Here is a 72,089-nt window from a genome sequence, read left to right on the forward strand (position 1 = left end):
GACAACCTCCCAGACTTGAGAGCTAATGTCACAGCCTTCCAAACAATACCGTTATATAATTCTACATGTCTGTTCCCTTGAGGATTGTAAGGCGTAGTAGGAATCTATTAAGGTAAGAGTATATTTATTTTTCTATTTGAAGGTAAGGGTTCCTTAAAATCAAGGCTCACTCCTTCAATAGGCGTAGTAGCTTTAATTAATTTGTTACAATCACTCCTTATAAGTTAAAATTCCAGTTATTGGCATTCCTTGGAAGTGGAGCCCAACTTTTTCACATCTTCTATGGAAAATTACTAAATCTAACATAGTTGAAAATTCGGGTAATCCTATGATGGTACAATTTCTTATGAACACTCTACAGTTTATCAGATGAGTCATCAAACCTTATTCCGTAAATTCTTGACAATTGATCTGCAATCACATTTTTCTCTTCAGGTCTATATTGCATGTCAAATAAATAGCACGAAAATTCCAACCTCAATCTATAAGCTTTCTCATTCCTGATCTTACTAGAATCTTTTAGCTCAAAAACAAAACTCAAAGCTTTCGGATCTGTAAGGAGCAAGAATTTTTTTCCTATCAGAAAATGCCTCCAAGTTGGTAAAGCTTCTACAATGCATAAGCTTCCTTTTCAACTGGAGAATCATACCTCTCAGACTTATTCAACGATCTCTAAGAGAAAGCAACCGTTTTTCCACATGTACTCAAGAAGGCTTCAATTGCACTCTCCGAAGCATCCATCTTTACGCTTAATCTTTCCATTGTATCAATAACCATAATAACTGGATTTCTAATGTCCTTCTTCCTTTCTGAAAAAGCCTCTTTCGCTTCAGCATTCCAAGGATAATCTTGAAGGTGTACAATGGAACGTAACTTCTATTGTTAAAGAGGGTTTCCATCGAGAATAATGCACAAATATCCCCAATATAATTTATAACTCTACCTTATTCCTAGATTAAGTAATTCTTAGGAGTTACTTCAGTCTTTCTGGATCCGGTTTCATCAAACCATTTTTTATCTGACACCCCAAAAGTTTTCGTTATTTTTGTTGTTGAATATTTACATTTATTCCCAATTATTGTTAAAGAGAGGTAACGAGGTATTAGTTTGAAAAATATAAGATGCCATCGTAATTAACTTATATGATTTTTTTAATCTTTTCGATTTATCTCTCTTACTTTAATGAGACTTATAAAACTGTTGGAGCTTCCACAATCTATTAGATCATTTACTGCAATACCAATTAACAAAATATTGACAATTGATTTTTCCAATTTTTCCAAGGATGTGGACGCCACAACTCGTATGTTCAATTCAACCTCTCGTATCCCATGGTTGCAAGATTGAATTCCAGATTGGCTCATTATGGAAAAATGTCTTAGTTGTCCTAGTTAATACACTTCTCACAAGTGGCATTCTTAGCAGAGAAGCAGAACCTGGCATGCCTTCCATTCCCACAGAAGAAACTACGATCCTTACGAGCCAAAACTATTCGTCGGATGTCCTATTTTTCTGGTGGTTCTAGTCGTCTGTTTCTGGTAGACTGGAACTTCTTCTCGGAATTTTCTGGATTCCTTTTATTTCCAATTAAGTTATTTTTCTTAATGGATTAACTTTTATGCCCATATGGCTTTTGATATATTTGGAGAATGTGTAACCAAACTTAAAACAGTGAAAAGATTGAATATTGTTGCACCATTAAATTTTATCTTGCAATGTGATTACTATATGGTAGGAAATGTTGATTTTTTTTTTAAATTCCTAAATGCCACATGCAGAAATGTTCGTCCATTTTAAGCTTATTCTTTTAAGAGGAATGTTTTTTAGTACTGTTTTGGTACGTATCAGATTGCACTGAAGCTATTAATCTCACTTTTTCTAACGGATAATTATTATAATTTGGAGCATATTTTGGAGAAACAGTACCAAAGGGTATTTATGCCAAAATTTATTTATAAAATTAGTCACACTAACTTTAAAATAGACATTTTCACAAAGTAAAACTATTTTTGTCTTAGGTAATGGTAAAATGAGAAAAACAATCGTAAGAAACAACAAGCAAAGGACTATTTCGATATAAAAATTTAGAACTTTTTAAAATTGCAAATACACAACACCATCAAGTATCTTGATTAAAATAAAGGAGAAAATTTAAAGAGAACTCCTCCAAACTTCCAAGTTGAGAAGTTATCATCGGGAATTATATTCATAAAAATAGTATAGTGAGCAGTTGCAGCAATGATAATCCTTCTTAATTTCCCCACTTTTATACTTTTATTTTTTCAACTGTGTCAGTTTCTCCACGATAAGAACAATGAAAATTTAAAATACATATTCTATTAATTTTTTTTTTCTGGAGAATTAACTTTTTACTCGATAATCCAAACACTACATTTGGAGAGACCACTTTTTGCGTGAATCCTTCCTAATTTAGCAAAATTAGCTCTCTGAGTATTTGCAGACCTGCCAATTGCTAAAATCATGTACCATAGAGTTAAATAGTTTGCCACAGTTTTTACTAGGAAAATTGAAATAAATACATCCCTAAGATATTTGAAATGGTGCCATGAACTTATAACCCTCTGCTATACCAGTTGGAGATTTTAAAATTCGACTTCGCGAAGACCCTGAAAGAGAAAAGGTATCTACATGCCTCTCACATAGTTTCTTAACCTTAACCATCATATATTGCTCTATGATCAATTTTCAAGTTCCAGGGCATTATCAACTCCCCTAAGAATACGAATACATTGTCAGAGGAAATGACAACTGACAACGATTGAAAATTGAGGCATTAGCTAGGTCATGCAATGTTAAAATATTTTTGAGAGAGCTTCAATCTACAAAAATTTACAGGATCCATTAGGCTTTGAAAAAAAAAAATCTGCAATTTTTATTAATTATATCAACTACCTTACTGGAGAAGTATGTAAGCTGACCTTTCCAGACTATCCTTTCTATCACATCACTTGTAGGGCAAAGTGATTTAATAATACCAACAAAGAGATCAAATCCATAATTAGCCTCTTATAAACAGGTGAGCTGGATACAAATGTTCTGCACTCTTCATCCGATTTAGATGAAAGTTTAATTATAGTTTTTTATAAATTCTTGGAAGAATCGTTCCCAAGAGATCGATACCTCCACCTAACTTATTTCTGGGTCTAAATAGATCAGAAATATAATATTTTTGGAAAAGATGAGGAGAGGGGGGGGGGCATTTCCTTTCTCCATTTATAACTTTTTCTGCTAAAATAGGAAAGGATGTTGCTTTAATTAACCCTCTACTGCCTGGAAGTTACTTCAAAGTCTCTTTTAAATAAACAGGTGTAGCATTAATTTCCAAGTCTATATCTTCTATCTCATTGTGATAAATAGTAATTTATGATCAATATAAGGAGTATGTTGATATGTTCATATAAGGAATATGTTTTTAAAGGAAATCATATATATATTTTTCTATGTTTAGAATATTTTATTATTTTTTATGAATTTCTACTGTTACTATTTATAGTCATTCGCCCAAGTATACTTTCAAAGCCACGGTATATAGATATAAATAATTATTTTTTTTAAATAATGTGACCAAGAGTCTTGTTAATATACTTTTTTTATTAAAAAATATTTTGGATGTTTTTTCATTTATATAATATCCTGATGCATATAAAAGCTTATACAAAAGACAATTTTTCTTTTTAATTCATTAGATAAAATTCAGGCGGTAATGGGTTAAAACAGGGGAACAATAAAATTGTTTTGAAGGTCCATACGATTCCGCAAGTTTCTCCATTATTAGCATTATTAATTAACTTAACGTTTAGAGAAGTCCAATTAGGCTTTGTTTACCCATTTTGTTCATACTCAATCCCAATCACGATAACCTTGTTGGAGACAAGACAACTAGTAATGACCATACTATTTGAAGGAAACCAAATCCCTATGACAAAGACTAGTCTTTTTAACATTTAAGATGAGCCTGGATTTCGTTTCAAACTTCTTGAAAAGAGACAGCCCTAATTCCAATCTTTGGAATAACTGAAATTCAAAATTAGTCTCTATATACAGTGTGAAATCATCAGCATTAAGACTGATCAAATGTTAGACTTAGTACGCTTAATCCCAAATTCAGAATATTTACAAATTAATGTTGAAGCTAATTCTTCAATGGCCATGATATACAGTAAAGTGGCTGACGGTCATCTTGTGTTGCGTTGAGAAGGAGGGCTCTACTTGGATTGTAAAAAGGGGTTGGTCAAAAAAGCTTAACCACTCTGTGAATAGGATCGTGAAGAATGTAATCAAACGCTGTCCGAAAATCAACAGGCACTTAAGTATTGAAGAAGTGAAATATCTTCAAAATATTGAACCATTCAACAAAATATCGAACCATTCAACGAAATTTCGAACCATTCAACAAAATTTCTTCCATGTATTCTTGAAACACCCATGACTTTTTTTACAAATCTTAACAATTTTCTTACACATTTGAATTTTGCAAAACTTAAAAACATCAGATCCTCTTGGACCCAAAAGAACAATGAAAATTATGCCTAAGTTATAATTCACCAATACTCTCACAACAGATAATATATTTGCAAGATCTCTCAATAAGAGGATATGATTCTTGTGCAAGGTTTGTAGAGAGACACCAAGAGTCACTCCCTCGCAGAATGTGAAGAGATAAGAAAAATCCCTGCTAAATTGTCCCTCAAATTATTTTGGAAGTTCACACCAATCTTAAGAACGAGTCACTTTCTTTTATATATATAGGACCAGAGCAGGACATACTACACTATGTTTTAACCTAATTTAAATGACTTTGTTTCTATATTTACGAAGTAAAGAGTTTTTGTCTATTTTTATAATTTGATTGAGATGTGTGACCTAAATATGACCTTGTAGGACAATGCAATTTCGCATAAGTAATTTTCAAACCATATTACATCTTTTTCGCATTAGCTGTTATCTAATTTGGAAAAAACTTGAAAAAAAACCCCCTTCAATAAAAATACAAGTAATATGACTTTAATTTATTTTATGTTCAAATTGGGAATTAGGCCACTTTTTATGAACATTTTTTTTTGTAACCCAGATAGTGAACTAGGCAAAACAGAAAATCCACAAATATAACATTATTAATAATATGGTAAGGAACTGAACATGTATAATAATTACATCATTAAAATATTTTATCGTATTTTAATTATACAAGCCATTTTTGTCAATTTATATGCTAAAACACTAGTATATATATAAACATAAACAGGGTTTATCATGGAAATTTCAAATATGGTGCATTTTTATGAAAACTTGTGACTTTATGTTATTTTTGGTGCTGGTTTTTTAGGATCCAGGAGAAGCCCCTGGCTATTCTAGGCCCGCTCAAAGTTGGGCCTTATGCGTTGGACCAGTGTTGTTTAGAAGGCCATAATTCCGCTTGCAGTTGCTCTTAGGTTATAATCAATAAATATTATTTTTTTATCACTTAAGGATTAGCTATGGTTGATTAGCTCCAAGAAATAGTGTTCAGAAAAGTCATAGAAGGCAAACACAACTGTTTAAATGGTCACATCAACGGTGGTAGTTGCATTTGGTGTAGCATTATAATTAGCAATTGTGTGTAACCCCCCCCCCCGCCCCATTATCCCAGGCTACTCAAAGGATTCAAACTCTTTTTTGGTATTAAACCAAATGTACCCCAAGTACCCTGCACCACCTGAGACCTTGGAACAATTTTTTTGGTATATTTAGGGGGTCCTTGGATATATTGCCGTTGGTTTTTAGAAATGCCACACTACCCACGGGCCAATCTGATGGTGGAGTTTATTCAACCATATTTTAAGGGGTCCTAAGCTTTTTACCACCCCCACCTCCTCCTTACAAATTCTCTTGATACAATTCTTAGAAAATTGGATTGAACTTTAAAAAAATTTCTAAGGAAATTGTACTGCAATAATATAACTCACACTTGAATATACTTTCTTGGGGGATGGAACAAACAAATATGTTTTGATATTTGTCATTAATAATATTAAGCGAATTTATAATTTGTTATCATGAGTTCACACAAAAAGCTGCCAATTTTCTCCAGGGTAATCTATTACTTGCAATTTTCCTTATATATTATATACAGGGTGTCCACGATAAATTGAAACTACTTTAAACTTCATCCAGATCCATAATGTGGATATTCGGGGTTAAATCATACTAATATAAAAGGTTGCATGAACAATACACTATAACTTTTACTACAATTGTTTTGACAACAAACAATAGTCATCATGGAACAAGCAAGGAGAGACGCCATCCTTGAGTTGGCTCGCACGGGACACAAGCCCTCTGCTATCTACAAGCTTCTTAACTACCCCAAGACCACGGTGTACCGGGTCTTCAATGCTTGGGAGGTTGAGGGGAAGGTTTGCTGTAAGGCCCACAATATGATAAGTGACCGAATCCGCACTCCCCGCTTCCTTGAAGGCCTTCAGAAGTCCATCAAGGCTTCACCGGGGACTTCCTTGTCCAGGTTGGTCAAGAACCGTGGAGTGAGCAAGCAGCTCCCCTCCAAGGCTGTCAATGAGGACCTCAGGTACAGGTCATACTGAATGGCCAAACAATACATCCTCACAGCATCCATGAAGGCAACCAGGCTCACCAACGGTAAGCGTCTCCTCAATGACCTTAAGAGCCATGGAGGAAGAATCATCTTCTTCTCCGACGAGAAGAACTGGACTGTCGACAGAAGCTACAACGTCCAGAATGACAGGTGGCTTGCCAAGGAGAGAGAAGAGGCCTCTCCGGTCTTCACCACAAAGTTCCCGGCCTCTGTGATGACCCTGGGTGTCATATGCAGCACCGGTGAGGTGATGCCTCCTTTCTTCTTCAATCCCAAAGAAAGTATTAACGCGATAAGGTACTACAAAGTCATGGAGGAGTTCGTCATCCCCTGGATGAAGGATACGGCCACTGGGAGGGAGTTCATATTCCAACAAGACTCAGCGCCCGCACACATCGCCATGAGGACCACTAACCTCTTCAACTCCCACAACATCACTTTCTGGGACCGCACCACCTGGCCCTCCAACTCACCCGACCTCAATCCGTCTGATTACTACTGGTAGGGGAAGTTGGAGAGGGAGGTGTGCAAGGGCAGCCACAAGAGCATCACGGCCCTGAAGGGCTCCATTACGAGGGAGTTGAATGCTGTTGATTCCACGGAAGGCATCAGGGCGCGCAAATCCTTTAGGGGCAGGATGGAGAAGATGGTTGCTGCTGAGGGAGGACATGTTGAATTAATTTATTGTTTAATATCATGTCTAACTTTTTCATATTAACAAATACACTCCAAATTCCATTTTTATCAAGCAGGTTGAATTTTAAGATAGTTTCAATTTATCGTGGACACCCTGTATTCTAGAACTCGAGCCTACCTTTTCTTGAGGTTTATCTCTATGGAAGTTTTTTTTTTTAATAATGGATGCCCTAAGAGCGGCTAACTTACATCCAAAGATCCAGACAATGTCTCAGCTTCTGTAAGAAATGTCTTCAGAACAAAAAAATCTAGCCACAACCATTGTCTTGGGTATTGTGGAGACTGCCCCCCCATTTTTGTGGAGAAGAAGGAGCATCTCATTGCAGATACTTACATGGAACTTTTGGATAAGAAAGTGTAACATTGGGCGACATACAAGTTTGGGGAGAAATTTGTTTTCACGTAGGACGGAGCTCCGAGGCCTTCCTAAGAGACAACTTTCCGTTCTTTTGAGACCTGAACATATAGTTGTTCTCCTCTCCAAACACGAAATCTTTGGACTACTCTTGTCTTGGTGTTGTCTGTAGGAGAGTGTGTTTAGTCTCTAGAGGCTTCCATCGAGAAAGAGTTGCCCGACCTCGAATCTGACAATATAGTCTAGGTCTGCAAGGGATTTAAGCATGGTATTGAGGCAATTATTAGAAATAAGGGTTAGCGTATTGAATAAAAGTTGTGCCAAGCACTATTTTCAGATGATTTTGTAACATAAATGTCCTCATAAAACCTCTCATCTAAAGTTTACTTTTGAAAAAGGAAAATATGTACCACTATATAAGATCAACCCTGTACATATAGAGGCCAGTTTTAGCATGAGCGGGGCATGTTGTAAAGATAAGAGAATTAAACCGGTTTTTTTTCTTTTATTTTTTTTAAAAAAAAACTTTTCACTTTATGAAAAAAAAAAAAATACAAAGTATTTTGTTTTGCAAATGAACTTTTTATAGGAAATATTTCTAATGCCCTTTTTTTCTTAAGTGTTTTAAATAATAACTTTTTTTTTGGAAACAAATGTTTATTTCTATTATTAAATAACTTTTTTTTATGGTAGTAAGAAAGTCAAATTTTATTTTTATACGAATTATTTTTCCTTAAAATTTCATTCAGCATAAGGCTTGAACAAGAACAGGACTTGGGAAAGTGCCTCCCCTAAAAATAATTGTCCTTGGATGCATTATGTGATTTAAAAAAATATATATTTAGACCGTTCTCATACTAAGACCATCCATACCTTTTTTATTCTCCAAAATCATAAAATATTTAGCTCATACATATATTTTATTTCTCGTGCTCTGCAAAATCACATCCATAGAGGGGAGATTATTCTTTCCTGATGTCGGTTATTTCAAAGGATGTGTCATAAATTTATTTTTTCAAAATTCCCAAATATTTTTTTGCTATTTGAACGATAGTCAATTTATCATTATTTTGTCAAGCCCCTCCTTAAATTTCATGTTGATGTTGTTTAAAGTTCACAATATATAAATCAATCTTCTAGTTACAAAATTTAAAGTCCTACATTTTAATCATTATAATGATTTTTTAATCTAATTCATATCCCGACAAGAATCTTCTGAAGTGCTGTTTCAAACATAAACTTGAGAGACACTCTAAAGTAATGCAACTCTAGCAATCGATCCTGGTATTGTTGTAAAAACCAGGACTTATAACCCTTTTTATAAATTAAAAAAACAATTACAATAATTTCAAACCCTGGCAATGTTTATCCAAATACATATAGCTCACAAGTAGTATCATCATCTAAAATTCTTAGTTATCTAAACTCGTCATACAAATTTGAGTACAAAGACTAAAATTTACTCAAATATATGTATTAAACATTAGGTATTACGTAAAAAAATATTTGGATTTTTCTTTAAGATTGTTTTTATATCAACGCATTGTATATTTAATTTTAGAAAGTTCTACATTATTTTTATTATCATTGATTAAATGATAATTTTGAGGGTATTATTCCAAAACCTCTTATGTCTATGGAGTCCAAAGAAGCGTTTTTTGTTCGTAAGTGCACAAAATCTTGAGGAACCCAAGTTTAAAATATAATTAAAAATTAATTATAAATGCAAATGTCCAGTTTTAATTAGACGAGACAGTATTGAAAAACTAATTATAAGTTTGATCAGAAACATTCATTGGTTTGAAAATGAATCCAAATTTGATGCCATTTTAGTTGTATGCCCTTTTTTTAGCCTGAATAGTATCTTCACTTGAGACCTTTGTTACTAACTCAGAACTGGTTGGCGAAGCCTCACATGCAGTAGGCTGAGGCTCCATTTTACGGTCCAATTCTTGTGGGGCTTTTCTTTTTAGACAACAATCCATGATGATGTTTCTTGTTCCTCGCTCTTTTTAAAATTAAATATGTTTTTGTAGTTAAATAATGAAACATTATGCTACACACTACATTCAGTTGAAACTGGTTGGCTATTGACATGACGCATTATTGATGAAAGGTACTTGAGATAGATTTTATGGTAAATTATTTAGGCAGGGTCATTCAGTTCAATCTGGACTCCCTTCAACTGAATCCTGATCAATAAGGGTAGCAAGTAGAGATTTGAAATTTTATTTTAAAGTTATAATTATTAGACAATAGAAAAAGATCATTCAAAGTGCCCGCCTTCTTCACCGATCATTAACTCGATACGATGCCTAAGGATTAGCATTCCTTGACTACGTCTGCGATCGACACTTTTTCCATGTACTTCATGATAGAGGCCTTCAAGGAGTCGATGCTGTTGTGCGAATGGACAGAAATATCCTTTCTAACTCCTTTTAAATGAAGTAATCTATGGGATTGATATCGCAGGAGTTAAAGGGCTAGGTCTTGGGGTCCAAAATGGCATCTTGATTTTAAAGACGGGAGGGAAATTCGCACTCTCTCTGTGGCATCCCATCTGTTGTTCTGAATGTTGTGGAATTTTTCGACATTCCATTGTTTCTCTACCCCATATAAGATGATTTGGTTACCACGGGACTTAAAATTGTACCAGGAAATGAATACTAGAAACGTTTCTGGTCTACGAGAAATATGGGATTGTGTTCTTATGTTCTCCCTGCTCCTTCCAGCTGTAGTAATCGTCATAGACTGTGCTCTTTGGATATCTGAGAATCTTCTTGATGTTTTTTGGGCTGTGCCCCTGTCAAGCAAATTTGAGAGTGGTGTTCCTAAGGTCTCCTGAATCGTCAATACTTGATTTGAATTAAAAGCTGAGGCTCAAACTCTAACTTTCAAATAAAAATAACCGAGTTAAATGTTTTTCTTATTGTTCAGGATACACCTAATGATGGTGCTGATATACCTGAACTCTGAAGCGACGTTCTAAAGTATCAAATAGGAAAATCATTTTGAAATTTACTTTTTTTCTTGACAAAAAAAGAAGGTTGGCAAATTATTTCAAAAATAGCTTATGTGAATGTGCAACAATAAATTTCGAGTATTTACCCTAATATAAATCAAAACTATTAAATATATGTAGATAATAATAGATTTCCTATGTGAGTTATATATTTGTTTGAAGAAATGGGTAAAGAGGGATATTATAATTAATTAATTTAACACAATAAATTATATTATTATATAATCTCATTTTCTATATTTGTTTTTTTTTAGTTTTTTATCTATTGTTGAATTAAGAAAACGTTAAAAAATTAATCAAATACTTATAAACAAATATTGCATTCTTTATATTCTATTATGAAGAATAAAGATACAATGGGAAGCCAAATATAGTCAAAATATAATAAAATACTTATTTTCTATGTTGGCAGACACACCAAAACAGAACTAAGCAAAAAGTAAGACATGGTTAAAGATTTGAGCCCGGTTTCACTATCATAAGTGCTAAAAAAATAAATAGGTTACGAAATAAGCATTTTGAAATTGTTTAATAAGTCTTTTCCAGGGGTAAAAATGTCTTTAGATTATGATTTTTTAAGTTTCAATCCTTTATTTTGTGTTGTTTAGACAAGAAACTTGAATTTGTGATAAAGTTTCCCCAAAAATGACAGTTCTTGCGGGACAAAAAAATTAAATTCCAATTTTGTAGACCTATAGAATCAATAATATATATTAAAAGAACAATTATTTATGTTCAAATGATAGATAATGGCTAGGACTTTCGAATAAAACTATTTGGCCAGTTGTTTCTTCCATAACTTTTGTGCAATGACCGTTTAAAAAATATCTCTCAAACGGAATCAAACATTCACACTTTGGGATAAATACTTTGATTTCAATATCATTTTAGTATAAATTTAATAAGGTTTAAATTGATACTGAATTTATATTATTTCGTGTGCCGGAACATAAAAAAAATCAAAATGTTACGCCTACTCCTTAATTTTATTGACGAGAGAAAAAATTTATTCAGTCATAAAAATGGATGTAAATAAAAACGTTTGGAGCTATATACTTGAAAATTTGATCGTTTGTACAGGAGACAGTTTATTTTAAGTAGATGTGTTTATTTTTATCCTAACCAGCTGTAGTATTTCCGATTTTTTTTTTTTTTCAATTTATGCATTTTAAATTTTATGCAAACTTTTACATTACAAGAAGCCTCAACAAAAGTACAAAATGAACGATTTTCGAAAAAAAATTAATCGATTATGCCCAAGATATACTTTTTTATGAAAATCTTACTCAATTTGAGCCAAAATACTTTATACTTCTGGTTTTTTTTTTTTACGAAGCAACAGAAACTCGATTTTTGATCAAAGTATCCATATTTCGGAACGTGTGATATTTTGCAATCATATGACTAGGAGCTACTTGATATTGACTAAATCAAGGTCCAATTTGTCACAAAACAACTATGGGTTCTCAAAACCACAGATATTTGACTAATTGATTCATTTGTAGAACTTGAAAATGCAAAAGAGATATTATTATTTCTGTCAGATTAGACATACCTTTACAAAAAAAACAAAAAAAAATTATATTTTGTATTTTTGACTTCAAATTTAAAGTCTACATAAAATTTTAGTTTATAAAACATGTATTACTCATAAGAATTCGAAACTTGATATTTTCCCAATTTGGGAAGACGGGGTCTAACCTTTAACCAATTCGTAATCTAATATATTGTTACTGGTAGTTTTCAATGATTTTTTGATTTGAATTTTAAAATATTTATCAATCTATAGGGTTGAAACATCTTTAAGTGAGAAAAATAATCAGTAATCCACATGAACATTAATTTATTATCCTTTTTCTCAATTCCAAAAAATATTTAACAAAAAGGTTGTGAATATTCACTTACAGGGGCGAAATCAGAATTATTATTTTGTAGTTGGGTTAGCTAAGAAATTGGAAAACTTTTTTTTTATAAAAGAAAATATCTTTTCTAGTTATTATATTATTAAGAACAATCATTATTTTTAAGGGGGGAGGGAAGGGGGGGGGAGAACAAAATTTGTAGAGTTATTTCAAAAGAGAACATTTTGATTAAATATGACTTTCTGGAACTTCATGTACTAATTCAAATATCAATTTTGTATAGTAACATTTAAAGGCATCGATAACCCACTACAACTACACTATATTCCTTTATCCCTCGGACACTTTTTGTAAACAAAAATATATTATATATTCTTTCATTTATTTACAATAAAACATTTGAAGATGTGTTTTTGACTCACTAGCTTTAATAGTTTGGTTTAATTGTTATTAAATGTAAATAAACGTCAAAGTTATTTGAAAATGTATGCGCCTTGGAAGAATGAAAAATTTAATGTCGACATTATATGCAATTCCAGGAGCACCACGTATATCACCATGAGTTGTGAGGATGTGGCCAAACGTATTAGATATATGAGAAGTTCAAAGTGTTCTTGATCCACCATGATGTTTGGAGTAATTGCCAATTATCATTGATGGAAAAACAGTTTAATGCCAATGGCAAAAAGAATACCGGTTGGTCCATTAAGCTCTAAACATTTACTTATTCAATAAATAATGAAGGTTGAATAAAAATTAATTCATGAACAATTAGTTATAAAACAAAACGAACTGAAGCTTTTTAGCTTAAGAACAAGCCAAGAAATTTACACTTTAACATGACCAACGAATTTCTATTCGCGCACTCCAAGCAGTTGACCGTCTTCAGGACAATCCTCTACACTGTCAGTAAGTACAAAACTTTGAAAAGTAAGTAGGGCTCTTTCAATAAGGTCAAACTGGATCCGGAGAAGTTAAAGAAAACAGCCAAGGCCAATCTTCTTAAGTCCATGAAAGCCCATGCAAGAGATGTCGGGGTTTCATATCAGATTGTCTCAACTCTTTCGTTGCAAGACTATATTTGTTTCTTTTGAACTCTTTTTTTGACAGTTTAGGTACCCCTGACCCCCCCTCCCCCTTAGACTAAACTATTTCGGTGCTTCTAAAGGGGAAGACCAGCAGTGGCTGTCATTCAACACCGAATCCTTTAATACTGTCAGCCAGCACTGGGTCTCCATGACAGAGGACTACATCCACAGCGGGTGTCAGGCCTTATGCTGCTGCCTGGATGCCATTATTCGTCTAAGGGCAGCTAAATTAATGATTAAGAGAGCTCAGACACAAATATATTAATAACATTAATTTTGTTGAAATTCTATTGCTAATTTATAAATTATACTTTGTTAAAGTTTAAAATTCCAATTGTTCAGATTTTAATGAACCACTCGGTATCACAATACTTTAATATTGAAAACAACAATACTTTTCCATTATCAATAGCTCCTACGAGGTTGTAAATTGAGTATTGACTCATGCTCACATAATAAAAATATCTGAGCAATATTAAGACATATTGTGTAGTACCGGTATATCGAACAGCAAAAAGTAATTTTTTTAAAGACTATAAACAAGAAAACATCTGGATGAATAAAATTTAAAAAAACAAAACTTTTTAAGTACATTTGAACGATAACGCGGATATAGTTTTCATTTAAAAAATAAAAAAGTAATTTTTATACAATTTACTCATAAATTAAGGAGAGGTGTATAAAATATGTCCAAGAAAGCAGATATGCTTTTTATAGTTTGCAATTTAAACAGGGATTTTATATTATAAATCTGTTATCATGATTATTTATTTCTTGAAGACAAAACATTTAAATATAAATTAACAAGTGTATGCTTATAAAAGACGAAAAGTAAAAAAAAAAGGTTCACTCGGAAGATATATGTATAAATCCTTGTTGGTTTTGAAGTAGAACTAAGGATTAAGATCAGAATAATTCCAGCCTATATGTTTTTACTCTATACGGAGTGGAATTTGTGTTTATTTATTTCTTCTGCTTTTTGGGAGGATTTTGGTAATGTTAAAAAAGCAAACCAAAAATCAAGATAGAGGAGAGCAGCTTAGCTGTCATGACGTGTCATTAGATCAGCTACAAACAATTATAACTCCGCTTCAAATCTTCAAGGTTTATCTCCTTTCTTTATGAGCAAAAGCAAATGTTCAGTCCGATGTTGTATTAATAAGTGTTGTGTTGTCAGTAATATAAAAAGGAAATATACCCCTCAAGAATTAAATAATAAGGACAATAGCATAGGAAAAGAAAATGGACTCCTCAGGAAATAATTAATAAGGACAACAGCATAGGAATAGAAAATTGACTCCTCAAGAATTTATATATAATAATAACAGCATTCGAAAAGAAAATTTACGCTACAGCTTGTTGACTCCAAAAACGGACAAGCACCTGATATGCATCACTAGAGATCACTATAAAACTATAGTGCTCCTTCCTAACTAATACGTTTGAATTTTCAGAATAGCGAGAAATAATTAATAAGGGCATAAATATCCTGTACTTTAACAACAAATACAGTTTTTTTCAATGGAATCTTAAGGCTTTGACAATTATCAATTCCTATATATATACTATAGTAAGTTCGTTAAACATTAAATGAAAGTGTAAAGTCAAAGTAAATAAGACTAAACAATAGTTTTCTCCACTATAGAGACGATTTTCGAAATACTTTTTTTATTTATTTTATAGAGTTATGCCATAAAAACTTATACAAGTATAGAAAAACAGTCAAAAAATGTCATATAATTTGTTTTTTTCATTGAATATCAGGATATACCTATTTATAGAAAATAAAAGTACTATAAAAGGGGAGGGGGGTAGTTGAATTCTGATTATGTTACTTTAAAAACTTTATAAGTATTTTTTATTGTAGATTAATATAATTCAAGCAAACTTTAGATTTGGGTAACCCGAAGTAGAAGGAACTGGTCTTTTATGCTTTAATGTAAGTATACTGAATCTCAAGTATACTATTTTTAATGTTACTTTAGTTAATCAGATTGAGTTGCACTGAGAAAGTATAAGAAAACACCCATATATTTTCAGTATATTTCCTTCTCCAGGAATGACCATGAAGCCAACCTACACATATTAAGTTCAAGATAATAGTACTCGAATGTGCGTTCTCCATTGAGCTACATCGTTGAGTATCTTTTATTAACAGAAAACAAGTATAAGTGTACAAAGTGTCACAGTCTAGATTTTTTTGTTCACTGTTTTTCCTGTTTTGTGAATAATAGTGCATATGTATTTTGCCTTTTGTACTTAGCGATCAGTAAATTGCTGTCTCAGGACAAAACATTGAGTTAACATGAGATTAAGTAGGTGCATGCTACACACGTAACATACAAAATGATTGTGTCATGTCATCTAATCCTCAGCCATTCATGATATAATGTATTGTTTTAGTTACTCTGTTGCGTAGGAGTATAAAATTTTACTAGACCAAGTAAAAAAATACATAGCCCGGGACTCTGGAATAGTAATTTTTCAAGTCCTCCAACAATATATGATAAATTGAATCTATTAACACTCAGACTTTCTTCACAAAGTGCTTTTTGAACTGAAGAAGTGAGGAGTAATGGACAATTAATTAACATAGCTAATTTTTAATTGTAAAGTACATACATAGCGTAAATCAAATTAAAGTCAAAAATTTAAATAATACTTCTCTTTCTTTCATTCATTTAAGTTGGAGGCATACCTTTATTTAAAATAATACATTTCTAAGTCAACAGAAATATTTACATCAAATAACAAAACTATTATCATTTTCTGGGTAAAAAAACAAAAGAAAAAAAATAATCTTAGATCTTATAAATAAATCATATCATCAAGAGAGGATCCTTGAGCTAATCAGGACAAATAATCGATTATAAACATTCTTTATTGTTTATTAGTATTTCCCATCGATGAAAAGGGAGTTTAATATATACAGGGAGCGGGGATCAGATTGTCGCCTCCTTTAAACCTTGATAACTTGAAGACGACATTATCAAATAAAAAACCAGTTACCAAAAAGGAAAGCTATGCTCGTCAGCTGACGATACGTAGTTCAATTAGCATCATGCCGTCATCATATGAGGAGATAAAGAGCTATAAGTGGAACGAGGAGCTTCCGAGGTCCACCGTAGTCATGAAATTGGTTAATAATGGAGGTGAAATCTCCAATTCAACGATTGCTTCAACCTTAGGAGTGAATTTACGGACTGTTCAGCGTATCTGTAACAAGCTAGAGGACACCTGGGATGGTGATGCCACCATAAAGAGGGCACCCAAGGAGGAGGGGGCCGACAGGAAGGTCAGGGACACCGACTTTGTCGACAAGGTGAAGAAGATGGTTGAGGATGACCCTACCAGGTCCATGAAGGCCATGGAGAGGGATCTGGGCTGCCATGAGTGCCCTGGGTGTGGTAACAGGACTCAGCACCCTGCCATGTGTCCAAAATCTCCATGCAGTGGTTAACCGAGAACTGTTATGACGTCGTAACCAAGGATTTGTGGCCTCCTAACTCTCCCGACCTTAATCCTTTGGACTATTTTGTCTGGGGCTATGTTGAGAGACATACCAACAGACATCCTCATAGCCCAAGGCCAGCCTGATGGACTCCATCAAGGAGGTATTCGGCAACATGGACAATGAGATGGTCAGAAGAGCCTGCCGCCGGTTCAGAGGCCGTTATGGATGCCAACGGTGATTATATCGAATGAATGGCTACTCTATACCTCTATGCTCGTCATAGTTTTGATTTTCAATAAAAAAGTTAAAAATTGTCTTGTTTTTTGTAGAAAAATATTTTGGCGACAATTTAATCCCCGCTCCCTGTATAATTGCTTGAGAGATGTAATCTTGGAACAACGAAGGGGGTTCATGGTAATTGTGCTTCAATGTGCATGTTTATGTCTGTGTTGTTTGTTTCTGGAGATAAGCCACTTAATCATCCATCAATCCTTCTACCTTGAAGACGTTACAGTGAAGAAATCTGAAGGACTCAGTCTCATGTCAAAATTTATCCAGTCTACTTCCTCCTCCATCTTAAATAAGTTTTAAGTTTTCCAAATCTTTAAAATACAAAGTACCATAAAATAAAAAAACAACAATTTTAATAATAAATAATAAAAATAATGACAATCGATTTTTTTTTCAATGCTTCTTCGATGTGAGTAACATATCTTAATAATATATGTACTTTTCATCATTTTAAAAGCGGAAATGACACATTTATTATTTTATTAGCTAAGAAACAAGACTGAGTTACATTTTTTTAAAGTTTCGAAGCCAATGGATGTGTATCAAAGTTGTCATATTACTTATTTACATTTCCCAGAAGGTAATTTTTTTCTTTGGAATTTTAATAATGATACTTATGCAATCCAAACAATTAGTTATGTTTCCTTAACAAATTGCTTAATGTTTGAAATTTTCAAACAATTAATATACGATTTCTTCTTCAAAGTTTTACATGTTATTTTTTTACGTCAATATTTTAGTTAGAAATTATACTATATTATATTTTTATGGGGAAAAATTAAACACGATACTTTTTAACAGAAATAAGTGTTAAAAAGCTATCCATAAAATAATCTCTGTATTCATTGAATTTACGTAGTTTTAGTGTTCCAGATTTAAAAAAATATATATTAAGAAATATTGTTGTACTGCAAAACAAAAATACTTTGTTTTTGTTTCATAAGTTATTGAAACTACTGAGGTGAATACAGAGATTGATTATCAGACATTGATGGTATATGATCTTTATGCTACCCTGTTATTTCGAACTTATTGAAGGCATGTTGATTCACAATTGTGATCTCGATGGTTGAACTGGCTCTTTGGGTCAGTAGGCTCGTTCCCCTCGTTTATGATATCCAGGTTGCTTTCATCAATGATGATGTCCAGAGACTCTCCTCTTGTGTCAGTTTCTCTACTACTCCACAGGTGATTGTGGGTATTTGATTTCATAGTCAAGAGAAGTGGATTTTGTTCTTCTTCACAATACTTAATGATACTTAACAATGCTTCATTTTCAATAGGTAATAATTGGTCAAGGTAAGCAACAGATATATACGTTACTAGCCCATCTATTTTCATACATATCGTGCAGAGGTTTCTATCTAAAAAATCTGCAACTGACCATGCATGCAAATGGTTAGCAGGTCGTATACAAGCCCATGGTATTGACTCATGTGAGTCGTGGATTGTAAATCCTCCAAGAGCGAGACTTTTCGTTGTGTCATTACTGAGATATGGCTCAGTTATAAGTGATATTTGTGATGTTCACAATTTGAGCTCCGAGTTTGCTGCTTTAGAGTGTTGAGTGTTTATATACGAGCAGTTAATCATCACTATTTTTGGGTGGTTTGATTTTGTAGCTTGATCTATTCTTCTGCAGCGCTATCAAAGAACTTGTCTATTGTGGATTGCTTTTTTGGACTCTTCCTAGTTGTGTTTTTAACTTCCGACTTTGGATCCTGATCGACTTTTTCCAAACTTGGCTGGGCTGTTACTTGTTCTATTGGTCTGTCATCTTCATTAAAAGCTTCAGTTCCTCTACAGTTGGTATCAATGGCACCATCAACATCCATTGATTTGTTTCCACTACTATCAATCTCAGTTTGTTTACTAACTTCAGTATTATCTTTTTTGCTAGTAGCAGTATAATCTTTTAAGCTAATGTAAAAGTTGTTTTTGATTTATTATAATCTCCTTGATTTTGCTTGTGGTGTCCCCCTCTACTTTTCTTCCTCTTGTTGGATAACGGGTGCTTTCCTTGGGTCTTAGAAACGTATCTCTCCTTTTGATGCTATTCTGACAGGGAAGTCTATCAATTGCAATGGTAAGTTGTTTTAGTGAATCGCTATTCATATGAATATAAAATATTAATAATCTAAGTAAGTTCAATTATTCTAACAAAAAAACAGAAAAATCGATAATTTTGACTTAAGAATGCTCTAAGAAAGCCAAATATCAAAAGACATGATGTAAAAGGGAGTCTCCATAAAAATAAACAGGGTACTAAAACTCGTACCCTCTGGTTTTATTGGTTGAGAATTCTCAACTTCTGTTTCCTTTAATTTGTTCCAACAAGGCAATAATTATAAACGATATACTTAAAAAACAAATAGGATCAACCAAGTAGATCCTGAGAGTAAAAATAATAATCTGATATTAAATAATTAAGGATAAGATATTTACGATTTTATTCTTATAAAACATTTAAATCAAGGGACAAATACGAAACTACTTTTTCCTCAATTTATTATGACAAAAATTTAGGAACTTTCAATATTGCAAAATAATTAACTTTGACTTATTTAAAAAAAAAATGTTTTTTATAAAAATGAACAAGAAAATTAGTTTGAAAAAATCATAATTATATTAAATTTATAATATACTAGGCGTAGGGGCTTAACAAAAAAACATAAATCCAACAATGCAGTTCATTAAATAGTATTCCAATTAGATATCTTTTTCAAAAAACCAATAGTTTCCCTCATTTTATTGAGTATACGAGGGATATTACTTGTTTGTTTGCCTAATTTCTTTCTGTCACGATTAATTGGCATAAAATCGAATAAAATGTGTTAGTTGCAGAAATAAGATATTTGGGAATTTCCACAGAGTGAGAACACAAAACTTGCCGTAGCATTTAATTCCGATTGCGTACCATTTATTTTTAAGTACCAGGTTTCATTATGTAAATAAAACAAAACCAAGTGTGCGGCCCCTTTGTCAGTGCCAAGGAGGCTGCAGAGAGCGTTGGCATCAGATTGCATACAACATCATGAAATCCATTAGGGACTGGAAGTGTACATACAGACAAGAAAATCCATAAGTTTTGCAGGAACAATATAGCTGACTTCTGGTCTGCCTTCAGGTGATCCTCCTCCCGCCTTGTCCTCAGCCCCATAGACTTTGCAGTTTGGATATGTCTTGAAAAATAATGTATATTGCATCTCAATAAAATCTCAATTTAAATTTGCTCCAAACTGTCATCATTGCAGTGTGGTACGCCATGGGCATGGTATACATCGTCAATAGCTACCAATTTGTTCGCCGGCGTATCTTGGCTGTAGTGGTATGTGAATGAGGATATATTGAATATAAAATATTGCTAAATATTGTATTTAAACATATCATAAATTGGTTGCAAGTTGCCTTTTCTTTATTCCATAAAGATAATGTTCTTCGTTATTTCGTAATCCACCCACTCTGTCGATATAAAAGATTACGCTTAAGAAAATAAATTAGAAAATATCTTTGCTTTAACATCAATAACTTGTGCATTTTTATTTAATTATGTTCATAATTTGTATGTGGATTAAGTAAAACATATTGTATACACAAATGTAAATTTAAGGCATTATAAAAGAAGTTTTTTTTTAAATAATCCTCAAAAAATAGCATGTAGTAATTTCTAAAACAAATTTTCAAGAAGAATTTATGTGGCAGTATGTGGCAGGGGAGGGCAGGAAATAAAATTTAAATTTTCCCAAAGTTCTGCTATACTATAAAAGATAAGCTTGTAAATTCAACAGCTTGATTCTTCAAGTATACATAAAAGTCATATTTAAAAAAAATACAAAACAACATTTCAGTATTTTACAAATAAAATTTGACCTATTATTTTATATTTTGAAAATATATTATTAAGACTTTTTTTTAAACCTAATAAAGCAAAAAATAAGGCACTCTTCCTTTTGCAAAAACCTTGTCTACATGTTTTATAAACATTTTTTTTGGCCTATCCTATTCTTAAAAATATAAAATTATTGCTGTATTTCTACATCCATCTTTCGAGTCCACGTTTTGCTGCCCTAGCCTTTACATAGTTATGTTTTTTTTTTAACTGTGGACATTTTGGTATGGTTTGACCAGAGACTAAAAATTGATGTGGTTGCCCTGACGTTCTATATAATATTTTGGGAGAAAAGGTACTTTGCTGTCATGATTTGCTTTAAATTAACTGAACACATCTATGAGATGAAGGAAATAAATATAAGGCCCATGCTCCGTATTTAGCAATGATATAGATATAAATTATAGCAATGGCGATTCAACTCCGAGTCCCACAGTACATATAATTATAATTCCACAACAAATCCTTTACATTACCTTTAATCTTTTACGCACTGGTGATTATTTTTTACTACTACAATAATAAAATAATCAGGAGGTTTATAGTTTTGTAAACTTTAAAAATATTTTTCAGATAACAATTAGAAACAGATTTCAATCTTCAACTCATAATTTTTTTAACGCCTGGGAATGCCCCTCACAAGGATTGAGATACGCCTCTTTCCAGAACAACCTTAGAAACTTTGTTATTAGTATAGTGAGTTACTTAAAACACGATTCAATTTAGATGATTTTTGAATGCAAATACATTCACTGTGGACTCTGTCTTAAACATGCAAAATGACAAGAGGATTTCCTTACCAGCAGCAACATTAGGACTGTCATTAAAACACAGCACCTGGTCTTTGTGAGGATTTCAGGGATAATAGATTCAATGGAAGTACAAATATTGGTCTTGTTGACTCGGAATAGAATGCCAATGTAATCTCTTTATTCATCCTTTGTGATTATTTTGCGCGTTTAGTTTATGTTCTATGCATCACATAGAAAGGCTCAATAACCTAATCTTTCAATTAAGTGACTTTAACTGTTTGAAATTATATTCATCATATGTTAGATCGTTTTGAGGAGTACATCTAAATTAAAAGAAAAAAACTCCTACCTACCATTGATATAATCTTTTGTTAGTAAACTCACAAGAATATTATAACATATATATTTAAAAATCATTATTGTATTCACTCTACACTATTATAAATCTTTAAGATTTTACTCTCCTTAACAACAATACATTTTTCTTTCTCTAATAATCTAATAGGTACTTAATTTGAATAAAAGGTCTTCAAATCAACAGTTCCACTTGTATTGCTCCGTTTTTTCTTCACACTCCAGAAACAGTTGTATCTCTGGGTATAGAGATGTGAAAAATGCTGCAATCCATATAAGATTAAAAGCCACGATCAGAGAATGTTATAAAATAATTAATACCCCAAGACACAAATGTTTGCTGAATGAAACCACTATATTGTTTTATAAAGACACTTGACTCTCCAATATAGGTAAAAATATTAAATAAGAACACAAATGTTTCGCTAGTTTTCCGCATATATATATTTTTTTTTAAATATATACTTTCGCTGAAATAACAACAACTTGCTCATCTATAAATATAATAATGTTAATTAAATTCTTTTTAGAATTTTAAAAGAAAAAAACTATATTATTGCCTAAGGAAGTAAAAAATTCTACATTAAAAATATCATTACTGTAGGGAGACATTTGTTGGTACATCACTATATTTGTATGATTATTTACATTTAAATTTAAAGGATTTTTTTATAATATTCTTAAAATCCCAATTTCTGAATCTCAATAAAGCCATTAATCTTCCAAATTTGCTTTGACAATTCTACATTAAAAATATCATTACTGTAGGGAGACATTTGTTGGTACAACATTATATTTAAATAATTATTTATATTTAAATTTAAAGGAATTATTTATAGTCTTCTTAACATACCAATTCTGAATCTGAATATAGCCAGATTTTCTTTGAAATGTATCTACTTTGTTTTTCTTGATTTTATCAATTATAATTTTTATTTAAATATGTACTCTTATTCAACCACATGTGTCATGTTTAAGTTTACAATGAAGATTGTTTTTCAAACATTATTCAAAAGTAGTCCGTGATGACAATGAAAAAAAAAAAAGTTTAATATTTAGCAGAATTAAATATTTTTATTTAATATGGCCTCCCTTAGCCTCAATTACGGCCTTTACACTCTTTCAGAAGGCTGCATATACTTTTTGGTACGTTATGCTAAGTCAACCCATGCGGCCTTGATGGCGGACTCCAAAGATCTTACAACCCCGTGAGAGTTGTGGCAGGCAGGTCCATCGATTTTTGCCTAGATGATCATTTTTGCTTTTGATTTTACTCTCAAGTAATTTTGAATGGTTGTTCTGAGCGTAAACTTGTCTACATTCATTTTCTTGGCCATACTACGAATCATCCTCAGTGGATTTCTAGCAATGCGGTTTTTGACACACATAATTGTAGCATTTGTTCATACTATTTGTTTCTGACCTTCCCCAGACTTTTTGGTGACTATTCCTTGGATTTTGTATCACTTTTTAAGGCCAAAATCGGCCGTCACGCTAATCTTGATGTCATTGGCAATCTTAGTTGGGGTTTCTGTTGAGAAAATTTCAACAGAATAATTATTTTGCCCTCCATTTTGTCACCTTTGAATATATACCCAATTATTAATAATAAAAACAATTCCAAGGGATTACTTGAATATAACACTACCTCCTTTTTCAAAATTTCTATCAAAACTCAAATCTCTCTGTATGTGCTAACGTAAATATGGCGCATGGGGTATATTCAAGATGATGCATTAAATTTTCAACCTTCAATATTTAAGAATAGTAGCTAAATAATGCTGTATAAAGACAATAATGGAAAGTTTTATTGATATCAAAGATACATAAATTAGTCAATAGTAATTATTCAAATTTCCAGTCTCCACGGAGGTGAAAGCTCGAGAATGTCCAACAAATATATTCCAGATTAGTATAATCATAACCAAGTGAGGCCTTCAAGGTGTCATAATTGGGGCAGTGTATTTAAAATCCCTTATGTATAATCCCATTTTCTCCCCTTCCCCCCCCACCAAAAAAAAAAAAAAAAAAAAAAAAAAAATGAGGGGATGAGGACTGTTGACCATTTTGGGACAAAAATTTCATGAAGTTTTCGAAAAAAATATATTAGAAAATTTGCCGTCTTGTCGCCAAAAGTATAACTCATTTGGATAATTTTTCTTCGATCCATGATAAGATAGGGTTGTCAAAAGCGCCATATAATTTTTTTTAAAAGGAATTAGATAAAAGTCAATTAAAATTCCTATCTTATAAAATTTCAATCATAGAGGAGAAATGCTTCATTACGACAATCCTGGTCTTAATTCATGCTTGACCCATTAACTTAAGACCCTTAAATAAGGCAAAGAACATAGTTCCAAGTCTAGGTCTTGCCGACCATTTAGTTTCATAAACTGCATTTTAAAATTATTAAAAAAAATACATTTGTGGTCATATTATCATCGGTGTGAAAAGAAAAGGCTCTTGGGAGAAATTACTACATTGTACTCAACGTAAGTAGGCTTGATTAGCAGTCACTCGTAGAAGAAATGTATATTGACTTAAAAAACAATCCCTAAGTCAGATAGAGTATTTATAATATTGCCTTATACCTAAAAGGAATTTTTGAAAAGGAAAAACTTTGTTTTGTAATACTAAAAAAAAAAAAAAAAATAGTGTGTCGGCAATGTCTACATTTCCATATAAAAAAAGTATAACTATAGCTGTTTGGTGTACATTTTTTCAAAGATTTATAATAACATAAATATATATGCATTTCATTATAATTGTAATATTTTCCAAGCACTTTACTATTTTAAATGTGAAAAGTTATCCTCTTTATAGATGGAAGGGGATGTTAAAATCACATTCAATTGTAGCTCTACTTTTCAGATGCATAAATATCTTTTAGCCAGTCTTGCATAAAATAATTTTTAATTTCTGACAAAACCTCCCCCCCTACTGCAAAAAGTACTTGTTCACCCATGAATAGGTTTTTTTATATCAACTTTCAAAGTAATATGAAAAAACTCGCAAATGTCGTGATCTTTTAAAAAATTTTATGGATAGAGAAATAGTTATATAAGATTTTAAGTTTGAAATATAAAAGATCAAAAATATGTCAGCTTATTCTATATTTTAGCGTGTGTAATGAGTTACCTGTCATTTCGATCTTCTGTTGTATTTAATAGAAAAATCAAGTTTTTGAAGTTTCAGTCCTTACAGAGCGTTTTTTGGCATCTATACACATTTAAAAATGATTTTTTTAACGACATTCTCTATTTGTAAAGGGATTCAGAAATTTGAATTTTAAAGATATGTTACTGAACTGCAAAAGTTTGGATTTAAAGTTATGTTGTTGAATCTCAAAAGTTTCATTAAAGTTCCTTTTCTGGAGTGATACATAAAAATATTATTCTTATTTTTAATTTTGAAGAAAAACGAATTGTAGCCTAAATAAATATTTTGAATACTCAAACTGGATAATTTGGCCATATTTTCTTTTGAGGAATCTTGTAACTGGCAGCTGATATTAACAAGGGTTTAACTCAAAAACACAACTTGCCTTCTACTTACACTTTCCAGTAGTCTTATGCCAACTTATATTCAGTCAATGCAACATCATCCGTTGAATTACAAAATAATTTCGGGATAAATTATTTTCTTGAACTCAATTTGCATTGTTTTTTAGTGTTGGTTGTTCCTAGAGAAGAAAATATACATAATGTATATGGACTTCCGAAAGACAATTCTATATCAGATGTAGTACATGTAATACTATACCGTTTACTTGTGGTTAATCTTTGCAAGTCCATCTGACCAATTAAAGGAACTTTTTAAACAACACACAAAACAAGATCTGGCGAATAAAACTAACTTGTTCACTTGACAATAGAAATGGAGAGGATAAATATGCAGATAAATGCAAATTATACCTGAAGAGACAAGAAAAAAACTATGCCCTTTGAATAGGCTAAAAGGCCTCACTTTTTAAGAGTGAGCTCTAAAAAAATTAAAATTCCTGAAAGGATGGGACGTAGACTAGGATTAAATATGGTGAATAACGTCCTTGAAACTCATTCATTAGTGAAAATACAGCAAAATTATCTTCAACAATACTCTTTCAAAACAAGAGTGAACCGAGAAGATCCATATCACATTTCTAATTCGACAATGTGGAGCTACCTCGCAAAAGAAGATTTAAGGATAATTTTTTGGAAGCAGAAAAAAGCAAGACTTGCTTTTCTTCACTATATAAAGTCCGTTTAGGATCCTATATTTAGTCCAAACTACATTTTTCTAAAATAGCGTGGGGGTTTTCTTTATAGGGAACCCCTTTAAAGACTCACAGTCTATATGTGCAGAATATAACAAAACAAAAACAATCCCACATGTATTTTGAGACTACAATCTGTTGAATAAAATTATGAAAGTTGTTGAGAACGAGATGGGGGAGAGTATTGGGGAATTCGTCCCTCTTCACACAAACTAATAAACAGTTTTGCTGAAACCAGCAAACACTTCGTGTGGCCTCTAAACTAATTATTCGGCTCCAAGCATTGATATTCATTACAAGATATACAAGTGAATGCCTTTCTCTTTAAATATGAAAGGTAGCTCTTAGTGAGTTTGAGCTATATAACCAAAAATCAATTTTAATTTTACGAACTTCTACAATTATGCTATGATATATTTTTTTTTTTTGGTTTCTGTGTGTTCTATAATTTTCCAAGGGCTCTTTTTTTTAATGTTGTTTTTATACTATTTTCTTATCAATTCGATAAGCTCTACGAGATAAGTTAATAAACTTTGAATATTGAAAAAAACAAAAAAAAAACTTATTCACTTTTAAGTCGTTCTTCTTGCTCTTATTAACCTGACATATACACCTTGCTACAAATGTATATATTTGGTATTGTACAAGGTAATCCATTATTTTTTTACTCTTTACAAGTCTGATTTGATTTATCTAACTTCCCCATGGAATGAATGATATAGATTGAATATCACACGTCAATGCATAAACTTTAATACTCAATAAGCCATAATATATTATTATATCAATACACAGTTTTGACAGTCGAAAGAAAACTGCCAAGAAATTACAATATACTTATTTTCACAAAAAAAAAAAAAAAAAAAAAAAGGTTGTAATTACACAGATAAGCTGTTCTTTTCCTTGACATTCTTCAAATCGTCTCCATACCACACAAATACATTATCAATATTTCTTTTTTTATATTTGTACATACATTCAGATATATTTTATGAATAACTGCTAATGGATATTGTATGTACAAGAAGATAATAGGGATAATTTAATTTAGTGTTGGACCGGTCCTTATTTATTCGATCTGATCTAGTCTTTCGATTGGTCCTTAGCACTGTCAGTACTTCCACTAATTTAAAAGAGAAGAAATAAAGTTGAGTAACGTCATCAAGGACCGAACTTTATAGATTTTTAGAACTATAATACAGAAACTGAACTAGTTGGGACTAGAATTGGATCGGTCTAACAAATATCGGACTACGAGATGTTGGGTTTTGGGCCAACCCACGGAATTTTTTTTTTTGATGATGATAAGGGTTTGTTCATATTTTGATCTCCAGTCATTTCCATAGAATTTATCGAATTTTTACTATTTGATGAAATTTTTTGATATATTGTATCGTCAAAGATAGAATAAGAGTCCTCAAGATCCATTGTTTTATAATTTAAAAGAAAAAAAAAACGCTTTACCGTTTTACGTCTTCATATTTTTTTGTCATTTTCAAAGAACAATATCACTCATTTCGTATTGTAATACTCACAAATAATCAATAGCGTCATTTTTTTTTTCATCGATTAGTTGTAGATAAATTATTATACATTATAAATAAACGTTGCCTAGAAGGTTGGACAACGGGCTTGGTGAAATGGGGTCGGACATGGAGCTTTCAGGCCTGGGCCTAAATCGAATCCACCTCTAGTCGAGACTACAAACTTCATTTCTAAAATTAAGGACCAACATAGAACAAATTTTATATGACTTAATGATGAAATGTGATCATTGTCTATATATTTAAATTATATATATTTGATACAGACAATTATTATAACGAATATAATATATTTTATTATATATAAAGTAAAAGTTATATGATCTTCAATTAGTAGAAATGAGTATGTGGAGAAAAGCAAAGGAATTTAATTTTGTTTAATTTCTAGAAAGTTTCTACTAGTTATGTTACAGTACTTTGGCGAAATATAATTGTTAGTATTATATGTTATCCTTTTGAAACACAAGTGTTAAGTTGTGTTCCATAAACTTCTTTTATTTTATAAAATTTTTACTTTGTATGATCAATTTAAGAGTTAATAGATTTAGTCGCTAAAATATTCGGATAGGTATAATTGTTTGAAGAGAAATTAGTCGTAAGGGGGGAGGGGCTATTGGTCCAAATGAATAAAACAAGAAAATACAATGATAAAAACGAAAGAGAGATGAGTTTGACCCTTCGTTGGTGAAACGGGAAACCATACACACAGAGATTTTTATAAATGTTTTTTATTCCTATGAATCTACAATTTATGAACAATATTTTACAGTAGGATATTGAAATATTAAATCTAATTATTTGCACTTTTCCGGTTTAATAATGCCTTGCTTAGTATTCATTCATATATACAGTATCTTGTAAGTAAGGTTTAGTTAATTTAATTAACTGTTTCGCTCAAAAGACGTCCTTTTGATTTTCTTTTAGATTTCTTGATTCTTCTTCTTTTCAATGTCAGGACTGAGGCATACAATGATAGCAACTAAACTTTAATCGTTTAGTTATTATTTTATTTACAGTCATATGCATATCTATTGGTATTCCAAATATATTTTTTGTTTTTCCTTTGATATTTAAATATTCCGATTAATATATTGGGCCGAAATAATTACTACTTATTATAAATTTAGTATAAAAATACTTTATTATATTTTTTAGATTGCTTTTCGTCAATATTAATTAGTTTATTTAGAGACGAGTATGTGCATAAGTATTAGCACCCTCAAAAGTTTAAGTTATTTTCATTGTTAGTTCTTGATATATGTGGTATTATTTTTTCATCCGAGTCTAGAATATCACTTCTAATATGCTATTACTCAAACTGTTGTGTCTTGACGAAGGTGGCGAGGTACCAATTATTTATTAAAAGGAGGGATCCAGAACGGCCAAGAGAAATGAGGAGAAGGAAAGGCGTGGAGGGATAAGGACAAGGATTGTTTATAGGACCATCTATATTCTTATTAATATAAAAACCGTCTCTGATATATACCTAGATTTCAAAACTATTTATAATTATAAAAAGGTAAAAGCAGTACTTAACAAATATATATACATACAATAAAATAGAATCAGAGGGAAGGAGACAGGAATACACTACTCAAAGAAGAAGATAAGGAGAGTTGAGAGTTTCTTCAATCTTAGTACTTCAAATCCTTCCTTGAGTATATTTTTGGATGTGATGAACTACATGGCTAAGAACAAAGAACGTTGTATTCAAGTCAGAGAGACGATTTTCAATTTTTTAAGTAAGGCAGTGGATACAAATCAATTTCCAAAAAATTGGATGTTCCTCACTCAACTATTCGCAATATAATTAAGAAATATGAAAACTTTGTAATCGTAAAATAACTGGTCAGCCATCAAAACTATTTTCTCACTTGCAAAGAAAACTGGTCAGGGAATTCAAATAATCCCAAAACAAATACCAAGGTTATTTTAGATGATTTAAAGAAGAATTTGATAGTTATTTCACGAAGAATGATACCTAGAATGCTTAACAAAGAAGGCTATCATAGGAAACGTCCAAGAAATACATCCTTACTCAAACTTCGTTATCTTATATCATGATTAAAGTATGTCAAAGAACGCTTAAAGAAGGATATGACCTTCTAATCAACAGTATTGTGGTTAGATGAAACAAAAATTGAGCTTTTTGGTGACAGTTCTACCCAGTTTGTTTGGAGGAAACCTGGAGAGGCCTTCTCTCCTTGTAACGCGATACCTACAGTTAAACATGGTGGTCGATCAATCATGCATTGGGGTTGCTTTTCTTCCAAAGAAAGCTTGTCCGAGTGAATGGAAAAATGAAAAATGAGAATTATGTCGATCAAGACCTTAAACTTTCACACCCACAATGAATTGAAAAGAAAATCCTAAACAAATTATAGTCAATTCTTGATCTTTTTGATCATATTATAACTAATGAATAATATTTTTTTTAAATAACTTCCATTGGTTTGCCAGAATTTGATGTTATACTAGTTTCCCTCCGTGTGTGAACGGTAATTTTTTCAAAATACTAAAATAACGATATGGAGTTGAATTTTTTATATTTTTTAATTCTTTTGTTATGCGTATTATTTTTAATTTAAACAAATAATAATTCTACCTTGGACAATTAATTAATATTAGTATAATAAGTATGTGAATGTGAAATATTACGAAGCAATTCCTATTTCTTACCAAGTATAAACCACGATTACAAGCGACTCAAATGGCCAAAGTTCGATTTTTTATATTTTGATTAATTTAATTGTAGTTTATAATAAAATATTTGGTTGAAATTATTAGAAATAAAGGTTTCACAATTGACAATTAATTAAAGGGGTGCCAATACTTTAAATTTTTGCCTCTAAAATAAAATATATAAATTGTTCTGTTTGTCAAAGTAGACAAAGTTTAGATCATTAATTATCAAAAAACATTTCTTATTATTATCATTTTATCCTCTTGTGGTTTTTTTAAATGTATAGTAATAGAATTTTTAAGTAAAAATGTGGTGTGCCCATACTTATGCGCATGACTGTAGGTAATACAGGCATGCATCATCAAAAACTGATTTGTCAGAATTTTATTCACAAAATTCACAAAAGTAATGAATATTTCTTAAAAATTTTTATACAAATTAAAAAGTAAATGTTTTTTCTATACGAATAACTAATTATATCATGTTTATGGTACAAAATCATCTGAAAATGGTGCTCAGCACAATTTTTATACAATATGTGAACCCTTATCCTCAATAACCTATTCAATATGATCTTTAAATTCCTTGCAGACCTTGACTATGTTGTCAGACTTGAGCTCGGTTCACTCATTTTTGATCGAAGCCTATAGAGACTGAAAGGGTGATTCAAAACGAGCGGTTTTTTCCAGTAGGGATTTGTTGACAAGCGCACACGAGTTCTGTCATATTCATACGTCATTTTTACTCAGTAATGTTTTACAATTTTTCATGGAAAGATATACGCCACAACAACGTGTACAAATTGTTCAATTGTAGTATGAAAATCAGCGTTCTGTGAAAGTAGTTTTTCGCAAATTACGCCCAACTTATGGTCCACATAATCGACCTTCAGAATCTTCCATTCGCAGAATAATCGAAAAATTTGAAAGGACAACAACTTGCTGGGATGTCCCGTCGTCTGGTAGGCCACGTACACCTCGAAGCGTAGAAAATATTGCGGCCGTAGCCGAGAGTGTAGCCAACACGTTACCGTCAATGGCGAACGTTATTGCGCCATGGTAACATACTTTTTGGTACCTCAAATTGAAGCACATGGTCTCCACGATATTTGGTTCCAACAAGACCACTTGCCACACAGCGCGCGTAACAATGTACTTATTGGGACATAATTTGGGTGAGCAATTACTTTCACGTTTTGGCCCGGTGAATCACACCTTTGGACTTTTTTCTTTGGGGTTACGTAGAAACAAATGTCTATGTGGATAAACCAGTGACGATGGAAGCATTGGAAGTAAATATTGAGGGAGCTATTCGTGAGATTCCGGTCACAATGCTCGAACGCGTCATAAAAAATTGGCGCGAAAGAATAGACCATTTAAAGGCCCGTTGCGGACAACATATGAAGGGGATTACTTTCTAGAAATAATTGTAAAGGATTTTTTTTTCGGTTCATAATAAAATTTTGAACGCAATACAATATTTTATGTGTTTTATTTATACAATCCAAAAACTGCTCGTTTTGAATCACCCTTTACAAATGGTTCACGTCTGGAGAGGAGACAAGCCACATTTTAAGGTCCAAAATGCCCGGAAAGTTGTCTCTCAGAAAGGCCTGGGTCTTAACGGCGCGATGAAACGGAGCTCTGTCTTGAATGAAATTAAAGTTGCACAAGAACTATTTTTTGGCCCAGTAGTATATAAGATGCCCTGTTGTCCTCCTCCGTGATTTTAAACTAATATAATTCCGGGTTGTTATAATAAAATGTGTACCCCTAGATTAGATCAACCTTGTATTTTAGCAATTTTATTGATATTTATGAATGTAAAATGGATGAATAGTTAAAAAAATGAGACAATTTAAAATGATAAATTACATCCTTGGTAAAAATCTTGTTTCACACAGTGTGTTCTATGTTTATGATATAATCAATTCTTATTGAATACATCACTATTGTGACAAAATAATTAATACTCTTGATGCATTGAATATATAATAACTAACCATACTTGTACATCCATGCAACAATGATAAAAAAAATGCATTTCATTCGATAAGAAGTTGCTAAATAAAGGTATGTGTGCAATTATTTCTCCCTTATTGTATCTTAACATAATATATACATAGATAATGTAGGTATATATACATATATTATCCATAGAGACAAAAAGTTTTTGCACCTTTATGGATTAATAAAACAATATTTCATATCCTCTGCAAGTTAGATTTTATGTGAACAATGTATGAATACATATCCTAAAAAGGGGCCAAGGCTACAATCTACAACATTATTAGACAACATAAAGATGCTTATTGTATTAAAACCAACACATTAACTCTCTGTTAGTAAACTGAGCTATTATTTATCTAGATACGGGGTGGTCATTTGCAATCTGAACAATTAATAATTTAATTATTAATGAAGGTTAAATGATGGAAATTAATTTATCTTGGGATATATTAAAGCAGAAAAAAAAGTTAAAATACAAAACTAATCTTAGCTCTCCTGCTTACATAAAAGTTGAAAAAACGACACTTGATCGTAATCAACCACTTTTCATTCTTGCACTCCAAGCTGTTGTAGTGCGACCCCTCTTGATTACAATTTTTCGGTGCATATCAAGGGATAGGCTTGCAGTGTTCGTCATTCAAACCCCAAGGCCCCAAAACACACTGCTCACCTGTACTAAGATGCCGCTGCCTAGAGGTAGTCATTGCTGCTAAGGGCACCTATATTAATGAGTAAAATATCTTATATACACATATATCTTCCAAATGGATTTTGTTGAAATTATGTTGTTAATTCATCTGTTATATCTTGTTGAAATTTAAAATTCAAAGTGTTTAGATTTTAATGGACCATTCGGTATTTATGAAATAAATTATTATTCGTTTGAATCTACAATTTATTGCCCATACAATACAATAAAAAACGTTCAAATCGAAACATATGGAATTATTCTTTTATCTTTAAATAGCTTGTTTAGGATTTAGTCGTACATTTATCAATTTTTTAAATCAAATCGTTCCTTTTTAGTTCTTGGATGTACCTTTTTTCCAAGTTTCGTTAATTTTTTTTTTTTTTTTTTGGCTTAAAGAAATTTAAATTATATCCTGTTAATACACCAAGTCATGTTCATCAGATTATTTTAAAATAAATATTTATTTTTTATCGATGTCTTTTTCGTATTTAAATTGATGTTTACGGGTGCAATTTGTAAGGACACAAGGTTTATCATTTTATTAAGTTCGTTTTATTTTTGGAATTTATTTTTTACTTAGCTCACTTACTACGTTGTGAAAATGAATTGTACAAATCGAGGGTTAACAAAACAAACTTTTTCTCTAACCCAGGGTAAATAATTTTTACACCCACTGGCCAACGTGCTAATTAGCAAACAGTGAGTCAACAAGAGGAGACTGTGACACAAAAGGAAAGATAAGGATAGATAATGAGAATGTTCTCTCAACAACTATTTGAACCAGAAGAATAAATTTTCTTTTGGTATTGTTCAATGTTAATAGAAATTCAAAAAAAAAAAAAAAAAAAAAATCAGTTAAATGTGTTTTTAGTTACATTAAAGCAAAATTTTTGTTTGCCCTAACAATATAAGTGGTTTATTCAGAAAGAGAGAGTTTCAGAAACAAAAATAAATTTGAGAGGAATTATTTTATTAGTATTAGGTTGAAAAAGAGTCATATTGTATATCCCATTCTCTTGTTTTTAGTATATATTTTACATTATTGGTCACATCGGATCAAACAATAAAATGTTTTAAGGTTTGTACGTATGCTAAATACAAATGCTATCTGGTCTGTATTGCGCTCGGCTGATTCAGTCGTAAATTATCGAGCGTCAAGAATGGAGGTCTCAAAGAAAGAAATTCGGGATGTTTTACATTTTTAGTACTGGAAAGGGGAAAACACGTCGAGAGCGACCAAGAAAAATTTGCAATGTATACGGGGCCAATATTCTTTCGGTTCGTATTACACAACAGTAGTTCGAGTGATTTTTAAAACTCAATTCTACCCTCTACTATGAACAATTCGACCATTTGAAGCTGGTGATCAAACAAAAGTGGGCAACATCGGTGAATACGAGAGAACGAGATATCATCAAGACAACGGCAATGATGCGCCACTAGCTACTGGAGCTCGGATGAGCGGTTTTATGCATTCCCTTAAGTACAGACTTAAGTACGGTAAGTTATTATTAAGTGACTACCACCTATTCCTGTCTATTGCCAACGGGTACAAATTTGGCCTTCGTAAAAACCTTTGAAAATTGGTTGTCCGGTTTTTTGACAATATAGACAAGGGCTTCTACAAGGAGGACATTATGAAGTTTCACTCTTATTGGGTCGAGCCCATATTTTGAGTAAAATGATGAACCATAAAGACAAAAGTACATAAATTATCACGGCACAAATATAAACTCCCTCACTAAATTCTGTTCAAATTCATACAGATTGTTTCCATAATTTATAGTTCAAAATCAAAACAGAAAAAAATTAGTGATCAATAGTTAAACTGTTTATGTCTTCTATAATGTTGGCTCATGTCTGTTGTCAGGAACACAATATATGAATATATAGTCTATTTCTAAGCCAAACGTAATTTATGTATTACTATATGTTTTTTCAATAAAGTAATGTCGTAACCATTTAATTTGCAAGGAAGTGAGAGGTCATACCCCCCATTGTCGCATGTTCCACTGTGGGATGGACCCTGTAGTAAAAATAATATCTTGATTAATCGAATACATAAAATTTAGTGTCGACCAAATAAATAACTGACGAATAAGTAATAAAAAATGCTACAAAATTTGATTAAATGAACATTTTTAAGAAAAAGTAATCTTTGGGTAATTCAATTATTATTTTTTTAGAGAAAAAAAATATCCAAAAAGCAAGTCAAAAATTGAAATTGATTTTAACACCCATTTTAATTTGACTATCAAATTGAGTTATTTTTTCTTGCAATAAATGCATTTTTATAACTTTTGTATAATTTATTTTGATTAATGAATAATACTTTGTAAATATTTTATATCCAGATTCAATCATAAATTATGATTTCATTTCTCATTTTATCTTCCTTTACAAGAAAAAAAGTTTTATATTAAAAACAAATTCAAACAAACTTAAAATTATCCACATATATTTATTATCTATACTTTTGAGAACGTGCATTTTGAGAAAATATATTCACTTAATTAGATTAATAGTTAATTTGAATAGCTTCAATTTAAGAAATAAAAGATTTATTACCTTAAAGTATATTGTAAAGAAAGATTTTTTTCTTTATTATGTTTTAAGAAAGTAATGAAAAAATGTGTATAAGTAATAAAAATAATAATATTATAATTAGAGATGTAAAAAATTCTGAACAAAGATACAAGTGAAATAGTAATAAAAATTTCAACTAATAATCTGCATAACACACTCACTCAGTGGAGTTGTAAATTATCAGCGCTGCCAGAGGGTAAAAAATACCTCGTAATGAATTATGTACCCAGTTGTCGAACATACAAACTTTGTTTAAATAATATGGAAGATCCCAAGAAATCCTAAATGTACTCACAGTTAGTTATTCAATACACCGATGATAGATGTTCTTTCCTTAAGAATAAAATAAGAAAATTAGAATCTTCAGAAACAAAAACATGACGTTATGACTAATGCGCCGGGAGGAGTACTTCAGTCTCAATAGTGCTACCTGCCTTAGTTATATTTACACATCCTCCAAGATCCATGCAAAAAAAAGAACGCGATTTCATTCATAAGGCTAATGATGAAATCCAATGTGGAATGGGCATGTTAAAAAAAGAAACCAAAAATCCACATTGTAACCCTGCCAATTTGAAGAACGTTTAAGAGGACAGACATAATAATGTTCATGAAATTACATTAGATCAAGGACAATCAACTCTAATTAGGGAGGAAGGCAAAAAAGTATATACACAAGGATATTTTTTTATAATTACTGCTTTGTCAATGCCCAATTCTACTTTGACTTCAACAAAGACTTACTATTATAACTCTCCAAAACATCTTCAGGGTTACTCTCCACCTTTTATGAGCAAAAACAAATGTTCAATCAGGTTTTGAATATTTTTAGTAAAGGATGTTCACTATTTAGGAATTAAATAATAATGAAAACTGCTTTGGAAAATAAAATTCATTTTTTCAGATTACTAGTATAAAAAAACCCGTCAGTTAAAAGATACAGCTAGTTATACACATTGCATATGACTATATTCTTATTTCTTTTATCAAAAATATGTATTCAAGTATCTTATATTTCAGAACATTATAACATTAATTTTTATAAAACTTTGTTTTCTTAAATAAGATATTAAGATAAGTATTTATGATGTCATTTTTTTATATTATTATTATTTTTTTAATTTAAATTTTTATTTTTTGTTATCGCATATTTTTAACAACTGTTATTATAAGACATTGTAATTGTATATGAATATATTTTCTGTATCTTACTGGTTGTAAGTTTAGCAAGGATATAATATGAACAGCAACTACGACAAATGAAAATAATTGCCTGTTATAGAATAAGCAGGTTGCCAAATGATATTTTTGTCTACTGTTTTCATATATTATAAGTTGAGTTTCCTCATCGATCAACCGTGTAAACAACACGTACATGGAAATGGACAATGCATTTCTAGGAACTCTACATATTATAATAACTAAACACAAAGATGAAACCGTTCTGCAATTTAAATTGTTTCTTGATTATAGTTGAAAAAGTTCTTCTAAATGTACCCCTATTAAATGTGGCGACGTAGCTAAATGGACAACACACATACTATAAATTATTATTTTGAACTCAATGTGCGTAGTTTCGACACTCGGTCGCTTCTGCAAAAAGGAAATATACATTATGTATATTGACTTCAAATTCAATTTCTAGGTCAGATAGAGTAATTTTAATACTGTAATGTTTACTAATACTTAATCAATACAACTCCATCAGACCACTTGAAGAAGTATGGAAATAAATAAATTGCAAACACGTTAGTATTTGCCGTGCCTCAAAAAATTGAACAAAACGTGCCATTTTCTCTCCTACACACAGGACTCGTTTTAAATCACATAAGCTTTGAATTTAAATGTGAAAATTATTGTGACGGATAAAATATAATATTTATAGATCTTAAAAATAAACTGTTCAAAGTTATAATCACGTCGTAACGTCAAAGGGCACTAGGTGTACAATTTTTCTTTTCATGGTTTGACTCATGCATAAAAATCGGTGAAATATTGAGTTGAAGAAATGAAATAAAAGTTGATACTACTAGCATTGTATCAGTTATTATTAATTTGGCCCAGTCTAATCTTAAAAACGATCCTATCAGTCTTTAAGACCGGTCCTTAAGACTATCGGTTCTTTGGACAGTCCAAACTAGAACTGAATTAAAGTTGAGTAATATCATCAAGGACATAACTTTATAAGTTTTTAGGACTGATATGGAGGACTGAACTGGACTGGTCCGAGACAGAAATGGGACTTGAATCTTCATTCCTTATAAGGATTGACACAACACTTGGTACTAATACTTGGATAAACAATTTGAAATAAGTTTACCCTGTATTTCTCATGCCAAAAAGTCCACAAGGGTCAAATCAGTCACATATCTTAGACAAATACAAAAGAAAAAAATTAATAAGTAAAATACAAACGATTAAAGATTTTGACCGATTTATTTTTTCAGTACAAGTTGTATACATATACATTTATGTATGAAAATCGATTTTTCTAGATTAACGATCACGAGCACGTTTACAAAAGTCCAATCGCTGAGCCCCACTTTCAACTACTTTTTTCCAATAAATTGACCGGTATTGTAGCAATTTTGTGTTCAATATTTTATCTGAGCTGTTCTAACATTGCCGCCTTGTTAGTGTATATAAATAATTTTACCTGACCCAAGGAAAATAATCTAAAGGCGTTAAATGATACGATCAAGGAGTCCAATGAACTGGTTTATTTCTCGAAATAATACGCTTGCCAAATTTACTTTGCAATCAATTGATTGTAACGATTGGTTTTCTGACAACTGGCACTATCTTGTTTGAAAAAACATGTTTGCCAAGTATATACCATGCAATTGGTGCCAAAAACAATCAGTTATAATGGTGTGACAGCAATTTCAATTTACAGTAACGTCGCAATTATCATCATCAAAGAAAAATATGGTTCAATTATTCCTCCATCATGAGGTCCACACCATAAAGTAATTTTTCTGGGATGCAATTATGTCTTTAAAAATACCTTCAAAAGATGAAAAGGCTTTAGCTCTTGTATCATTTTGATCTTATATACATGTAAGCCTAGATCCTTTTGCAAAGTTAACAACAATGATGTCACAGAGATGCTCAGTGCTGGAAAACTCCGTTTAAAAGAAAAATCCGGGTCTTCTGCAACTGATGTGTAAGCAGCATTTATATTTTCTTCACTACGTGCACTTCTTCGTCTTATTGCCAATGAAATATCATGTAGCCTATAGCTTTATCAAAAAATTTCCTTTAAACAAGTAGTTTTTGTACGTACAGGCTTGTTGAATGCACCATAAAATAACCGCAATGTTCTTAAAGTTGCGACAATTGAACGGTTAATTTAAGAATAAACTTTTAATCATTTACAATTGCTGATCAAGTGTATTTAGTTCCATGATAAAATCTAGACTAATGTAGTTTCTATATTCTAAGGAAAAAAATAAATATGGCGTCGTTTTTCGCCTAACTTTTTATTTCAATTTGATCAGAATTTAGATAAAGGTTAGTTTAGAATTGAAAATTTTAAGCATTTACTTCCGTTTGAATTTTTGGTAGTTGTCAATATAACAGTGTTATTGCCAACCCAATCTGTTGTAATTATTTTTTAATTCTTGAGAAGATAATGGAAGACGGAGAATACCATGAAGATTTGTTTGGGAGTTATGAGAGTAAGTTCTCGTAGGGATTATGAGTAAAATTGAAGATCAACATTGGAAAAATTTCTGCCTACATATATTCCTGCTAGATTTTGAGTGGGGTTTGTGTTGAATTATTTCCTCTTATAAGTGTTTGTATGTAATCTAATTAAACGTTATGACTTCTAAACTCCTTTCCTCCCAAAATATTTTACAAACTATTATGGCAACAATGTCAGTTTTCCCGGTTTTTTCTTTCATACACGCAATACTTGAAATAAACTACTCTAGGTTAATTACAACGTATAAATATAAACATGTGTCTGTAAAATGAAGTAATGCAGATATATTACCTCATCAAAAATACTTTTCAGCACAAATTTTCTACACAAATATTCAAGGTCAATTTTAAGTATGTAGCAAAGGTGAGTGGAAAAACATAATTGATTTATATTTATGTTATTAAAATACATATCTATATATATACAATAAAAATCAGTTTAGAATCCAGTTTTCTAGGAATATACTCTATGTAATATTAATGAAATATAATTATTCCTGATGTACAATGTGGTTCAGAATTAAAGTGCCATCAAAAAAATTAAATTGCATAAAAATTATGGTTTGTATTACTAGGGGTTGAAGGGCGGGGGTTGTAAAATCAAATTCAATTTTAGCCTAACTTTTCGGATACAAAATTTGTGCTTAACTTAGCTTGTATGAATACGGAACACATGTCCTTTTGGACAGTATATACATGAACCTGTCCAAAAGAAGAATTTACTCTCCTAGAGGGTAAGACAATTTTTCAATGTAAAGTCCTGCTATACATATATTGCAAAGTCAAGGGGTGGGGCGGGGTTAAGATCATTTAAGATGGAGGCCAAAAGTTTTTGAACAAAAGTTCTTCAAATGAGATTTGCAACATTCTTGCACTGGAAACGTCTCAATAATTCAAGGCATCACATCTGACTTGAGCAAAGAAGTTTATGCAGATAACTCTAAATTTAACCACGTTAATGTTAATATAATTGATTTACAGATAAATAAAATATGGCAAGGAAAACAATTATTAATAGGGCGTTTAAAGGTAAAATGTTGCATTATTTTGGACATCTATATTTTCGATAGAAAAGCAGAGTTGAAATACACAATCTAGATATCCTTTTAACTGCTCGTTAGCAACAAAATAGTATTGTGTGTGTGGTTTCTTGATCATTCAATGCACGTGAGTGTATAAATACAATTACATTCAGTTGTTTTTCTTATCCATCCGTATAATAAATATATTAAGAGAACTAGATCAAAGATGACTTTATTCCCATTCAAACTTCTTCACTCACTAAATTATTATAAATAAGTTTTTAAGAGTCATCACATTCAATTTAAATAAATTACATATACATGATTGAAAAAAATATCTTATTTTTTTTATCCATTTTATATCAATTGAATCTTGACATCATCACGTGTCAAAAAATAGTAAAAATTACATTAACTTCTAAAAACACAACATGTCTATTTTAATATTTGCTTTGTACAGTTCTATGACATTTTCTGTATATTTTATGATTTATGTTGTAATACTGCCTAATTATGATTCCTATTCATGTTTCTCCTATTTAAAGGATGAAGTGTTTGATTATTTGCCACGATTTTCAATGATTATGTATGCATTGATTAATTCGTGTTGGTGAATCTATATTTCTCGATATGAGTCTGATATTAGACGACAAACTTATGCTACACAAGAAGCACAGGGCCCTTCAAAAACAATACAGAATTATTCACCCATGATATCCAAACATTGATAGTAGAAAAAAAAATAAACTCTATATTTTTATGTTAGCAAATCAACACCGTGATTTATCGTGCAATTTTTATGAGTTTTGTTACAACAGTTCAAATAGTGGATCGAACCAATTGTTGAAGCAATTCATTAGGAAATGTATCAATGACTTGTTAATTATTAAACACTTAATTATAGCAATTTGTGGCTAATTATTAGCATTTAATTTTTTTGAATTGGAGTAAAATCAATATTTTTTTTTTTTTAGAATTGTAGCGTGAATCATCATAAAATATGGCTTCGGCAAAAAGTCTCCACACACGACCCAATACCTTCGATTTTTGTGCCTTTAGTGAAATTTTGTTACTAAGCGAAATAAGGAAGAATATACAAATGTACTTAAGTACAAATGTTATCAATCAATTTTATGGCTTACTAATATTAATGCAACCAATCACATTGGTTATAAATTAATCAATACATTTAAATATTGTTAACATATAATCAATTTGTTGAAATTATGTTGCACATTATATCAAAATATTATTTTAAAAAATTATAAGGAAATATATTACTACCGATCTGGGGTGATATTTTGCTGGACGAGGAGCGTAGAAATCATTTTGAACTTTACATTCAAGCAACTTGACCAAAGTGAAAAGTCAAACTATTTATTTATTTATTTTTGGTTATTTCGACCAGTGGCGATGAACAAAGCCTATAAAGGTCGACTTATTTTATAAAATATAAAAATTATCGTTTTTAATAAAAGTGATGCATTTATAATACAAATATTAAAATATAAAAGACAAAACAGAAATAAGTTAATAGTTTTATTTGTGGAAATTCAGACTGGATTATGATCGGATAAATTAATAACATTCAACTCTTTAGTGTTAACAGTAAAATTGGAGGAGGAGAGCACCAGATACAAAATATTGCCCCTAGAGTGAGTAGCTTCACTGACTTTTTGTTCCAGAAAAAGATCTTGAAAGACATCTATAACCAGGATTTTTTTGAAATATTTCATAAAATAAAATTATATTATGTCAATTCAAATGACAAATTTAATAGAGTGGGATTCTTTAGGATTTTTCATATAAATTAATTAAATTTTTTATAAATAAAATTCGCATACAAGCATGAAATTTATCAATGACAACAATAAATATTTGAATTGGTCAGATCAAACGAAGAACGCCACAAAAAATCCAAGTTGAAACATTTATTCACACGAAAAATACTCCTTCAGAGATTAAAAGGCTAGTTGGTACAGCCAGAGCGATCTTTTAAAGAACTATTAGTTTTAACTATTTTTTGTAGTCCTTTAGGATTGAAGCTCATTAAGACATGGATATATATCTTGGTTCTTGCAGGAAGCCTTAACTGTTATGAAAGAGGCAGTCCATGGAGGCACATGGAAGAATCTGCGTTCCCATGAAAATGACTTTTATATCTACGAGATGACAATCTCCAAAACAATAAAGAAATATTTGGAGGATCTTGTAGTAAGATCGTGCTAGCCCTTTCAAAAAACTGGATGTAAACCCCCTGGATTATGCATTCTGACTGCAAATGGACATATTTGTTTTCTAAAAGAGCTGTTATCAAAAATATTTAGCGTTTTCGAAAATATAGCCGTGCAGACAGTGCTTAAGACCCTTTTTCTAATAAAATGTGGCCGCTATGTCTGAGGAGGCTAGATCAAAATTTTTTACTTATAAGGTTAGATTTGTTATTAATTCTAATCAATATTATGAGTTACTTTACTTTAGTTTTCTTTTTTCAGTCTATATAAATCATAAAATAAGTTTAAGATATAAAAATATAAGTAAAAATGACCAAATTTCCGGAGAAAAGTAATTTACTTTTGAAATTTATTCCCGTGGGTGTTGGATAAAAAATCCAACTCAACTTTTGGCAGAGTGATACCTCTATTTATGTAAAACATTTTTCTGCAGTTTCATATTCAAAAAAGTTGGGCAATTTCTTTATTTTTTTAGGTTTTTTAAAATCAAAATTGAGATCATAAAAAATTTAAATATTATAATTTAGACATCATTTTTGTAATCCTCACACTTCAAAATAGCTAAGAACTACATTTCAAGAGGCTCTTTTGGATTTAAAAAAAATACAAGAATTGTAGCGTCCCGAAAAGATACATTCTAGCAATATTGAAAATTTTGGTCAGAACAAGTATCTATATCTCAGAAACGACTCCCAATTAAGTGCTAAAATTTTGCACACTTAATTACTATGAAAATGAGCTTGTGTGACAAAAATCCCACAAATCTGAAGGGGTTGGGTGACATTCTTTGATTATTTTCGTTGAATATTATAGTTATATGTATTTTTAAGATTTGAAAAAGTTTTACAAACGATCTCGCAAAACCCTATTCATATATATACAGGGAGCGGGGATCAAATTGTCGCCAAAATATTTTTCTACAAAAACCAACACAAAGTGTACATTTTTCAACTTTTTTGTATTGAAAATCAAAACTATGACGAGCATATAGGTATAGAGTAGCCATTCATTCGATATAATCACCGTTGGCATCAATAATGGCCTCAATACGGCCTCTGAACCGGCCACAGGCTCTTCTGACCATCTCATTGTCCATGTTGCCGAATACCTACTTGATGGAGTCCATCAGGCTGGCCTTGGTGCTGTTGATATGTCTCTCGACATAGCCCCAGACAAAATAGTCCAAAGGATTAAGGTCGGGAGAGTTAGGAGGCCACAAATCCTTGTTTTCAACGTCATAACAGTTCTCGGTTAACCACTGCATGGAGATTTTGGACACATGGCAGGCTGCTGAGTCCTGTTGCCACACCCAGGGCCTGCCTTCAGCCACCCTTTGGATCCAGGGCAGAACCACCTTCTCCATAACATCCAGGTAGACCTCTGTATTGACCTTTAGACCCTTTTCAAACATGTGGGGAGGCATAACATGACCTTCACTGCTGACCACCCCAAACACCATGACCATTGCAGGGAACTTGGTCTTCCATTACCTTCCTGACATGGCTGGTGCAGGTGGCTATCCACCTGTTGTTCTGCTTGTTGAACTTCTGATCTTGACAGAAATTCTTTTCATCCCAGAAAAACCACAGCATCCCAGGCTGCTTTTGGTGCTTGAGCTTGTTCTGAGATCAAGATCTGGCCCACCTGAATCTTGTAGCTCCTGCACCTTAAATCCTCAGATTCATAGTCCCTTATTGTTTTCTCATGGCAGCCCAGATCCCTCACCATGGCCTTAATGGACCTGGAAGGGTCATCCTCAACCATCTTCTTCACCTTGTCGACAAAGTCGGTGTCCCTGACCTTCCTGTCGGTGCCCTCCTCCTTGAGTGCCCTTTTTATGGTGGCATCAACATCCCAGTGACAATGCCATGACTACGGTGGACCTCGAAAGCTCCTCGTTCTACTTATAGCTCTTGATCTCCTAATATGATGACGGCATGATGCTAACTGAACTACATATCGTCAGCTGACGAGTATTGCTTTCCTATTTGGTAACCGGTTTTTTATTTGATAATGTCGTCTTCAAGTTATCAAGGTTTAAAGTAGGCGACAATCTGATCCCCGCTCCCTGTATATTCCCCTAAGTAAATACTGAGATCCAGGGCATTAATATATAAAGTGCCCTTGTAATAAAAATACTATTCAAAAAATCAAATCATAGTAAAAAACCTTTACATACCAAGAAAATATGGACAATATATAAAATAAAAAACATATTTATGTTGTTGAATATATGGTAAGTATATACTTATCAGAGCATTCAGCCATTGAAATTATATAACAAGCTATATGATAAATTAATAATAATGGGATTGAATTATTCATATTTATGAGTATGGATCTCAAATTTCTGACGATACCTTATCAAATAAGTGAACCGAATAAAGTTGGATATTTTAAAGGTATAGTGTTTGGTCATCGGACAATCACGTATTGTCGTTGGCTAATTTAATTAAGTAACTCAAATTTATTCATCCTTTAAGCCTAATTAGATGATATAATTTAAATTATCAACTACTCATTCAATTGCCTTTTTATTTTGATAGTTTGCTCCTGATTCTTTTTAACCCCCCTCCCCCACCCCTCAAAAAAATAAAAATAATAAACAAACTTCATAAATTGTCCAAAAGTTCTAATTTTTAGGCTATAGAAAACTTTTTGGAAAATATTTTTTACGGACATCTACATCATTTGATTTTATTGTTCGACTTCAAAGATTGAAATAAAAGAAAAATAGCATAAAATACAATTTGTAGGTAAATGTCTAAAAATTCAATTATTATTGGCAAAATTAACCCTTTCTTTAACATATAATTTATTTTATTGCAATATAAAAAAAATTATAAGGTTACAACTTTTTTTTTAAAAAACCTTAAGAAAAATAAATAATTCTAAAGTTATTTCAGATTTGTTGCTTAAGAAAATATCTTTACATATTTATAAAGATAGCCAGCCTGATTGATAGTTTGTATATATAACTTTATTCTCTATAGATCAAAAGTACAAAAAATTTGTACTTTCAAGATACTTTGCATATTTTTGTAGTAAATGCAATAAGGAACACACCATATCAATCCAGAGCGAAAAAAAAAAAAAGTTTTTTTCTTTGTACAAAATTGGCTTTCTCAAAATTATTATTATCATTAATGTTTACTTGTTTTATGAGGCAGAGTCCCCATTACACTTTTTAAGCCATTATTTATTTTAAATTGTATTTTTTTCCATCAAAAGGAGCGTTATAAGCTTTTTTTTAAATCCTTTGTTTTAGAAATAACAAAAGTATTGTCCCACTTAGCACATTAACTAAAGAACTGATTGTTATGAAATTTTGACAACTGCCTTTTGAAAGTTGGTTCTAACTAAACATAAGGCAAATTTAAAATAATAACAGTATCTATGTTATGAAGCCCAGGAATTTTCAGCCCATGTGTTACGATTCATAAATTATATTAAATAATCTCAATTCGAGGAAAATAACAAAACAATTTTTTCTTTTAAAACCAGAGTAACATAAATAGGAATAATAAATGCTGAGTAATGTTATCTCCATTAATGCTTAACCCCCGTCAATTTCTATTACTCTTAACTTTTTCAATCAATTTAACTCTAATATTTTATTTTAAACTGTCAAATCATCATAAATTGGAATAAAACCAATATATTTAAATTTTCTATAAATATTAATATTTTTATACATTCTCATTATCAAATAATAAAATCAACGAATTGTTAAAGTCATTCTGTAGGAGTTTAAAAAGACATAATATAAACTTATAAGATCCTCTCATATTTGTAATTACATTAATTATTTACTTTTAATTAGTGTTTTATAAATTGATAAGTACTCAAACAGGCATTGCTAACCCATAAGAGATAAGGTATAAAACATGTACCTTCGTACAAAAGTATATCAGCTCCTTTCTTAAGAAATATTTTTGAATAAATTACTTGTGTCAATATTGACCGCTATACGTAGTTAAACGCTATACATTATTTTAAGTAATAACTAAACAATGTGGGGTAGGTAACCACACATTACTTTATTATTTAATTATTCATAACTCCTAATCAAACATAGTTAAATACTTTTAGACGAAATTTATTTCGGTATGTTGTTCGGAAACACTTAATAAATATTTACTCTTATTGAAACACAATTTGTACATTTTGTTGATACCTTGAGGCGTTTCTTATGAACTAAAAATTAGTCACATTTAAAGTAGACACATTCCATGGATTCATTCTAAGTGCTTTTTAAAATGCAAAAGAGCTTTATAAGCGGTGAGTACAGACTGTAATAACCCCTTGAATAACAAATATTACTTTAGGGAATGCAAATAGATATAAAATATAAAAAAAATTAAAAAAAAAGACATGTATTTTTTTACGAAAATGATTGTCAAAAAAAGAGTATGTAATGGGATAAATTTGAAAGCAATGAATCGCAACCGGGACTTTATGAGGTTATCTAGGTCATCAAATATGCATTTCCAAGTAAAAACGTTACAAAATTAAATAATTTAAAAAACATGTTGCGTTAGATTCAGGCAAAAATTATTAACCCTCCTACAAAGAATATGGTGAAAGGCTCTGCAGTCCTCAAAAAGTTGTGAATCACTGTCTTGAAGAAAATATTGTCTTTTTGAACAAACAACGTTTCAATGAATAATTGATTAGTTAGAAGAAAGAATGGTATTTAATTCACTCCTCTTTGGTTGAAAATTGCCATTCGTCTCATTAACCCATTACAGGCGAAATGATAATTAATTTACTACTAAAAATCCGTATAAATTTTACAATCTATATGGAAAGTCTATTTATTAATTTTGTTAATCTCTCGTATTATATAAACAATAAAATTAAACATTATTCAATGGGACACCGCATTACTTATGAGGCTAGCTCAAATCTAGAATTTAAAAACAAATGAAAATTATAACTTATAAAGAAATGCTAATATATTCTGTTTGTTAAGATCTATATATTAAATTTCAATTCTAAATGTTTTTGTGATCTTTGATGCTGCTTGGAATCCATTTTTAATCATTTCCATTCATTTTTTATAGCTTTTTTTCTTTTTAAATTGGGTGGTTTAAAAGTTAACTTCTCACTAGTAGATTAAGCATACTGATTTATAAGAGTATATTGTTTGTTTTTTTATTGTCTACGAAATTTTAGTGAACATTTGAAAGATTTTCTATTTTTTAAGGAAAAGAGAGTAGAATAAATTAGAAAAAAATGTACGAACCTGACTTTTCCTAAAAGTATTTTGAATACTTAAAAGTTATCAGGTAGGATTGATTCTTTCTACGTATATAGCTGTCTATAGATGGATAATTAGTTGAAGGAAGGAGAAGTGATATAAATTTAACAAATCAGTAGTACTGCTGATGTTAATAACTTGCAATTCAGGAAAGCTCGAATAAATGTATATATTTTTTGTAAAAAAAATTATCCGTCCTATTGATTCGGTTTCTATTTATTTTTTAGAGAAGTAAATAACAATAGTTTAAAATGTGACACTGGTATTTTCCTATTTAGTTCAATCCTTCTATTAAGATGTAGCAAAGGTCTAATGTTTAAGGGAAAGGCTAAATATGGATGTTTCAAATACAATATTACACAACATCTACTTTTTTTTCTATAATTATCAAAAATAATATAAATTATATTATTATTTATTATATATATTTTTTAATTTTGTTAATATACATTACTGAGTATTTTTATATATTTTTTAAGGATTGAATCCAGTAATTTAATAACAAATGTGTATCCAAATCAAATATTTCTTCTTGCTTCTAAATACTACTGATACTGACAATAGGTTAATTAATTTGCCGGCTCTTATTGGATCTTTGAATATGTTTTTTACATATAAGTATTGTATTTGAGTGTTGTATATATACATATATATAGTTTATCCTATAATTATCTCTAACTGTCGTATTATTGCCTGCTATGGGTTAATAATCAATTGGAAAAAATGATTTTTAAATCAATTCGGATGTTTTTATTATTGTAAATGCTTTTCAGGATTTTGTGTTAGATTGTTTCAATATATGACATTGTTTTCAATTTAAAAAGGAAATTAGTGAAATAATTCTTAATCTTTCACTAAGTCATGCTAGAAAAAAAAATGATTTTTGGGTCGCATATCCAAAACTGTTTTTCTGAAAATTTATAAATGGCAAAAAAAAAAAAAAAAAAAAATTTTTTTAACAGTCATGATCCATTTGAAAAAAAGTATAATAATAGTATAAATAGATTACAGTGTATGTTTTTTTGTGCTACAATGTATTTATTAACATTATTAGTGCTTATTTCTTCATTTGTAAACTCCGATTAATACTATGCACAATATTATGCTATTAACCAATTCACTATTACTCAGCATGTTCAAATCCTTCTCATGCCATTTTCACAACCCTATAATAATGTATGTATACTTCTCATCCATAAAGTGGCTCTTAAACTTTTACATTGCCTACAACCTGGCACAAATAACAAGATCTCAAGTATCAACATTACTTCAAATTTATAAAAATAAAAAAAGGTTTTGCGATGAAGTTTTTTAAATATATAAACTTTTGAAACCTCAAGATATCCCGCCCTCTCCTCAAGTTAATCTTACACAAGTTACTTGTAGAAAATTTGTGTACCACCAGTTTTACATGTATCACAGACTGTAAAGCACTGCGCAAATATTTACACATACTAAATAATCGATTAATTAACTGGCGTCTTTAGAAATAACTATTGTAAAAAAAAACAATGTTTTTTTTTCTTTGTTTTTTTCCTCCTACAATGTAAATTTCTGATGAATCTACATATATATCGTGTGCAGAGGATTGCTTGAAGTAAAATTGCCCTAGGGAATATTGCCATCAAAAAACGATCCTCGGGAAAATGACTTGCAATTATAATATATTTATAGTGATTCATCTACAAATCTGTCTGTTCTAATGATCTGTTTATAGTTTTCTGTAAAATTTTCCAAAGATACGATTACTGCAATCAATATTTCTGGAACCACTATATGTAAATATTTACAGTCTTGTGTATCTGTGTTCAGTAATAGTGAAGGTGTGGTAATTTTATCTCCTTACTCTCGATTTGTCTACTTCCAGTATGGATATGTCGAGAAAAGTTATATTCCCAGAGGAGTCCATTTTGAAATCCATGATCACAGGTCCAAGAATAATTCATTCCGAGATGGAAATATTGAACATGTATCAAAACATCCCTCTACAAATATGTTTTGGAGTACATTTAGTCCTTCTGTTCAGAAGACCTGCTGCAGGTATGACATAAAGCGAAAAGTATATGAATATATTGATGACTCTTTTGCTTCCTACTAATTTTTTTTTCTTTCTCAAAAGTTAGCTTAAGCCAACTATTGAAGTCGTTTTCAAGAGGGCGATGGAATGTTTCAGCAGATATGACACCATGTCATACATCAAATAAAAATTCGAAAATATCTGAAGAACCTAATCATAATGTTCACGAGTGGCCAGCTAATTTTCCTGACTTATATTATGTATAAAATCTATAAACAATAATGAAATATAAGCTAAGAGAATGTTATTTTTTCGCAATGGAGAAGGTAACTCCAACACTTATTATGAGCTGGTGTCATGAAGTATAAAAAAAATATTTGGAGATTTAAATAATAAATTTAAAATTATTTTTATTCAATTTGAAAACACAGAGTCATAAATATTTATCAATACTATGCGGCATAGTTTATAAATTTTTTGTATTTAAAAAAAAAAAAATTAAGAATTTGTAATATAGAAAATATTTTTTCCATTATTTCTTCTATAATAGGTTTTCCCTTATTCCAACTAATAAGTACTAGACTGTAGCTTTTCAGGTTCGTTTTTACATTTTCTAGAAGACTTTAACGATTACCCGTCGTTTTGCATCTTTCTGATCTAGGCTGTATGGAAAAAAATAGTACGTAAGCTAATTTTTTTTTAAAAGGAGCGAAAGAGGAATAATATCGCAAAAACATTTTTAAATAAAAAAATCTTTTTCAAATTCACAAATTATCATTAAGATAATCAAATTTTGTGTTTTTGAATAAGAATAAAGTTAATAATTTTGATATTAAATAGTATATTTTTGTTTATGCTTAAAAATATTAATTTTTATAATTATTCTAAATATGATGTCCATATTTACTTACAAGTATGAAATGAAAAACTTTTTAAATCCCTATAAAATTGATGAAAATATTTTTGTTTTTCATTGAATGAAAAACATCTAAACACTATTGAAGTTTAGATATGAAGGAAAAGAAACGACGGGTTTTTGTCAAAATCATACAAATATTGAATATTTTTGAAATAAATCCCTGGATGTGCTATAGCATAAATTACTAAACTATATGTATGAATGCTCATTATGTACTCTGAATCTTACCTTGTTTATTTATTCAAAAGTTATTGTTTAATTTTGTTGTTATGCTTTGGACTTCAGATAATGTCACTAATTACATGTTTGTGCCATGTAAATCAAAATAAATATATTCCAAGAGTTTTTATCTCTTCCAAAATTAATTAAGTGGATAAATGTTTGACTTCAATATTGTCAAATAAGATTGAAGATGTCCAATTTTATTCTGAGACAGCAAGTGTATTTCTTTATATTGTTGGTAGAAAGATAGAAAACCCCTAAGTTAATTTATATACTAGAAGGGATTGACCAAATAATTTTTTCAAGACACTACAACATACGAGTTTATCTACGATATCTTAATAATCAGGCCTACTGATGTATACCTATGAGGAAAAGTTATCAGGATAAGCCCAGAAACATACATGGATATCTCATATAAGGGAAATCCTTACGTTACGTAAACAATAGTTTAAGAAAGTTATGTGTCAATTCCGAATCCAACTGTGAAATCAGGAGTCTGATTATTAATCATCGGAACAACGGAATAGTGTCTAATTTAAATACAAGACGTATTTCCATTAAAAACATCGTTAATGTTATATTAACTTTAAAATTAATCAACTACCTATATAGTTGGCTATAAAAAGTACTTTCTAATTATTTGATTAAAACCTGCTAAACCTAGCAAAATAATGATTTTTTTTTTTTGATTAAGTGCAAATATTTTATCAAATTAATTTTTTTTAAATAGAATTCGATTTTATATTATAACGTAATTATATTTATCACAAAGTTAAGATAAGTATCAAAATAATTATCATGTTAAAAAAAAAAAGGTTGTGAAGAACACAAACACTTTCAATGACGATAAAAAAAGGAGTAACTAAAAATTAAGAAAACAAAATTTTAAACGAAAAAAAGAAGACAAGTTTCAAAATAAACTTACTGCCCATATAGTTTTCAGGTATGACATATACAATTTTTCTTAAATCTCTCCATTTTTGCTAGTAAATTAATAAAAAGAAACTTCTTTATACTTTTTAATATTTTTTCCAGCAACTTTTCCAGTTTTAAAATATAGAATATACAAAAAGATAGCTTGAAGGCTTCGTTATATTAATATTGCTTATAATTATAAAAAAACCATCTACTTTTTAAATAGTAATTACTCCATTGTAAAACTTTAATCTTACTCCCGTCTTTAAAAGTTATATATCTACCTGTTTCTTTATTTCATTTATAAAAGTTTTTATGAAGTAATTCTCCTCCACGCATTTCATTCTTTCTTTCATCGTTAACGTCACGACAAATAATATTAGAAAAAAAATTAAAAATCTATATTTTCATACGCTCAGCTGGTGAATAAGGCTCAGGATAATCATAAGGAATCAGGATTGGAGAAGAAGACGGATTCAAATACGAAGGAGGGAAGAAAGTAAGCCTGAAAATGCCTAAAGTTTAAATGCTTTTACAAGGAAACGAATGAAAGGTTGGTGATTACTGGAGTGAAAGATTATGAGCTCATCAAAGCCACAACATGATTGAAAAAAAAGAAATTTTATAATTGTAAATGCAGCTAGGATCACTAATCCGGAGGAAGAATAGTCGGTTGAAACTCTACACATTTCTCCCAGATGAGTAACAAACAGGACGGGGCAAAGAGATGGGAGCATCATACAACAGTATTCAATTTGTTAAGTGAAGTTGATAGTATCTCAATTAAAACTACTGAAAGAAAATAATGTATGATATTGCTAAAATATTTAAATTAATGTTTGGGTACTTGAACACTCTAGGAAAGTTGTTTTTTTATAAAATAAAGTAAGGGAGGGTTGATTTATAGGCTTTATTCTATGTTTCCACTTGTAATTGAGTGAAGGAAAACAATGCAGGAAGGCTTCAATAACATTTTTATTTTTGTTTCAGTAAAGAGAGACAATTTGAATATATTTCAAATGTCTGTTTTTTCTCTTCACCGCACTTGTAAAACGTTCGTAATTTAAAAATGTATGTTTAAATAAATATATACAAGGTATATAAATCAATTTGCATCAACAGGTCGAGTATTTTTATTCACTCGCAATCTTAACTCTCAATAAGGAAAAACTTGACAAAACAAATAGTAGCAATACTTGTGTATTTTTCTGTTTGCCAACTATAAATTTTTATTTATTTATTATTATATGCCTTCATTAATAATTTTATCAATATACGAATCAATGACTGAGTATAAAATGTCACAAATTCTAAAAAAAGGTCCTTGATTTATATATTTCAATATTAAAATCTGATATTATACCTTTTTGAGTTGATAATACTCAACAGCTCTAAATCATACAAGAGTCAACTCAGGAAAACACTTGAAAGGAAAATACATCGAATCATTGTGTAATAAAAAAAGTCAGTCGTGTAGTAGCGTATAAATTTACTTTATTAATCTATAAGTATTTGTTCTCTTATGTCCTAACTACACATAAAAACATTTTGAGTTTTGCCGTACGATCCGTCATTCTTTCGATTTAAATATAGTTTATTAAATTTGAGTATCAAAAGTGTAAAAATAAACTTTTTAATATTTTATCTTAGCAAATAAAACATAGACAAACTAATAAATCCTTTCAAATTTCCAAAATAGTGCAGCAATTCTGAGTCAAATGAACAAACAAAATTCATGTTTGTTTCACAGTTATCTTTTTTGTCATCTCGAAACTTTCGAATTAAAAAAAAAAAAAAAAAAATAAGGAAAACTAGAAATATTTTGGGGGTGCTAAGGGAATTATTAAAATCTGAACACTTTGAATTTTAAACTTCAACAATATATAATTTATTAATTATAGTATAGAATTTCAACAAAATTAATCCTTTAAATATATCTGTATCTGAGATCTCTTAATAATTAATGTAACTACCCTTAACAGCAATATTGGTTTTCAGGGGGTGGCGGAAGCCCTGGCACCTAGCTTTGACAGTAGCTTTGAGGGCCTCGGTGTTTGGATGGCAGACAACGCAGGCCTTCTCCGCGACATACGCCCAAAAGGTGTGACCCAAGAGGTTGGCCTCAGGGCTGAAGGAGACTAGAAGGTCAAAAAGAGTTGAACTCAAAAGACTCATTCAAAGGAGTCTTTCATTGCTAGTGTCAAAAGTGCCCTCTCCACTCTGACTAAGGTCTTTCCATTATTTTTTGTTGATAGTGCTCTTGACAGTCTAGTGTGAAACACCAAGATCTCTTGCATGGACACTCATGGAGTTAAGGGGATTGGCCTTAGCTGTCTTCTTTAACTCTTACAGTGTAGTCTTTTTGACTTATTCCTTCTTCTTCTCCACCGTTCAGAATTATAGTCGCCGTCAACTGTGGTCCTGGAGAAGCCTTACTGCTTGGGGTGCACGAATAGAAATTCATCCATCACGGTCCATTGTCATATTCTCGACTTTTACGTAAGCTAAATGGCTCATGTTTTTTACACTAATTTTGTATGCTCTAATGTATTAAAATATTAATACATTTTAATAGTTCGACCTTAATTTATTATTAAATTAGTAAGTGTTCAGATTTCAATTGAACAGTCGGTATGTGATTTTTTAATGATTCATTTGATAGTAAATACTTTAAAAACTATTAGGTCTGGTCTATTTCTTGATAATTTTTGTTTTTTAATTTATGTCCTAGTCCATATTATCAAATTGCATTTTATTTGTGCCGAATGCACAGGCCCCTTTATTTACTTCGTGGAGGAACCGAGAAAAATTAATCATTTTCATAAACACACACTAAGTTTTAGTAATATCAAAAGAAAAATTAATTACAAATGTCATTAAGATAAAATATGATCCACATTAGATATGAACAGGTACGTATCTAAAGGGGGTGTTGGTGGCTACCCCCCAAAAAAATATTATTTGAGGCCCCTACCCACTTAAAAAAATTACAAGTTTATTAATATCCATTATATTATTTTTTTTTTTTCATTTTATGTTTGGTTCATTCATGTACTTAGATTTTGTCTTTTAATAAATTCCCCTTATTTTATTTCTATATATATATGACAAGTACATTTCTGTAAATACATGCTATTTTAGTTTATTGTTTGAGTCAAAAATTAATTATAAGACAAACAATTGCTGAAATAATAACAATTTAAGTAACATTAAAAGTCTTAATAAGAAAAAATGTTTTACTTTGAGTTTAGTGTGAAGCTCAATAATCAAATAAATCATGAATTTTTTTATCAAAAAAATTAACAGAAATAATCTAATATTTTGAAGTTTGTAGTTGTACGAAGAATAATGTAAAAACATATCATATACCTTTTGTCAAAGATCAATTACTTACATACATGGACCTTTTTATCTCATGGGTGCAAGGGCATTTGCATTTCTTTTTTCTGCCTTGCTCTTAAATTTGATTTGATTACATAAATGTAATTGATTTATTTTTTAGGAGTTTACAAAGCAAAACTCCTTGGATCATTTAAAGATGAAATTATTCACCCCTCTCTAAAATTTTGAAACACCAAAAAACCCTGTCATAAAATATATTGCCTTTGGATAGAAATATAAAATACTTGCTCATTTAAAAAAAAATAAAAAAAAATTCCCACAACTAATCTACATATTCTTAATTAAAATTTTCTCACAAAATATTTAAACATCTTAGTTCAAATATAAAAGCTTTTAATTTAATGCTTTCTTGCATTTATTTTAGTATTGCAATTCAAATTTGTGGGATTGTTCTTTTTGGTAGATTATTCGGTCAGAATTCCTTAAAGTTAGTCATTTGTTTCTTTTTCACGGCAGTATTTATGTTTTATCTCGTCTTTATATTTAAATATAAGTTTTTTATTTTAATATTTGGATGTATATTGTGATTCAAAAAATATGAAAAATACCAAACTTATAATTTACAATGTAGTATAATTTTTTTTTAAATTTATATCTAAGAAGTGTAGTTAATCTATTTACAAACTTTTGTAGAATGTTAATTTTAATAGTCAATTTTTTATAAGTGTGACCTTATTCTATTTTTTTGTATTCTAAAAGTGATTCAAACAAATTGTTGTACATGCATAATTCTCTAATCTCTTTCATGTTATTAAAAAATAAAGTTACGCATTTCATACATAACATTTTAGACTCTAGCATTACAAAATGGTATTTTAAATTTTACAAAACATTTTATTTCATAAATTTTGCAATTTGTAGAAAGGCACCAGTTATCGATGCCTATTTTTTCGACTACATGATTTTCCATAACTTTTTGTTTATGATTATCTTGGTAGGTTTGTGTTTCTCTTTACAATTCCAATAAATGTAATTTTCTATATTTTTTTCCAGAAGTTTTGTAAATGTTATTTGCAATTTTAATTGTTAATTTCAATTTGACAATTTTTTGACATAAAATCAAAAAGGGACTTCAGATCTGGACGATTTTTTCTACTAGGCCTTTGTTGGACTCAAAGTAGAATTGGGGATCGACATAGAATAATTCTAGCAAAACTCCTTGTTTATATAATTTTCTCCTATCTCTCTTGTCACAGCTGATTTAATGAAACGTCATGATCATTATTCTTTCTCTCGTCGAAAACATTGTTTAAATTGATAGGGTGCCATGTTGATTTTCGGTGTCATTTCTTTAACATAGCCATTATACCTTATCAAATTTTAACTTATTTTTCAAACCATTCAATATTTGACTTTTTCCGCTCTCCAAGGTCTATAAAAACTCAATAAACCAGTCATTTTGATATTGGACCGCCGCTATGCCTGTCTCATCATGGACCTTGAAAATGTATTTTTGGTGGCTCTTAAAAAAAAAAGTATTTGGTTGTTTTCTTTTGAGTAGAGCTTCGTAATGACTTATCGTATAGTATTAATATTTTTATCAAATGAAAGCCAATAAACTGTGCTTCAATTTCTATTAATATATTTGTGCCCATGCATTAAATTTAGGGCAGCTATTAAAATATACTTGTTTTTATATTTTTCCTCTGTCTTTTTAGGTGCTTCACGATAAGCCATTACGAAGCTATACTCACAGAAAAAATCAATTTTTGCCTTGTTTTATAGCCACCAACAATAAATTTTCAATGCCTTTGCGGCAAGTATAACCGTGGTCCAAATCAAAATTACTGGTATATTTAGTTTCTATGCACCTTGGAGAATGGGAGAAGTCAACTATTATTAGGTTTAAAAAAAATAAGAGAAAATTTGAACAGCTTTAATGTCCATTCTACACTTGATTTTCATCATTAAATATTATATTCATTTTGTACTGTAATGAAGCAACCTCTAATAAGTAAATAAAATAATAAGAAAAAATAACCAATGCGATTAAATTTGCAACACTTTTGTAATAAGCGTTACAATTTCCCAAATTTTTTCTCTATAAGTTAGTTTTGAGTTATGATAAAATTATAGCAAATGTTAGTATTATAATCAAATTAGAGCAAAAACAATGCAAAACTGATTGTATAAGAACAAAAACATAACTGTTCCGAAAAAATAATTTTAATAAATTAAATAATCATTTATTTATTAACTCGGGGGAAATAAATTACAAATATGTCTAATTTTTTTTAGCAATAATTACCATTAAATTATAGGTAAAACTGTTATGCAAGCTTTGGTCAATGTAGATTTATTGATGCTCAATAAAAAGAACATTCTGTAACCGTTCCAAGTAACTTCAGAAATTCTGCTGTGGTATCGAACTCATGTATATTGCAATGATAAGTTGACTACAAAACAAAAATCATCATATCAGTTCAATGCTGACTTCTCCCATAATCTCAGCGAGAAGAAAAGTTATCTCAAATGACAATTACTAGATAATTCATACGTATTATAATAATTTAGCAATTTATGTTCTTCAAGTCCACAGAATCATTTGTTTTGACCGGTAATGTCAAAAACTTTTTATATGTATTTTATAATCACAACTTGAAAGCAGGTAAAGTCATTTTGCACTTATCTACCTTTCAAAAACTTTTGATTGAGATTATGATTAGAAATAAATTGTATTGCAATTTTTTTATTAAATATGTCTAATACAAATTTTTGGAAACATATACAAAGAAGGGCATATCTACCAAGTGGCTTTTCTGAACAATCTCCTATTTTCATAACAAATATTGCCACTAGTTTATGAATTGACGCTTCAATTGACATCACAACGGTGATTTGTTTTTTCTATGGTAACAAAATGTGTTTTTCTTCTGTTTCTTGAACCGCACGAGAGAACCAATTTGAAATGTTGAAAAAATGAAGCCATGATTCTTATTCACCATCATACATTAAACGGTGTGCAAAAAAACAAATATATATTGTTGGAATATTAAAAAATAAATGTACTGCTATACAGGGTCTACAAAAGATTGAATTTATTTAGAGCATAGGGATGAGGGGTGGGCGAGGTTATATATATCCAAGAAAGCCGGGACATTGGACATTCTTGATCCATTTTGGAGACGTGCACAGTGTCTTGTTTTTAACAAATACGGCGCCTAACCAGTTCTTCATTTACACATGGGACAACAGTGTTTAAGAGGATGTTTGTACTATAGTCTGGAGCTAATTAGGTCAAACACAAAGACAACGTCAACGAATTACCTTTGTAGAGATTACCCATGTTAAGATACAACTGATGGAAAATGTAAATGTTTTTGAACTATTGGACAAGTCCTCCTTGATGTACCTTTGCATCAGCAGGAAGAGAAAGGGCTACATGAAGTTGCCCATAATCGTGATGACACTCTGGTGCTTACTCTTCTATTAGTGACGACCTTGTCTTTTTTCTCAGCGATCCACCTATCGGTCCTCCATTTTCTTTGGGCTTCGATGAATTTGCCTCATTTGACCTCTTCAGGTCGGCCATGAATGTCAGAATGCTCTATTTGTTGCTTCGAGATTTTTAGTTGCCCTGGTGATGTCGCCCGACTAGTTTAGGTGTTTTTAAACATCGTAGATTGTTGTTTTGGTGTACCCAGTGGGGTCGATGATAGCCCGAGTACCATTTCCTTATCAAATTTACTCGGTAATAGTCGCTCTTTCGGCCACTTCCATAGCTTTTTTAGACATTTTTGCAGTAAAATTTAAACTATATGGTTACTATGACTCCTAATCTTTCTCATATGGCCGTTTACTCGGACTCAAAAACTATTTTATTCATCTTATTAAAGTAATACTTGTTCAAATTTATATGATAAACCTTATAGGTCTATAAAGCCTTTTCGAACTAAGATGTAAGCTTCCTGCAGAAGGGGGAGGGTGGGGGCTACTCATAATTCATCAAATGAACCCGTGAAACCTCCAACAATTATGAAAATGAACACTTGATGCAAAAACAATAAAAACCTTATGATGTAGTAATAATTCTCTTCTTTCTACACCAGAAATGAATCCCCTGGTGTCTTTATGTAAGGAATATGTGAGATGAAGACCAAATTAATTTCCAGAACGACCAAGGACAACCTCGTTGTCCATATAAAGCCATTTTAGGACCAAATTCCATAAAGGGATAACAAAGCGTTTGCCCATGGTCATCTTGGTCTACAGTCGTCGGTTAAAATGACATTGTATATTTAAATCATCAAAATATATTAATAATCTTTGTCAATTGGTTAATTTAGAGTTAACTAATTTATATTTACGAAGAGACAGTTTTTAAATCCCCCTGTATATACTATACAGTATTTTAATACCTTTAATTAATTTCATTTTTACATACATGAGTTTATTTATTAATCAAAAATAAACAACTAAAGTAATCATACTTTTTTTAAGCCTATCTACATAAAACATATGTACTTATAATGCATTTTTTATTTGAAAGTATGCAAGCCATTATCAAAATAAGTAGCAATTGTACATATATAAGTAAGACACAACATAAATCTAAATTATGTTTAATAGTGAAGAATAAATTATATAAAAAAGCCCAATATAATAGCCATTTGAGGTCCCTCGTAAATATACATTATTTAAATATGCACGTACATAAATTGTCATGAATAAGATTATTAGAGCCAATTTAAAGATACAAACAAAATGATAAGCATTTGCTGTTATTATTACATGCTATTGCAAGCTTATTTGCTATATCAGCTTAACTATGTTTTGCTTATGCGTATGTCTTATTTTTGTGCAAATATTTATTTAAGTCTACTTTTAATAGGTAGTTTAAAGTGCATGAAGAAATTAAAATTGTTAATTTTCTCTGCAAAAGTAAGATCTCTAACAATGACAATTAACCAAAAAAAAAAAAAAGAACTTATAGTAATAAAATTTTTTTTAACTATTAGGGTTCTTGATGATATTTTTCACTTCATTTATCACGGTCCTACCTTGCTAACACAAAAATACTCAATGTATTTTGTTTTCAGCAGTCTAATTTCTCGTCTCACTTGGTACGTCATGAGTATTGTATAAATTTAATTTTTTTAATAATTAAGCGGAGTAATAAATTATGTCATATATATGGCCCGTTTCCAAAAGGAAAAGGATCACCATTTATTGTTGATTCTCGTAGTTGTTATATATATATATCATTGACAATTTTATAATTTCATTGGGAATATTTTGGCTATCATATAGATATACAAATAATTAATGCTACAATGTGATATTATAATATAGTATTAAAAAAAATATGTAGGATTTTAATATTACGAATATATATAATTTATTTTAAAAATTGTGAAGAAATAATATGACATTGATAGTCTAGCAGTGGTGAAGAGATAAATAGCAATTGGTATAACTGACTTAAAAGTCTTACTAGTAGATGATTTTGGGCCTTTTTTTTTTATAACCTTTGGTGGAAAGGTTGCATGATGCAACAAATGTAACATCATCAACCCCTCTTTCCTTAGAGCATCTTTAATCCGCGTAAGTTAAAAAAATACCCTTAATTTTGCACCAGTTCCAATCGTCAAAGCATAAAAAGGTCAACTTGTAGTTAGTATTTATAAAAATGTAAAAATTATCATTGTTAGTAAAAGTAATCATTTAAGATAAGAATATTTATATTTTATAAATAATTTAAAAGTAGGAAGAAAAAATTAACAATATAAAATACTCCCTAAAATGTAAATAATATAGACATGTTACGGGCATTGTGGAAAATCAGACATTTTGCAAAATACCCGTTAGAGCGGTTAATGTGTAAAATGCCCGGGTAATCTATAAAATTTCCCATAGAGTGGGCTATGGTAATTTAAACTTCATTTACATTGTCAAATGAAACTATTGTGGGTAATTTGATTATTAAATAATTCATTTTAAGCAATTTTGATCATTAAGGATTTGATTAAGATTTAATTTTATTGTAAGAAATTTGATAATCTTATGCAGGGATGTCCAACCTGTGGATCACAGGCTACTCAGCGGACCACCTAGTGTTTAAATGTGGGCCACTTCTCATTCTCACTTCAAGTAGTATTTTGTAGTAGTATTAACTAAACTCGCAGTAATACATACAAACTTTAAAAAATATTTGATGGTATATCGTATTTTCTGAGAATCTAAGGGGGTGGCCAGATTCACTATTTAAACAGTTTGGCCTATAATTATTTTTTATATTTTGTCGAAAATTGAAATAAATTTGTATTTAATAGTTTTGTTTTGTATTGCCATTTAAAAAAAAAAATTAACTTAATAGGTTCTACGGCCGATTAAAATATTTCAAGTGGAAATTCTTATGTATCTTTTTATTAAAAGGTTAGACATCCCTGATCCAATGGATTTTCATTGAAATTTATATTGTATTGAATTTGAGCATTGAAAGGAGCCATTCCTCAGTGTTTATGAAGTTCCAAGAGACAAGGAAGTTACATTGCGACTGACCACATCAATTCTGTGGGATGGAAATTAAAACAGCTCTAAGGGGTGCAATTGAACATGTTAAGAATATATTAAGTAAAAATATTCAAATAAAAATTAGGTATTATAAGGTATGTTCAAAAAGATGATTTTTTGAAATCAATACATTTGATATTGAAAAATATATTTGTTTTGCCTATTTTGAAGAAACTAATAAAATATATATTAAACCTGCATTTCTTTTGCACAACCCGTGTGTGGGGTGTATTATAGGATATCAAAAGGTATCCTTGATGCTCAGGGAAGCATTGGCAGTGGTTAATGATCAACTTCCGGAAGCCGTGGCTCTTTTGCACAACACGTGATTGGGGTGTATTGTAGGATATCAAAAGGGGTCCTTGATACTCAGGGAAGCAGTGGGGGTGGGTAATGATCCTCCTTTTGGACCAGTTGTTTACTTGTACAACCCGTAGGCCGGGGTGCATTATAGGTATTAAAAAGGGTTTTTGAAACTCTGAGTAGTGACGGGGATATGTTTTGATCCCCTTTGTGGACAAGCAGCCCACTTGAGTAACCCGTGGGCTGGGATGTATTATAATATATTAGAAGGGGTCCATGATACTCAGGATAGAGATGCCGATGGGGTTTGATCCCATTCAGAAACAACCTGTACAGCTGCATAGCCTGTTGGCTGGTGTATTTTTTTAAAGTGGAATGTAGTATCTCAAGACAATTTATTATCATACAACAGTCTGATTATCTTAATACAATATAAATTTCAATTAAAATACACTAGATTATCAAATTGCTTCTAATAAAATTGTATTATGATCAAATTGCTTGTAATAAAATTGTATCATAATCAAATTGCTCGTAATGAATTGTTTAATTATTAAATTGCGCGTAATGAATTGTTAAATAATCAAATTACCCACTTTCATTTTATCTGACAATGTAAATGAACGTACAATGACCACCTTATTGGAAATTTTATAGGTTGGTAGAGCAATTTTCTCATTGCTCACTCTAACGGGTATTTTTCACATAGCCCGACCATAATGCAAAATACATAGTGATTAAGCCAAGTTTTTTAATTTTGCAATGATATTTGTAGTTATCTCCCAATGAAGAAAAAAAACGACATCAACCTTGCTTTCAGCTTTTCCAAGGACTAAATCATGCAGTTTCCAGAAGGATTCTAGATCTCATATCTTTACATTAAGATCGGGAGGACATAAAGTTTATCAAGAACTATTAGTACAGATTACTTGAAGGCGTAAGATTAGTCAACTGTAGCACGCCCCCACTGTATGATATACTTATACCCTTATATTCTTTAAAAATCAAGAATAAAAAAAGATAAATAGAATATATGGATGATTTAGCATAAATACATCGGCAACAGCTTACGCCATTTCGAGTCGATAACAACATCCTCAATAAAAGCTTTGCCGCTCTAAATACATATATTTTTAAGAGTTAAACATACTTTTTTTTTTAAATGAATATGTTTATTAAATATTTATCCACTTTTGAATTATTTTATGGTATAATAGACATATTTAACTCCTGCAGTTGAAGTTGAATAGAGCTTATTCAATTGGGCCCATTTGTATGTTTATACGAAGGACCACAGACATTGTTAGTTGCCAATTTTGGTAAAACTTATATATGTTACCAGTCCAAAGGTATTTAATTTTTAGAGGTCACACAAAACATTAAAAATGGAAATACACCATAATTGAAGGGAAAAAAAGCAGTTACTCAATTCAACTCTGAGCCCAACAAAAACTTATACTTATAACTCTGTAACAAACTTTTTAGATTTACTCTATGTTTTATGAACTCCATTAGATTTTCAATGTATTAGAAAAGGAAGTTCACTACTCAGAAGTTCAATAATAATGACATTCGCTAAGAAAAAGACAGTTCATTCTTCAGATTACCAATTTTCAAAAAAGGGATAAACTAAAAAATATATACGATTTATATCATTAGAGTTTATAACATTTAAATTTTCAAAATAGGGAGGAATATTTAATAAGAGCTGAAATATTTTGTAAGTTACCAACATACATTTTTTTTACGCTCGCCCGGATTTCGACAATTTTCACATCCCCATCAATAATAATTAGATATTAATAATGTGAACACTCTGAAATTAGCTTCATTGGTAACCATATGTATCTAGGAGTTCGACTTGTTTAGATTATATTAATTATTCATCATAGTATCTTGTATTCGTTTTTTAGTTTTTTTTCCTTTGTATTTTCGTATAAAGAATGATCATTTTTACTAAGTAATAATAAGGATATTTAAATCTATTGATGACCCCAACGTGATATCATGCCTTTTAAAAAACCATTTTGATGGTCAAGACCATGCAGACAATGGGTTTCAGATCGAACAAAAGTACGTAGTGGTAGAGTTCAGCATCTTAACTCTTGTTGCAGAACTAAGTCTTCCAAAATTCTCGGCGATGGATCCGGAAAATTGGTTTCGAAAAATTGAGCTGGATTTTTCGATGAGGAAGAACAATGAAGATCCGTCAAATATTTTTTAATGGGTTCAGCATTACCTGGTGAAGTGTTTAGTTATATTCTTATTAAAAAAAGAAGGTCTCATGTATGATTGTGCAAAAAAAAGGCAATTTAAGACAAAATATGGTCTCTCACCTTCAGATAAAATTAAAAAAAAATCTGAAATGCTGTGCAATACTTCGGGATTTCCCCCTGGGGAAGTTATAAATGAAGTTGAGCGTCTTCTTGACGAAGAATACATTCATGATTTGCGTCATCATTTACTAAGGGAGGTACTACTTGAGAGCACAGTCCTATTTAATTGAAGAGTTGAAGCAAATGTGTGTTGCAGTCAAAGAAGTTAACAATTCGCATATAGCCACTGCTGAAGACTCACCCGCTTCGCCTCCCATCAATCCTGTTTCCAAAAAACTTCTTCATAAGAGGTCCAAATTTACTAAATCTAAATCTTTTGTAGTTGTTTCAAAAAACTAAATTGCCCTCGGTTGTACGGGACCATCATCGGGAAATCATCAGACTTATTTTCCATCAAAGACAGTTCAAATTTGATTAACTTTCTGGTAGATACAGGAGCGCAATTATCTGTTATTCGATTTAAAAAGTGTAAAAGTTTTGTTCGAGAAAAACTCACCACCCCCATCCCAATTATTGGATATGGAGGAGTCCTCGTTCATGTTATTGGTACAACAACTTTAACTCTCAATCTAGACAATCTAGGAGATTTCCAGTGAAAATTTATTGTGGTACAAAGCGGTCGTCCAATTTTAGGTGCACATTTCTTATACAATTTCAGATTTAGAATTGATATTTTCAATAAAAAGTTATTCTGAGATAAACCGTGCTTCATTTCAGAACTATCATAGACTCAAGAAATCAAATCGAAATATAATGACGTCTTTGATAATAAAAACTTTATTGAAACTTATCCAGCTCACGGAGTTGAAAACCATATCGAGACGAAAGGCCCACCTTGTTTTGGGAAATCACGCAATTTAGGTGGTGAGAAATTATGAAACCAAATCAACGAATTGTTGAAGAAAGGAATCCTACGATTGTCCACTTCTAATTTTTCTTCCACTACTCACGTCGTTCCAAAACCTAAAGGTAGCAGGAGAATATCTGGCGACTATCCTCAATTAAATAGGTATAAAGGAATGATCATTTTTACTGAGTTAGAATAAATATAATTAAACCTTAACATTTATATGTTATAGATAAACATTTCTGTATTTATATATGTTACTTTTATTCACCTATTTCACACAGGACCATTAGAGATTAGAAAACCCTATATCCAATTACAGATATTAGAAACATAAACATTATCATACACAATTTTTGCATCTCTTGTTATCAATTTTATAACATTTGTATATGGTTATCTCACAAAAACTATTTTCATTTAAAAGTATGTATATAGTTATTTATATACGTATGTATATATTTTTTGCAAATAATATAATACATAAATAATAAGTTAAGAAGGATCAAGTTAATTACAGAATAAATACACTAAGATATTTTGAAAGTTCTTATTTTCTTCACAAAATTAAACTACGTTAAAAATTATACGTGTTACAGATTCATGAACATTCACAAACATATTGCCACCAAGGAGAAATATGTTTTGGCTTATAATCCCACTTATTTTTACTGAGGATACGTATTGAATAATAACTCCATACCTGGAGAATTGGTTAACGGGCAAAAATGGTATAAATCACGTCATAAAGAATATGGGACAAAAATAGAAACTTCATTCAATCAAAATTTAATTAGCCTTTTAAAGGGTGTTTACAAATAAACCAAGTGGTTCATGGGAAGGCTGAACAAAAGAGCTACTTAAGTCCTTTAAGAAGACTAGGGTAATAATTTTTTTTTTAAATAATCACAAGGGTTATATAAATATTATGTCCTAAGAGTAGTTTTTTTTTTTTGGCAGTTGGTTTTTGAACATTTTATGTATGTAAACCATCCAAGCATGAATAATTTTTTTGCAATTTTTAAATAATATAAGTTTTTTTACCTATGAAAGAGCTTTATTCTGAGATGATCATCAGATAATTTATAATTTATATCGAACATCTCAAAGATTAAAAACATACAGGAAAATTGATTTAAACTCATCACTATAAAAATATCGTATACAATGCAATCTAACTTAGCTTTGCCGATTATTCCTTCAATATTGAAACATATATAATTCTAGAAGTTGTATTATTGGTCAACAAATGGGTTGAATATAAAAAAAGTAGGTTCCCTTTATGTTTAAAAGAAATAATATGTACGATATTATCCGATAGTTTAGATGCCTTTAAGCACATTGACAACTTAAAAAAAAAAAAAAAACTTAAATGTAGCCGTCCTTATAATTTATATTTTACTTTTTTTAAATTTGAATCAATAAATAAAAGGTGTATGATCCTAAGAATTCAGAAGCTGACAATTTCATCTAGTTTTCCCCTAATGGTGCCTGTAAAAAATTAAATAAACGTTTCTTTATGAATCAGTGGAGTTGTAAATACCCATTACTGACTATCGTACATTGAGAGTACGTAAATAAATAAATTTTTTAAATAGCTCTGTTTTTCTCCTAAATCATTTACGATTTTTCAGCTTTTTGTAACTGGTTAATAATTTGCTATACATTGATTTCAAAAATTATTTTGTGCTCTTTATTTCCTTAGTTTTTGAACAGTGACTCCATAAAGTTTGTTATTTTTTATAATGTTAAATAATATTGATAAATCATTGTATGTTTAGAAATATTGGTCTGTTAAATGGGTTTTTATATTTACAATGTTGGTTCTAATATTAGATTCAATGACTGGTATACATTAGGATACGAATAAAATCAATTTTTGTGGAAAAGTAAATGGCTTAAGTTGGAAAATTAAATTTGAAATGGTGCCATAAATTTGGTCCCGTCTGAAATTCCAGAAATTGATCGGAGAATTCTTCGTTCCAATGAAGGAGAAAGATCGAGTAGTACCATATATTTACCTGACACAGACTTCACTTCCACCGATGAATTTTGGCAAAAGCTCATTTTTAAAAACCATGGTTTTGAAGGAATAAAATATTTAAAAGACCTCTCAAGAGGAAGACGGAATCTCCCACTCCAAAAGATAGATTCCAGAGTAAGTCATGAAAATTTAAAATTTTATTATAGAGATCAGTCTTCCCTAATAAAAACAGATTCCCAAACTTATTAACAAAAGGCATTTTTGTCCTATTTTCGTGAAATATACCAATTGTTGAATCAGAATGATAAGTAGGCCTTCCTTCTCAAAATTAAGTATAGGAGGGCAAAAAAACATAACAAATGATTTTAGAAATATAAAATTATAAAGACATTATAAAAAAAATCACAACAAAAAAAATTATGTGAATTTTTGAGCTGCCTAAATGTTTTTGTAGAAGTAGGCCCAGTACATTGAAATGGTAGGAAAAACTACTTATATGCATCATACAAATTTGCTTCACTCCACGTATATAATGATATTGCTGAACAAGGAGCAGTGCTCATAACAGAATAAAGTTGGTTAATAACAAAATGACGAGTCACATATTCAATGTCTTCTACAAGTCGTGAAAGACCATTGAAGGATCTAAACCAACAGTCAAAAAGAAAATACTTATCAAAGGGATAAACATGTGTCAAATCTTAGAATAAGAAATTATAAGTTATTTATATTTTTATGATATTATTAAAAATATAAAAATACTGTTTTAGAAATAAATTTACTTAAAACTTCAAATAATTTGAATCAAATAAATATGTAAAAAAAAAAAAAATAAGTCTTTACTCATTTATTTCATACATCATCAAGAAAATATATCCAAATGATTTATTTTTTATAGGTAACATCATCCACTATGGTCACCTAAATTTTATAGCTGGTTTTTATGTATTAAAACTGAATTAAAATTGCCACTTTCCGTTAAAAGGTTAATTAAAAAGTCACAAAGGTAATGATTACTAATGAAAAAAGATACGCTGAATATAATGTGATTTAGACTTAAGTGCAAAATTTCATATTTATCAGTCCAACAGTTGGGTTCTAACATGGATAAGAAATAAAAAATGGTTCATGAGCTGAATTTCAATCATCTTCAATTGACGTTATTTTGAGCATTTAAATAATAGTTTTGTTGAAATAATCATGAAATACATTTTATTGTAACTTAAATTAGCTCAATTCTCGGGTTTACAAAAAAAATATTTAATTTTAAGTTTAGTGACAGTGTTTTACAAAAAATACTGTGTTTTTTCTTTAAAAATGTAAATTTTCAAAACTTTAGAGCCGTTGAGCTACCGCTAAATATTATTCAAAACTATTAAAACTTTTCTTCAATGTTTTTTGTACAAATCGGTACCATTTTTTAACCTGAGCTATTTGATTTTCAAAAAAAAAAAAAAAAAAAAAAAATATATATTTATTTCACAATTTTGAAGTTATTTATAGTACAGGTGGGCAGTCAATATAAAAAAAATCACAATAATATTTTTATTTATTTACTTTGTTGGACTTAATGAATAAATTAGCAAATAAGAGCATTGGTCTCACTGAGGCTATGATAAGGAATATACTTTCAGAGCTTGATTTACTTATACAATTGATTTCTCAATGTAATATTGATTCAAGCATGGAAGCTCTAAAAAAGTTCAAAAAACTGAACAACAACTATAAAAAACTCAAATAAAAGACTTTATCAGGAGCTGCGTATCTTCATTATTAATAAAAAGGCAGTGGTACCAAATATCAAAACATCACTAGCGAAAACTCTTCAACTCACTAGAGGTACAAAAAGAACTCAATGGTATGACCAAGGGTACCATTTGATTGTGGCCGGATGTTACGCCCTTTGCAGTTTCGCCCTAGGAAGTTCTGCCCTGTGCAGTTTCACCCTTGTGGAAGTTTAGCCCTCACACATATATTATAGTATAAATCTATCTTCCACATATAATTTAAGGTCTTCCCTTACTTTAACTTGAAGTCCTTTGTAATTAATTATAAAATTATGGCATTTGAGTAATTAATATGAAATAATTGGGTTTTCTTATTACAATGAATTCAAACCGTTTTTTACCGGTCTACTTAAGCTGAGGGAAAAGAGGAAGAAAGAACAAAAATAAATAATTTTGAATGAACATAGACATAGTAAGTGTTGCAACAGGGTGGACTTTAATTTGACATGTTCTTTGTCTTTTAATCAAAAAGTTGTTACACTTTCTAACATATACTTGGAGTATTTAAAGTACTTTATAGATTCTTAATCAATGTTTGGGCTTGAATTCTATAAATTAAATAGGATGAGACTTGCAATGATCATCTTTGGGATCCCTGTGACTTATCCCTGGGAATAAATATATAATATATTCATTTTCTAATATTTTGCAGCTAAGTTAAGGTACCGTTTTTCAGCCTTTTTAGTCAACATATCTCAAGACAGATTAAGATCAGGGTCGACCGTAGCCTAAGCTTCTAGTGCCCATTAGATAACGTAACAGAGACTTTTTGAGTATGTCACAAGGATTTTATATATTAATATATATTCGTGCTTGGGATAAGCTCTGACTAAGTCATTTAGTATTTTTGACTTATTTTTTGTTTCAGATCATTACGCAAGTTCTATTTAAACAATTTTACAACTTGATTGTACAAAGTAATACAATCAAAATAAAACATTTTATTTATAAACAAAACTGCATTCGAATATTAAAAAAAATCATAAAAATCCATACATTTTCCTAATAGAAGTCCAATGTAATCGAGGCAATTACGTTTCAAGACCTAATGATGGAATGAAAAGCATGTGTTTGGATTTAAATCTTAATGACGCATTTTATGAAAATGAATTAGTTCTGAACCAATTTTAAAACTATATTGATTGTCCAAAATGGGTGAAGAAAGAGGAGAAGAAGATTGATTGTGCTGTCTCAGGGAGCCCACGTTAAGGTGAGCCCTCTTGTTGGGACCTTTTATTCAAGCCACAGATGTAGGAGTTGAGAGACTCTACAATACGAGCTTTGTGTGTGGCTTGACACGCCCCTAGCCCCCATCCTGGATGAAAACAAGCAGGACGTGCACAGATGCCAGTTACTTAGTTTTGTTTTTGAGAAGCACGTGCTCGGGATCCTACGCAAGCCACCTGTGTTTCCATGGAGATCTTCCATCCTAAAAGAGGCACAGCCTGATTGAGCGACAAGAAGAGGACCAAGGACTTACTGGACTAGTACTTCTTAATAGCCTCAAGAAGCCCTGATCCAGCTTTAACACGTAGGAATTGTACTCCCGGATCTGTTGTATAGACCTTGTAAACCAGACTGAGTTATTAATGAGATCACTGATCGCGATCTGTTGGTTCATTAAGAAGTTCATGATGTGATTCCTGGTACCGGATCTGTTTGGCTCCTTATTGATAGAGGTCCTTCGAAAAAAGTCTCCCATCAGCAAGCTTCTGCACAATATGATAAATAAAGACTTCATCTCATGATTATTTATTTATTGAATGAGCTTCTTCTTCTTTTCTCTCATCAAAAGTATAACGGGGTTTAAAGAAGTCAGTTCACCTCTCTTTATAAAAAGGTACAACATTCATGTTTGATATGTTCTATTTTCAAATATATTAATATTGAATTAAATTCACTCATCTTACACCAATGAATGCAGAAATACATTACTAATGTCTTCATGGGGGAAGGGGGGGGGTTGACTCATTTTAAATCTTAAATTACGTGTAGAAGATACATTTATGCTTTAATATATGTAAAAGGGCGAAACTTCTGCAGGGTGAAACTTCACAGAGCAAAATTGCACAGGGTGTAACATCCTAGAACCTCATTTGATATACTTTGAGGGAGACTCAAAGAGTGTGTGTCAAATGAGTAAAGAAATGGGCCCAGTTCTAAAGAGAACTGATTGCAGATGTAAAATATGTAAAGTAGGCATTTATCTACGGTCCTTCAAAGCCTACGACACAAAATCAAAATAATTTCTTATAATAGTAGTAGAATTAGAGAATAAGAAAATCTATTTCAGCAGATGAAAATTGGTTATATAACAATAAATAATAAAAAGACAAAGTATAGATAATATCCTTGATATGCACATGAGTTCTTCAAATTATTTAGTGATAGTGCCTATATGCAGGGACTGAAATCAATTAAAAGTCTTGAATAATATTAGTGGAGTTCAAAAGTGTGTCATATTAAAATA

The sequence above is a fragment of the Lepeophtheirus salmonis genome, chromosome 13 (genome assembly GCF_016086655.4).
Source record: "Lepeophtheirus salmonis chromosome 13, UVic_Lsal_1.4, whole genome shotgun sequence".
NCBI lineage: Eukaryota > Metazoa > Arthropoda > Copepoda > Siphonostomatoida > Caligidae > Lepeophtheirus > Lepeophtheirus salmonis.